Raw genomic sequence first — 71,632 nt, 5'->3', positions numbered from 1 at the left:
GTTTGCCTCCTTCATAGATAAGGTGAGAATAAATAAATATTTTCTTTTGTTATTTCAGGTTGCAGTGAATTGGGGAAAGAGCTCAAGAGCCTTCCTCCAGCTCCTCTCGCAATTTTCACTAATTTCATCACAGCTGTTATTTATCACTGGCTGGCACCAGCCAGATGAGATTACAGAGTTGCCAATTTTGCCTGGTTTTGATGCTCTTGCTTGCAACAGCAACTTGACGAGAGGAATGCCATGGGGATTTTTTTTTCCTGTTGAAAAAAGGGAGATTGGAAAAGTTTCTAAAGTTTAGATTGTAATTTCTCTGAAATGAAAATCAGTATGTCAATAGAGTTTTTCACTATACATTAGTGGTGAGAAAATAAGGTCTAATCAAACTTTATTTGTTATTTATTTATTTATTTATTTATTTTGTTTATGTATTTATGGGACTTACATGGCCACCTGTCTCATATGTTAACTCTAGGTTGCTCACAACAATCCCTAAAAAAATGTAGTGAAAAGAAAAAGTACTCTTCCCCCAGGTGCCAGAGAATCTTCCACTCTACTCAACCCCCAGCCCAATGTGTTGGGAAAGAGCCAGGTCTTCTCAACCCTCCAGAAGTTAAAAAGGGTTAGGGATCGATCCCTCACATCTCAGTTGGGAGACTGTTCCAAAAGGTTAGGGCGGCCATTGAGAAGGCATGACTCTGAGGTCCCATTATGCATGCCTTGTATTTCTTGCAATGTATGGAATTCTGTGGAATTTGGAGCCACTGAATCTTTTTTTTCTAGCTAGCAACCATGAATCACACTGCTTTGAAACACATAGCTATGATCCTTTAGCCTAGAAATATAAAATATGCAGATATGATGTAGTTCTTGCTCGGAAAAAAACTTTAACAGAGTTGGAGAAAGAATTAGGTCATGATGAGTAATGTGGGATAAGGAAGAGGTAGATATCACCCTCAAAGTGTGTGCAAGATGATGCTCTAAGTAGGCTTAGAGTTCATTCACTCATTCCTGAATTCACTCATTCATCTACAATTGCAATTTGTCTCATTTTAAAGTGTCTATTAGAAGTATTTATGCAATAGTGGGGTACCTTTTGAGATGACAATTGCAGCATTGGTGACGTACAGAATTGCATGGGTAGTTACAGTCCCGTAAACAAACTAGTCTAGAGGAATATTTACTTATTTGTATACCACCTTTATTATTTTTACAAATAACTCAAAGGAGTGAACATATCCCACACACCTTTCTCCTATTTTCTCAAGTAAACAACCTATGAGATGAGTTGGACTAGGAGACAGAGACTGGTCCAAGGTCATGCAGTTAACTCATAGCTAATGGGCACTAAGTAAAGGTAGGCTAACTATTGGGGCGGGGGGAGGGAGAGAGAGAGAGAGAGATTAAAGGAAGAAAAAGTAGACTTTTTCTACAATCTGCTCAAGAATACATCAAAACAATTTGAGAACTATGCCAGGGATTATGAGAAGATTTGCCTCTTTAATCCTCCAACCCCCAAATCCGTGTCTTTCCGCCTCCAGGTGCGTTTCCTTGAGCAAGAGAATAAAGTGCTGGAAACAAAATGGGCTCTGCTGCAGGAACATGACCAGAAAACTGTGAAGAGTAACATTGAGCCACTTTTCGATGCTTACATCAACAATCTGAGGACACGGTTGAATGATCTGGAGAAGGAGAAAGTAAAGCTGGATGGAGAGCTACATAACACCCAAAACCTTGTTGAGGACTACAAGACCAAGTAAGACTTTCAGACCTTCAGCTTTGCTCCACGTTTCATCTTACTCCTTCTTTTATGCATGTGTATGCCAGCAAGTCAGGTTTCTTTTTCTTTCTGTTTTTTTATGCCTGGCAATGGCCTGGCCTGGCCTGGCCTCTATGGTTTTTGTTAAGTATGGAGAATAATGGAGACCAGACATCTGACCAGTGACTTCAACTCTTTAATAAAAGTAATAGAACATAACAGAGCAAAGCTATGGACAGCAATAACCCTTTTATAGGGTTAGCTGCTACCTTATTAACCAATGAAAATTGCAATAGGTTCAAACTACTAACCAATAAGAAGTGTTCCAAAAGTGGCCAATCAGGGTCTAGTTCTGGCCCAATCCTGAGTTGTTGTATAAGGACCAATCAAGTGTGCAGGTTTTCAACCCCTAATTTGCATTTAGGTTATTCACTTTTATTGATTCACAACACCCCTCCCCCTTGGGTTCCGTTTGAGGGGAGCTGTAATAAAATCCTCAAGATATACAGGCCGTTTGGTCTCCCTGGATGATTTCCGAGGCTCCACCGGTTTTTGTCCAATGTCCGGTTCCGGTGGAGCGTTTGGATGACCTTTATTAATTTCTATTTCGCTGCACGGCGATTCCGTGCTGCATTCACTGTGGTTGTCTCTGCTACTCCGTGTTTCTTCGGGGTTTTGCAGTTTGGTTTCCCCCATATTAAAGTTCCCTGAAAAAGCCAACTCCCTCCCCGCTTCAAGTTCCGGTGCTTCGCTGGGCTGTAGGGTTTCCGTTGGCCTGCTATTAATTGTATCGAAGTCAATTCCCTCGATGCTTCCTCCCCCTTGAGTTGGTGAACCCGGGGAGTCATGGCCGCTGGGTGGTAATCTCGATCGGAGCTGGTCTATGTGGCGTTTCCACACCCTCCCATCGTCTGTGAGCAGGCGGTAAGATCTAGGCCCGGTGAGGTGGGTAACGGTTGCGGGTATCCATAACGGGTCGCCGGAAAAGTTTTTGGCAAAGATTAAATCGCCTACCTTAAATTCCCGGCATTTGCTGCTGGAGCCGAAAGGCTTCTCCGGTGCGAAGCGGGGTGGAGCCGGTCAAGGTGCGATCGTATTTTCCACCCCATAAGAAGTTCAGCGGGCATTTTGTTGGTCACGCTGTGGGGCGTGATGTGCTGCAACAAGAGAATTCGATTGATTTTCTCGTCGATGTTGCCAAATTCCATTTTGTGAAGATTATTTTTTACAAATTGTACCATGCGTTCTGCACGTCCATTCGGTTCAGGGTGCACGGGCGAGGTTAGCACATGGCAGATGCCCCGATCAGCAAGATATTGTTCAAAGGGCAATGCAGTGAACTGAGGCCCGTTGTCCGAGACCAATACGTCCGGAAACCCGTGTGTGGCGAATAGTCTGTTTAATTTATTAATAACTGAGTCTGTTGTAGTTGTGTGCATTCGATGAATCTCGAGCCAGTTAGAATAGGCGTCGACAGTAATCAGGAAAGTGTGTCTTTGGTAGGCCCCGCAAAGTCAATATGAATACGGGACCACGGTCCCCTCGGCGTTTCCCATTCGGTTGGGCTTGCTTTAGGTGGGGCGTTGCTGACGTCCTGGCAACATTGGCAAGTAGCGACCCAGGACTCGATTCTTTTGTCGATTCCCGGCCACCAAGCGTAGCTGCGTGCGAGTGATTTCATCCGCACAATACCCGGATGTCCCTCATGCAATACCGCCAAAACAGTCTGTTGCAATTTGCCAGGGATTACGACTTGATCGCCCCACAAGATACAGCCTTTTTGGGAAAACAGCTCGGTTTGGTGGGCTTTGAAGGGCGCCCATTCAGGTGCTATTTGGTCCGTCGGCCACCCCCGTTCAACCCAGCGTAGGATGTGTTGCAGAACGGGGTCACGTTTCGTTTCAAAGGCAATGTCTCTAGCCGTCAAGGGTGGTGCATGTAGAGCTTCGATCTGTAGCGTTGAGATGGTTGGGGCTGGATCCACAACAGAGTCTGGGAGCGGTGTTCTGCTCAATGCATCAGCGTGGAGAATCGATTTCCCCGGGCGGTGTTGCAAGGTGTAGTTGTAGGCCGCCAAGAATTCAGACCAACGGGTCATTCTGGGGGACAATATATACGGGGTTGGTTTATTACCCGCAATGATCCCCAGTAGCGGTTTATGATCAGTGATTATTGTAAACGCACGGCCATACACATATTCATGAAATCTTTTAACTGCAGCCACAATAGCTAAAGCTTCTTTGTCCATCTGACTATAATTTCGTTCAGCTTTAGCTAAGGTTCGCGAAAAAAACGCGATGGGGGCCTCCACTCCGTTTGGTAACACGTGGGCCAGAATTGCCCCAACCCCAAAAGGTGATGCATCACACATGATAGTGAGCGGCCAAGTCTCGTTGTACTGCATAAGTACTGAATCAGAAGTTAGCAATTTCTTTACTTGTTGGAAAGCATGCTGTTCCTGTTGCCCCCAAACCCACATTGCTTTTTTGTCTAATAGTCTATGCAATGGTTCAGCTACTGTTGCTTTGTGGGGTAAAAAAACATTATAGAAATTGATAAGTCCAAGGAACGCCTGTAGGTCTGCCTTGTTCCTCGGAGTGGGTGCCTTTTTAATTGCTCGTAATTTGTCTTCGGTGGGATGAATTCCTTGGCTGTCCAGGAGATATCCCAAAAATTCTACTTTTTCGGTACATAACTGGCATTTATCTTTTTTTACTCTGAGGCCTGCATTTTGGAATCTTCGTAAAACCTCTCTGAGTCATTTTTCTAGAATGTCTTTGTTAGGTGCGGCGATGAGTACATCGTCGAAATATGGGACAACGCCTTTTATCCCTTGTAACAACCTTTCCATTAAACTCTGGAAGATTCCAGGGGCGACACTTACCCCGAATTGGAGCCGGTTGCATTTAAATGCGCCCCTATGTGTTACGATCGTTTGCGCCTCGGCTGTGGTTGGGTCTACAGGCAATTGTTGATACGCCTGGGCTAGATCTAGTTTGGGGAAAACTTTCCCGCCGCCCAGGGAATGGAGCAAATGTTGCACTACCGGTACTGGATAAGCACTTTGCTGCAGTGCGTGGTTTAATGTGGCCCGGTAGTCTCCGCAAATTCTTAGGGACCCATCAGGCTTGATAGGCGTCACTATCGGGGTTTCCCAACGGGCGTGGTCGGTGGGTTCTAGTACGCCCTGCGCTATCAGCTTATCGAGTTGTTCGTCGATTCTAGGCTTCAAGGCGAACGGCACCCGACGCGGCTTAAGGCGGATGGGTGCTATCTCAGGGTTCAAGTTAAACGAGATTGGGGTCCCCGTATACTTGCCTAGTCCGTTCGCGAAAACGTCTTGGAATTCTTGCATGAGTGCTTCCTCCCAATCGACACTTTCGGCCTTGTGGACTCCGGCTACAGTGATTCCGAGCGGCCTGAACCATTGAAGGCCTAGAAGACTAGGCCTGTCTCGATCCACGACAGTCAGTGGTAGTGTGACGGTGCGGTCCTTGAATGAGACCTGGAATCTGCGGGACCCGACGACGGGAATTCGGTTGCCCTGATAGTCTTTGAGTATAACCCTTTGAGGGTTAAGGTCTTGGCAGCGAATCGTTGGAATGAGCTGTTGGAGCGTTTTCCACGATACCATCGAGAGGGAAGATCCCGAGTCTACTTCCATCACGCAAGGTTTGTTTTCGATGGCGACCTTTACTCGGATTTTCCCGGCATCAAGGGATGTAGCGTGGCCTATGGTGATTGTTTGGTGGGTCTCTTCCCGCCTGGTTTCTTCACGCCTGGTGGAAGTGGTGGACGGCTTGTTTCTGTAGGAGTGGTTTCCCCATTGGTGGTTCAGTTTTTCTCGGTGTGTGCCGAAGAATCCTGAAGATTGGCATTCGGCCTGTCGGGGTTTGGAGTTTTGTTTGCTTCTGCAAACCTTTGCGATGTGACCTCGTCTCCCGCAGTTCCGGCAGAGTGCGTCGAGGAATTTGCAACCTGATTGTGGGTGATTGGACCCACAACTGGCACACGGTCGAAATGAGTGTTGTGTGGGCTGGTCTCGCTCCGTTCGCAGTCGGTTGACCTCTTCCTCATCGCTGTCGGACGGGGACTCTAGGTCTTCGTGGTGAGTGGATACCGGTTGTCTCTCTGTGCGAGGCGAGGTATCAGTGGCGAGTTTGCGTAGCGGTGCGTTGGTCCGGCGCATTCGGGCCGCCGACTTCTTGGTCGCCTCTGCAGCTGAAGCTTCTTTAAGGGCATCGGTGAGGCTGATGTCCCCCTTAGCCATAATTTTACTCTGGATCGTGCCGTCTTCTAGGCCCAGAACCAGGCGGTCCCGGAGGGCTTCTTCTAAGTCTGCGAATCCGCAGAGGCCTCCAAGGTTTCGGAGGTCCGCGATGTAATCAGCAAGGCTTTCACCTTTCTGTTGGTCGCTCCGGTAATATTCATGTCTTCTGACTAGGGTTGGCACGGTAGGTGCGTAGTGAGCCCGTAGTAAAGGCTCGAGGACGTCCCAGTCCATCTCTTTTACCTCTGCTGGCTTGGCAAGCGACTTTGCCATTTTAAACACGGTAGGGCCGCAGTGGGTTAGAAATATAGCTCTTTTTTTTCCGGCTGTTGCATTTTTCAAATTGTTGGTCTCCAGAAACATCTGGAACCTATCCATGTACGACTCCCAGTCTTCGGTTTCTGGGTCGAATGGAGCGGGTGGTACGACACCGCTGGCCATGTTGCCGTTGATGGTGCGTGATCAACCACGTGCTCTGTTGGTCGCTCTGTATGTTAGTCAGCTCTTCGGCCTCCGTATCCCACCTTCGTCGCCAGTGTTAAGTATGGAGAATAATGGAGACCAGACATCTGACCAGTGACTTCAACTCTTTAATAAAAGTAATAGAACACAACAGAGCAAAGCTATGGACAGCAGTAACCCTTTTATAGGGTTAGCTGCTACCTTATTAACCAATGAAATTTGCAATAGGTTCAAACTACTAACCAATAAGAAGTGTTCCAAAAGTGGCCAATCAGGGTCTAGTTCTGGCCCAATCCTGAGTTGTTGTATAAGGACCAATCAAGTGTGCAGGTTTTCAACCCCTAATTTGCATTTAGGTTATTCACTTTTATTGATTCACAACAGTTTTCTTGGCAAGGTTTTCCAGAAGTGGTTTTCCATGACTTGCTTCCTAGAGCTGAGAGTGACTGTCCCAAAGTCATTGAGCTGGTTTTATACCTAAGATGGATCTTAAAAGTCACTCCCAGTTACAAGTCTGGTGCTTTAACCAAAGTGTCTCTTAAGGTTTTTAGCCCTTCAGGTTTGCTCTCGTTTACACCCTTTGCTGATATTGCATCTAAGGATCTCACAACAGGTTCTGTTAAAAACAAAAGTGCTGAGGTGATTTACCAGCTAGGTATGAGGGGATAAAAGAACCACAGACTGGTTCTTGGCCATCAAGCATTCTACAAATATGTGGATTTCAACTCCCTAGGATCTCAGCGTAGTTAATATTCCTGGGTTGCACAAATTCAAATGATCATTAAATTGACACGGAGTATCATAGGGCTGCTAACTCTTTGTGGATGATTGTTCAATCTGCCCAGGCCAAGTATGGCAGGCCTAAGCCACTCTCAACTACAGAATGTTGGCAGGGAATGAAATATTTAAAACATTGTCCATCTTTCTATCTGTCTGCCCTCCTTCAGATCTGGTAGGTCCAGTTGTGTAACAAAGCAAATTTTCTCAGACTATTTTGTTATAATTGACCATCCACATTTGAGAATCATGTCTGCAATATTGTTGGGACCCTTTTAAAACATTTTAGAATCACAACAGCTTTACTGAATTTCTCTCAGTAGGTGTTATTTTTTTCTCCTCCCCAAATAGGTACGAAGATGAGATCAATAAGCGTACAGAAGTAGAGAATGACTTTGTAATCCTCAAGAAGGTGAGAGTTTGTCTGCAGTATGAATACTTTGCAGAAAAGTAGCCCTTGCTGTGATGTTAAAAGGTGGGACTATCCCAGAAATGAGTACATTTACCTCAGTTAGGATATACATACATACATACATACATACATACATACATACATACATACATACAAACATACAAACATACATACATACATACATACATACATACATAATAGTCTGCCTGCCTGCCTGCCTGCCTGCCTGCCTGCCTGCCTGTATTTTAATATTGAATAATACGCAGTAAGTAATAATTAATAACTCTGTACTCCTTTAACTTCTTGCCCTTAAATCCAGTGTTTCCTTTTTAGGAAGTGGATGCTGCCTACATAGTCAATTCAGAACTAGAAGTTAACTTACAATCTTTGGTTGAGGAGATTAATTTCCTCAGAGACCTATATGAAATGGTAAGCCTCAACAGTATTTTCTTTGAACTGTGCTCTATTATGCAATCATATGTCCTGCCAAAGAGATAGCTACCTATTCATTTACTTTCCAAAAATAGTTTCCCTGTGAGAAGCCCCCTCTCCCTCACCCCTAGATAAACAAGATTGCTTGAAAAAAATAAAAAATTGTAGCATATTTTGTTGAAGGAAGGAAGGAAGGAAGGAAGGAAGGAAGGAAGGAAGGAAGGAAGGAAGGAAGGAAGGAAGGAAGGAAGGAAGGATAAATTAAAATAAAAAGATGTTGAAAATTCTTCAAGTAGTTTAAAGAACATTAAGATTCTCAAAATTGGTTCAGAGTTAATTAAGAGTTAATTAATTAAGAATTATCTAAGAAATCCTGCAGTTCCTGTATCCCAAGATCTAATGATAAATTCTCTCATCAGGAAGAATCATTTTGTATTAGAGTGGTCAATGTCTGGAATACTCTACCCGACTCTGTAGTCTCTTCCCCAAACCCCAAAAACTTTAACCTTAGACTGTCTACCATTGACCTCACCCCTTTCCTAAGAGGTCTGTAGGGGGCGTGCATAAGCGCACCAACGTGCCTACCGTCCCTGTCCTATTGTTTCTCTATTCTTTTATTTTTCTTATATGTACCCATTTCATGTATTCACAACTATGTATACACTTATACTTATTATCTTGGAAACAATTGACAAATCAAATAAATAAAATAAATAAATAAATAAATATTTACTGATCTTTTGTGGCTTCCATGAAAATTACTGATCGACCAACACTATATCAATCATAAATTTATCTGCATAGGTTTGCCTGCAGAATGAAATGTAAAATATGATTTTGTTAAAATAAATATTAGCTATTCAGGGTCAGGCAAAATAACAATTGAACAGGAAGCATTTGGCAATCCAAAAACTGTCTTGTATAAGTTTCAGATAATTGATTGTACTTAGGCAATAGATTCTTAAATTTGACAAGTTGGAGAACTAAGATGAGTTTTTGGGGGAAGGGAATACTGTGCTCTGTGCAGTTCTTTGGATTTTCCATAGATATATTTTAACAGCTTTCATTGCAACCTGTCCTTTCTGGTCAGCTGTATTTTCCATCAATGAATGTGATCATTAGAACAAAGATGAAAGTAATTTGGGAAACAAAAGAAAGAATGCAAAATGAATACTCCTTCCAATTTCCTTACTTACCTAATAGAAAGGACCGCTTGCTCTAAATTTTGAATTAGGTATTTGCCAAGGCCTAACCTTTTTGTGTATATTTTCTGAGTGGACTATTCCTATCACACCTGCAGGAACTGGCAGAGCTCCAGAGGACGATCTCTGAAACTTCTGTGGTTTTGTCCATGGACAACAATCGCTATCTGGACCTCGACAGCATCATTGCTGAAGTCAAAGCCCAGTATGAAGACATTGCAAAGAAAAGCAGGGCAGAGGCTGAAGCTTTGTACCAAAGCAAGGTAAATCATCATCCAGAAAGTCGGGTGGGTGAGCTGTTGCTGCCTTACAGTGAATAAGCTGTGAGGGGAGGCCAAATGTTTTCTTCCAAAATTGGAATTAGCAAAGCCAAGCCAGTTGGAGGTATGTTGCCTTTTCCCTTTTCTCATTGTCCCACCAATCGTTTCTTGTAATTCTATTAGCAGTCAGGGAAGCTGCATGCCACTTTGGCCTCTTGTTTAGAGTACAAGGGTTGATAATCTAATTCCTCCCTATTTCCTTTTGAATTTGCTGCAGTTGCACTTTTAGGAAGACACTTCCCCCAAAGGAGATTGTGGTAGATATGTATACTGCACTATGTGTCCTCAAGTGCAATCTTCCAACTTCTCAGCTAAAATTCCCTGTTTGGGAAATGTAATAATCCAAATTGAATACCATTTTAGGATTTTTTTGTACTTTGATGCTTGATTGTCATTATTCTATAATTTTAAAATGCTTGTCCCTAATTTAGTTTTTAGAATAGAATAGAATAGAATAGAATAGAATAGAATAGAGCAGAGCAGAGCAGAGCAGAGCACAACAGAACAGAATAGAATTCTTTATTGGCCAAGTGTGATTGGACACACAAGGAATTTGTCGGTGCAAATACTCTGAGAGTACATAAAAAAAAGTTACGTCAAGAGTCAAGTATCATAAGGTACAACACTTAATGATAGTCATAGGGTACAATAAGCAATCAAATCATACCAGGAAACAGTCAATATAAATCGTAAGGATACAGGCAACCAAGTTACAGTCATACAAGTGGGAGGGGATGGGTGATAAGGAGTGATGAAAAGATTAATAGTAATAGTAGTGCAGACTTTGTAAATAGTTGGACAGTGTTGAGGGAATTATTTGTGTAGCAGAGTGATGGCTTTCGGGGGAAAAACTGTGCTTGTGTCTAGTTGTTCTGGTGTGCAGTCCTCTATAGGGTTGTTTTGAGGGTAGCAGTTGAAACAGTTTATGTCCGGGATGTGAGGGGTCTGTAAATATTTTCACAGCCCTCTTTTGGACTCATGCAGTATTCAGGTTCTCGATTGAAGGCAGGTTGGTAGTAATTGCTTTTTCTGCAGTCCTAATTACTCTCTGGAGTCTGTGTCTGTCCTGTTGGGTTGCAGCACCAAACCAGACAGCTATAGAGGTGCAGATGACAGACTCAATAATTCCTCTGTAGAACTGTATCAGCAGCTCCTTGGGCAGTTTGAGCTTTCTGAGTTGGTGCAGAAAGAACATTCTTTGTTGTGCTTTTTTATGACATTTTTGATGTTAAGTGTCCATTTTAGGTCTTGTGATATGATAGAATCTAGAAATTTGAAGGTCTCTACTGTTGATACTGTGTTGTCTAATATTGTAAGAGATGGTAGTATGGGAGGATTTCTCCTAAAGTCTACTACTATATCTATGGTTTTGAGTGGGTTCAGTTCCAGATTGTTCTGGTTACACCACGAGGCAAGTTGTACAACTTCCCGTCTTTTTAAATTTAGTGTTAATTAATGTTGTATTTATTGGTGATATTATATTATACACTGCCCAGAGTCCCTCTATGGGGAGATGGGTGGTTTAGATTTATGAACTATAAATAAACAAATATAAGATTTGTGATGCAAAATGCCTTGAGGCACCAGATAGTGGGAGGCCAATAGACAAACAGAGATATCCACTCTCACAAATGACTCCCTCAATTAAATAATTAAATTACAGTAGCTGCTTCCCACTTTTTTTAGTATGAGGAACTCCAGGATACCGCTGGAAGGCACAATGATGATGTTCGTAATGCCAAGCATGAGATTTCAGAACTTAACCGACATGTCCAGAAACTGAAGGCTGAAATTGAAGGTGTGAAAAAGCAGGTAGGTTACTGCGTTTTCCCAAAGTTATGATCATACAGTCATAACTGTGAAAAATGGTCATGTCACTTTTTTCAGTGCCATTGTAACTTTGAATGGTCACTCCACACAACCAAGTACCAGCAAAGGAGGGAAAAAAACACCAGAGAAGTTCCTGAGAGAGGAAGTCTAGTCCTGCCAAGAATGTAATAAGGGTTAACGGAAAGGCAGTTTCTGTAAGCAACACCAGAATGTTTCCTTCCTGCTTTCCTTACAGGATTAGGCCAGTAATTTCTTCTAACAACCGGTTCTCCAAACTGCTTAGAATGTTCTAGCGAATAGGTGCGAACTGGTAGAATCCCACCCCTGCTTATGAGGAAATATAACTGAAGATATTTTACTCTGTTCTGAGGAGATGGCCTTCTAGCTAATTTCTCTTTCCTTCCTCCCTTAAGTGTGCTAACCTAAAGGGGAAGATTGCTGAAGCAGAAGACCAAGGTGAACTGGCACTCAAAGACGCAAAGCAGAAATTGGCTGAACTGGAGGATGCCCTTCAGAAAACCAAGCAAGAGATGGCCAGGCAACTCAAGGAATACCAACAGCTAATGAATGTGAAGCTCTCCCTGGATATTGAGATTGCTACCTACAGAAAGCTCCTGGAAGGAGAAGAATATCGGTCAGTGACAGCCCATCTAAGTAGAATCTTTACAGATCTGTACAAGTATTTCTACTGAAAGTCTACCTTTTTACTATTATTACTTTAATAATGAAATAATGTGTATGGTGTGGGCTCCAGGTGCCTTGGGTTCAGTCCACAATCCCCCCCCATAAACAATCCCATTCCCATTAGCGTCTGGTTCTGTGGGCATAGTGAGTCTTTTTCTCCTGAAGTTCATCCTTCAGTGTCTCTAAGGTCTTTGCAACAATAGTCATACAATATTAGTTTTCTTTCAGTTAACAAGGATACATTTGAATTCTTACCATGTTGACTTCTGTTTTGTTTCCTGCAGATTGGCAAATGATGCAGCAGATGCAGTGAACATCTGTAAGTATACTGAAGAATATTCACATCATAAGACCTTTGCTGTAGAGTGGTGATTAAGAGGCTCATTGCCTCTATTTAGATGAAGAGAACTGTACTTTGTGCTGTCCTCCAACTCTCCTGCCCTGCGTCTCCCCCTACAATTGTGAGTTTTGCGATTACAACTGAAACAATTACACTTAGCAGCAACACAGCAAAGTTCATGGTGTGTTAATATGCCAAATATAGTGCCGCAGGCATGTGCTGAAAATCTGCATCTATAAACATTTTAAACACCCTGTAGAATGCCATAGGACAGAATTGAACCAATTTTTCAAAAAAAAAGAAGCAAATTTGTAGGGACTCTGATCATCACCAAATCTCACAACATATTAGTAATTTCATCCTCAGATCTCATATGACCTTGGAATTCTTGCATTTGATCTCAAGCGAGATCATAATACCCTCTCACCTGACCTTTGGCACCATTGACAAGAAAAACAAATAAAGAGGTTTTAAAATCATTTCATTTTGGGGAAATGTTTGAAGGTCCCATTTTAGGAAGGATGGACTTGACAGAGTCCATAGAGGGAGTACCCTTCTCATAATTTCTACAAAGGTGCTGCCTTTCTTAGAACGGAAAATGCCCAGATTCTTCTCTGTCTCTTCTTTTCACAGCTGTTATCTCTTCGCGTATTTCACGAGGATCTGCTGCCGGCAGCGGCCTTGGCTATGGAAGTGGTCTCAGCATGGGTGGAGGTAGTTGCTTTGCAGCAGGAGGCAGTGGCGGCTGCAGCAACGTTGTAGATCTCGGAGATGGCAGCTGTTCTAGCATGAAATTCGTTTCCTGTCCTCCAACAAGTTACATAAGCTAAAGGTCCAATTCCTTGTACTTGAAAAAATGAAACATGTGGACCATGTCTTCCCTGGACCTCTCCGTGCAGTATTCATACACCTGTCCTTTGCTCCATGTTCACATTTTGTAAGACATGCCATTTCTTTGATTGTATGCAGACAGCATTCTGCTTTTCACACGAGTCAAACTCTACAGAGGACAGGCTGGTTCTTATTTTTCCTTTTTTCACCCAGGTCAGATTTCTACATTTTTCAAGGTTTTTGTAAACTGGAGAATCTTCTGTATTGTTTTTTATGCTTCAAATCTGTACTTTGAAATATGGCTTTGCTTTTCGGTGTGCATATCCAATAAAAAGATGAGGCAATTCATTTAAAATTAGTCTTAGCATCATTGTAGCAGGCCAGAATCATGATACTGCACAATGGGCGATTTGGACACCTATGATCTTCAAGGGGATATGTTTTGGGAAGATCTGAACAACGGTCAACCCAATTCTTAGACATTAAATTTTTCTTTTCTTTTGTTTCAAGTCAATGTTGATACCTGGCAACTGCCTGAAGCTCTTTTTTTTTTTTTGGTTAGATTTCAGAAGAGATTTGCCAGTGTCCACTTCCTAGGGCTGAGAAAAAGTGACTGGCACAACATGGTCACCAAATTGGATTTATTTCTAAGGCATTACTATAACTTACAAACTGGTGTCTTAACACCACATCAAACTGACTTTTAGAAGAACAGCGTTGCTAGTTTTTCATTAGAAAAATGTAGTGCAGTTGTTTATCTAGAAAAAAATAAGTTTGCATTATATGTTAGATATATGACTTACTGCAACCGCATAAGAAACTGAAGGAAGCAAGTTCCTCCCCACAATAAACTTCTTATACTGTAAGAAGCTTCTGCTACTTTTTGCAAATCTATTAGAAGACATATATCATTCTTGGACATAGAATACTTCAGATAAGAGAAAGTGGTATGTTGTCTAGTGGAAGAACACATCAATATGTTGGTGATATCTTAAGTTGTTTCTGTATACTGTGTGATCTTTTTAGACAAACTCTTCCAGATTCTCCATGGAGGAAACTTATAAATAAGGTTTCAAACAGTGTTGTATCAATATCAATATTGGTTATGATAAGCATGAGATACTATATGGATTCAGCTTTCTTTTCTCACAATAGCTGATCAGCTTCCTCTGGGATGCCTGCAGAGCATAAATATTTCTCCTAAAAAATGCATTGGCTCTGATGTTGGAACTAATTTACCGCTTACTAATAACCACCAATACCTTTGTACTATCCTGCTTCCCCCAAAATAAGACCAATCCTGAAAATAATACCTAGCATGTTTTACCCTACCCCCAAAATAAGCCCTACTTAAGTGCCTGCACATCCGGCCAGGTGGCCGTCCATTCCGTCTGGTTGCTAGCAGTTTCGTCGACCCGAGGTGAGGCAGGGGGGAGATGCCCCACACACCCTGCAGCAGCTTACCTCAGGGCCTCTGCAGCCAGGCCATCCATGCCCTGACAACTGCCTTGTGGCTATGGCATGTCACTTGTCCCCCTGCTCTGTTGCAGCTGCAAGCAAGCAGAAGTGGGCTGGTGGCCAAGCGAGATCCTGCTGGACAGGCTTGCTAGAGCTGCCACTGCCATGAGACAAAGCAGGTGTTGGGGTGTTGTGACTGGAAGGTTTGAGCCTGCTGTGAGTTTTGAGTCTGATGTATCAGAAGACACAGGTTTGAGTGATGAGGAAGGTTTGGCATTGGAATTGGAGCCTGCTCTAATGAGAGATGCAGACGTGAGCCAGGAGGATGAGGGAGTGTTGGAAACACCATCCTCTCCAGAACCTTCTACTTCAATCATGCCTCAGGTGTCAGCAGCTAATCCACAGAACACACCAGAGTCCTTGAGTGATGACGAATGTTGGGTTGATGCAAGGACTAGATGCAGGTTGAGACGTCAAGCACAATTTGAAAAGAAACGTCAAGTCAGAGACTAATTAGAGAGACTGACACGCCCCTTCAAGGAATATAAGGAGGCGTGCTAGTTAACGATCCTTGTCTGGATCAAACTTCGTTAATTACTGCGCAGCTTTGAAGAAGCCTCTGTTCCTGTTCCTGATTTATCTTGTGGCTCGTTATCTCGGCTTGAAGACAGTTTCTGGGAAAGCTCCCAACAACGATTACAGAGACAAGTTAACTCTGTGGTTTCTGGTATTATTTGTTCATGTTATTTCTTTGGGACATTTGGACTCTCACTTGTGGCTACAAGTGAGACAGAACATTGGGGTATGGGTGGGTCTGGTCTTCTGTGGCCCTGAGGTAAGCCTAAACAGGGTTCATGGGCCAGTTCCTTGTGGCAGCAGCACCAGCACACTGCGCGGCCTCTTGCTCCGCTGCAAGCAAGCAGAAGAAGTGGGCCTCCCCAACATGGAAAAATAAGACAACCCCTTAAAATAAGCTCTAGTAATTATTTCGGAGCCCAAAAGAAAATAAGACTGGGTCTTATTTTCAGGGAAACATGGTATATGTACAAAATCTATTCCTCTTTTAAAAGTCCATTGTATAAAGGATTTTATGACATAATTTTATTCTGTTTGAAAAAGTTCCAAAATGAGTGATTTGTTTTTCTCCCATCTATTTTTTCCACATAACATATAATAACTTTCTTGCCTTCTAACCAAGAAAACTCCCACATTCAAGAAGGTATCCCACATTGCTCTAGACCTTTGATAATTGTGATTGTCATTTTCTCTATCTTGTCCATCATTACCTCATCCTTCTTGATGTTTTGTAGGCAATCATTTATAATTTATAATTTTTATAATTTTGTGGTGAACAAATGATACAAGAAAACAGATGTATTGTAGGCAACCATTTGTAACTATTATATGCAAGACTGTTAAAGTTGGCAGTTTTTTTACACCTTTTCTCGTCCTGAACCCATTCTGTTGTTCAACATCATAAACATTAATGAGAGAGATGGAAGCACCATTATGTAGAACACATAGTCCTCAACTTAACAGTTTGCTTAGTAACCGTTTAAAGTTAACAACGGCACTGAACAAAGTGACTCATAACTATTTTTCACACAACATTGCAGCATCCCCATAGTCACGGGATTTATATTCAGATGCTTGACAACTGACTCACAAGTATGACAGTTTCAGTGACCCAGGAGTTGTAATCATCTTTTGCAACCTTCTGAGAAGCAAAGTCCATGGGGAAACCAGGTTCATTTAACAACCATGTTACTAAACTAACAGCTGCAGTGATTCGCTTAACAAATGTGGTGAGAAAAGTCATAAATCGGGCAAAACTCACTTAACAAATGTCTCACTTAGCAACATAAAATTTGAGCTCAATTGTGGTCATTAAGTTGAGGACTACCTGTACTAAAGTTTTAATGGATAAGAAAAAAAAATAGTGTAGTCTCATTTTTGCATGAAAAGTCATAATTTGAGAAGTGAAAGAGCTGGGGACTGAGCATCATGCACAATTGTCCTAGAACAGGGGTGTCAAGGTCGATTTCATTGAGGGCCACTTCAGGGTTATGTTTGACTTCAGGGGGCCAGGGTGGGCATGGCCAGCTCACCGTCACTCAGTGGGGCTCTGTTTTAGGCCACGATTGCCTCCTGCAGCTCTTTACCAGCAAAAGCACAGCCTGAGGGGCCGAGCACAGCCTGCCTGTGCTCTGTTTTCAGTCATTCACAGGTAAATCAGTCAGTTTTTCAATCCAGGGATAATCCAAATATCAAATTCCAGTGTCAAAAAACAGTTCAGCATCAGACTTACATTAAATACAGTAATATCAGTCAATTAGAAGAAATGGAGCAACGGCAATACTTTCCAACAGAAGGAAACCGAGATACACTCAGACACACTCTCTTCTGAGACTAAGACTAAACAAACCAGGTTTCTGGCTCCATCTTATGGCCGTTTGAGAAACCACACCTAATTACAGTTTTTGCAATCTCTTAAAGACATAGTACTAAAATGTTTATCCTGGTTTATATATTTCTAACCCAAATACCTGTTAGGTGACTTATATTCCTAACAGTTACTATCTGGCAAGCGGTAGAGGATATTTAAGACAAGGACAAATAGGCTGAAAAACAGCTTCTATCCCAGAACAGTAATGATATTGAATTCTACTATATAATGCAATATTAATGTGATATCAGGGGTTTTCAATTCAATTGTATAGAATGTGAAGGATGTGTATTTTGTTTTGTTTTCATAATTTTCTTATGTCTGATGTACACGGAAGATGGCATTTAATTTCATTGTACAAGGTGCAAGGACAATAAAGTACTACTACTAAAGAAGCACTGGATGAGGGAAAGAGCTTATCAAGTGTTGTGGTTCACCGGCAGCCTGTGCAGACGGCAGCGGAATTGGACAGTGAGGAAGAATGGGGACCAGTCCGGGAGTCTGGAGAGGACTCGGACAAGGGTCTTGCGTCCAGTCCAGAGATGGGGTCAGGACCATCTGGGAATGGTGTGCTGACTCTGGAGCCTCCGGAGTCTAGAAGCAGCGAGGCAGAGGAACAAGGGGAGCCTGTTCCCGGTGTGCGTGTGCGCAGAGCTGCTAGAAGGCAAGAGCAGCTGAGACAAAAGGGGCAACTTGGGAGTATGGCTTGGAAGCGATTGCCCCTCCCATAAGGTATAAAGGACATGCAAAGGTAAAGAAACCTTTGTAGGAAGCAAAGTCGTTTGTTCTGTTCGGATTAATCCTGAAAGCTCTGTGTGGACTTTGTACTTCAGTTGGTTTTTTATAGTTCATTTGGCACTTTAATTGTTGACAGCAATTCAAAGGAAAGAAAGGTGGGTGCTTATCTCAAGGGACTCATTACAGTCTGGGAATGAACATAATTCCCAGTATTAAAATAAAACAAGAGTTGTTTTAACTGTGTGCTTAATTATGATCTCAGGAAGTCTTGGTCAGAACATCAAGAACGTTTGTCTTATCCATCACAAAGAAAAAGTCCCATGAATCACTGGGAAAAAGGAAAACAAATCTTCCAACCTTCTGCTTCATCTCCTTCAAGTCAGCAGTCTTTGGTCCCAAAGACAGGAAGGTGGATTTGATTACCTCTGCAGAAGGGGCACAGTGAGTCTGCTTCTTCCCGAGTTCAGCAGAGAACAGATCTCTCCAGTTGAACTTCCTGGCAAAGCCCATGCTCAATGGCCAGAGGCCATAAATGGCTCAGTAAGCCTAATCAATCTCCTAATGGGTGCAGGTACAAAGAAGGACTTCTTAGAACTCCAGAGATCACAATATTTCCGGTAATGACGGGTGGTTTGGTAAAAGGAAGGATCAAATATATGGGATGTAGATCTCTATTCTTTCTGGAGGACATAAAAAGAAAAAAAAGAAAACTGTAGCATCCCGCTACAGTTTCAGAAAGCCCTCTTATATTTCCACATCCCATAATTCAGTGGAAAAGGGTGAATGGTTGTTTAATGCAGAGTGCCAAAATAGGCAAAGCTGGCCCAGTGCTAAGGTCTACAGTAGCACGGAAAGTCTATTGCATGCGCATGCAAAACGTAGTCACCGGTAGTAACACCGGTTGAATCCCACCCAATTGGTTGTGCTTATGGGTGAGCAATGGCAGAGCATTGAAGTGTTCATAAGATTGCCAAGAGTCAAGACTGACCCGCTCCCTTTAAATTCCAATAAACACATGTGATTGCAGTGCTTTTTTTTTATTGAATTGCTTCACATGCTGCAAGGTGATGGCATCAGGCCACTGCCAACACAATTTCTGCTGAGGAGTTGCTTTTTAAAATGATTTCATAAATGCCTGGGTGTGTGGCAACCTTATGCAGGGTTGCCAGGATTCTATCAACATTATTATTTTTTAATAATAAGGACCGGGACTTCGAGAGTCAGTTAATTAAAAAGATAGCCTAGAAGCAATTTAAATGAGTAAAACAGAATGTCCATTTCTGATTAGATTCACAAATGGTATTATTCAAGGTTTGCTTGTGCATACTTTATTCAATAAGTGGTTGGGTTCAAGAATATTCTCTTCAATTCAGATTTAGAAATTTATAAGTATTTTCTGATATTGAATATTGTAAACTGTAGTAATTTCTGAGATGATACACTTGATTAGTTTTTTCTCTTGCTTGCTTTTGTTTTTTAACCTTGTGTTTTCCCTCTCATTTTTGTTTTTGTTTTGTATGTTTTTGTACTTGTTATAATAAATTTAAAAGCAACAGCTGATAGGTTTACCATGATGATAAGCCCTTACCCATGGTGTGCAACTCACAGGGATGGGATTATACTATGTACTAAGTCATAAATCATGGTTTGCAAATATTCACAAATTCTCGATTAAACGAAGTGTGCTAGATTCAAAACAAACAAGTCACATAATGGTGAACGGGCTTGCAGGAACCCAGGTTGCATCAATAGAGAACAGACTGTAGAATAGTGCTGTCCTGCAGAGTTCAAGAACCCAATCTCTCCCTCAACCCTCAAATTGTGGCGCAAGTGAAAGATACAGGATATGGCCATTGCTTCCCACCAACTCTCCCTTAGGGACAAGCCTTTCAATGGCCTACTTGCCTAGCACTAAAAGCCCTGGATAAGTCTGTAATTCAATTCTGCAAAGCATCCCAAACTTGGGGAAGATACTATTCCGGAGCCATTGGTTTTATTCCCAGTGTTCTGAAATTTTATTCTGCTTGGCATTTAGACAATGAAGGCGGGATGTCTCCATCCATGTTGTGAATTTTTTTCCCTGAAGGAAAGTGACAACAAAAAAAAACCATTACCCTCACAGGCACAAGTAACTATTTGGAGCACAATCTCACATCAGTTCTTGTTATTGAGCTTGATCACAAATTGGGCTCATTTCCCTGGCCCATCTTCATCATCTAGCATAGGGGTGTTAAACTCAAGGCCCTTGGATCCAGCCTGCAGGGTGCTTAGATCTGGCCCATGGGGCCACCCTGGAAACAGTGAAGGACTAATCCATGGTGCCTCTGCCAGCGAAAACAGCACTCAGGAGGGCCATGTGTGGCCCTCTCGACCTCCATTTTCCCTGGCATAGGGTTGCAGGAGGCCATCGCACCAAAAACGGAGACCAGGAGCCCATTTTTGCTGACAGGGCACTCAGATCACCACATGCACCCCTGACACGAGTGACATCAAGCTGGCCCTGCCCAGCCTGGCCCTCCGAGATCAAACACAAGCCTGATGAAGTCCTCAAAGAAATAGTTTGATATCCCTGATCTAGGGGAAAACCTGAGGAAATTATTATTCCCAAATGACAATTAACAATGGCTTAGACTGGTGGTGAGCCATATTTCTAAAGGTTCACAATAGGATTCTGAGAGGACCACCCAAATTTATCTGCCAGGCAAATAATCAGTAGGTTGTTATTCTCACAGTTTACTATCTGTGCTAATCTCAGCAGCATACATACTGAAAATTACTACTGTTTATCATAAATAAAAGCAGATGTGAGGGGGAGCCAAAAATAAATGAGCCTCAGAAGGGGGCCACAAGCAAGAAAACATGGAGAACCCTGGACTTAGAGGGTTGCACCACCATTTAGCCTTAGTGTGGAGCGTGCATGGCAAAACAGTGATGTCATATTTTTTTTAAAAAAAGCCTTAGGGCATGCCCAGCAATATTTAATCAGAAAGATGATCAAGTGCAATAACAACCAATCCCACTTCCTTGACAATATATATAAGAGAAGAAACCTTAAAACCTAGCGCTCACAACTACACCTGCCTCTGCTTCACAGACTGTGTCCTCTCTTTCTGACTCTTTCTGCTTCAGCTCCTCACCGACTAAAATGTCTCACCGAGCCAACATCAGAATTCAGAGGAGAGGCTTCAGTAACTCACCTGCCATCCTACCTAACTTGTGTCGCGCCAACTGGAGCTTACAAAGCGTGGGCAGAGGTGGAAGCTGTGGCACTGGCGGTGCTGGCTGGGGCCGGGCCGGTGGGGCTGGTTTTGGCAGCCAAAGCCTTTACAATCTTGGTGGGCCCAGGAGAATCGCGGTTGGAGGCAGTTATGGCAGTGGCTTCGGTGGAGGCTATGGGTATGGTGGTGGAGTTTGTAATGGCTATGCTGTTGGTGGTGGTATTGGTGGAGGCTATGGGCTAGGCGGGGCTGGTTTTGGTGGAGGGAGAGGGGACTCTTGCTTCCCAGTTTGCCCACCAGGCGGAATCCAAAAAGTAACTGTCAATCCCAACCTGTTGGCGCCTCTCAAACTGGAGATTGACCCCACCATAGAGGAGGTTCGCAAAGAAGAAGGAGAGCAGATCAAGATACTCAACAATAAGTTTGCCTCCTTCATAGATAAGGTGAGAATAAATAAATATTTTCTTTTGTTATTTCAGGTTGCAGTGAATTGGGGAAAGAGCTCAAGAGCCTTCCTCCAGCTCCTCTCGCAATTTTCACTAATTTCATCACAGCTGTTATTTATCACTGGCTGGCACCAGCCAGATGAGATTACAGAGTTGCCAATTTTGCCTGGTTTTGATGCTCTTGCTTGCAACAGCAACTTGATGAGAGGAATGCCATGGGGATTTTTTTTTTCCTGTTGAAAAAAGGGAGATTGGAAAAGTTAAGATCATATTTTCTGTAATGTGAATCTCAGTAGGTCAACAGAGTTTCCCACTGTACAATGGTGACGAAGGAAATGAGTGCCAATCAGAACGGCTTCAACCTTATCCTTTATGCACAGACCGTATTTTCAAGAAGTAAGTGGGATGTGAAGTGCATCAAACCATTTTGGCAGGCATAATTATGAGCCTTTATTCTAGAGAAAAGTAGCACATAATACGAGAGGGAGAAAGGAATTTTGATGAGTAATATGGGATATGGAAGAGGTAGGTATCCCATTCGAAGTGCATACAAGAAAAGGCTTGAGAGTTGTACACCATCACAGAGTTGACTCTTAGCAACATTACATTCATAGATTTTCTCCAGGTTGATCTGTCCCTAACCGGATTCTCAGATCTTCCAATAGGTGTACTCATTATTCTGTAAATGCATTTACTCACATGCTGCTAGTCTTTTTCCCCCCACCTTTCTCAATATGAGAACCTTCTCCAGAAGGCTAGACATTTATGTAATGTATCCAAAGTAAGATAAATTATGTCTGGTTATTCGTCTCTTGGGTGAAAACTTTTGATTTATTTGATGACCCCCCCTGGTTTTTTTTTTCTTTGCTGTGCATGATATTCTCTGTTTTCTCCAGCACAAAATTTGAAAGAATGGCAACAATCTTTTTCTACCTTACTTCTTCAAAATCCAACTTCTGTTATTATAGTGTGACATGGAATGTATTAGCTTGACCTTTCTTACAAGATCTTGCGATCCTTTGCCCTTTCAGCGATGAGCATAAGCATAGCATGTAATTGATGGTTCTTCCTCCAGTTTTAAAATAATGCTGCCCTTTTCCCAATCCACATTCCCATAATATATTATGCATATCTCCAGCGCATTGAAAGGAGAAAAATTGATATTTACAATCTGCTCAAGAGCAAATCAAGATCGCTTGAGAAACATTGTAGAGGATTTATTGTTTAATTCCCCTTTCCCACCCACCCATCCCCCCCCAAAAAAATCCATGTCTTTCCACCTCCAGGTGCGTTTCCTTGAGCAAGAGAATAAAGTGCTGGAAACAAAATGGGCTCTGCTGCAGGAACATGACCAGAAAACTGTGAAGAGTAACATTGAGCCACTTTTTGATGCTTACATCAACAATCTGAGGACACGGTTGAATGATCTGGAGAAGGAGAAAGTAAAGCTGGATGGAGAGCTACATAACACCCAAAACCTTGTTGAGGACTACAAGACCAAGTAAGACTTTCAGATCTTCAGCTTTGCTCCCTTTCCAGCAAGTCAGGGGTTGTTGTTGTTTTCACTCCAGGTAACAGCCTGGACTGGTCCCTGCAGTTTTCTCGGCAAGGTTTTCCAGAAATTGTTTGCCATTGCTTGCTTCCTAGAACTGAGAGTAACTGGTCCAATGTCATTGAGTTGGCTTTGTACCTAAGGCAGTGCTAGAAGTCACAATCTCTCAGTTTCAAACCTGGTGCCTACAAACTGGTTTTGAGCCCTCTTGTATACCCTTTGCTCATATTGCAACTAAGGATCTCACACAACGCATTGCACCTAAAGATCTCGCAGCAGGCTCTGTTAAAGACAAATGTGCAGATCTGCTTTTCCAGGTGGTGCTCTGCACATATGTGGATTTCAGCTCCCTAGGATCTCAGCATAGTTAATATTCCTAGGTGGCACAAATTCAGATAACCATCAGACTGCAGAAAGAATCACAGGACTGCTAACTCTTTGCTGTCATCGCATGATTGTTCAGCCTTGTCCAGTCCAGGTATGGCAAGCCTAAGCCATCCTGAACTGCAGGATGTTGTCCATCAATGACATTGTGTAGAGAAATGCTCAAAGCATTGCCCATCTTTCTATCTGTATGTCTTCCTTCAGATCTGGTAGGTCCAGTTGTGTAACAAAGCAAATTTTCTCAGACTGTTTTGTTATAACTGACCATCCACATCTGAGAATCACGTCTGCAATATGGTCAGGACCCTTTTAAAACATTTTAGAATCGCAACAGCTTTACTGAATTTCTCTCAGTAGGCGTTATTTTTTTCTCCTCCCCAAATAGGTATGAAGATGAGATCAATAAGCGTACAGAAGCAGAGAATGACTTTGTAATCCTCAAGAAGGTGAGCGTTTGTCTACAGTGTGAATACTTTGCAGAAAAGTAGCCCTTGCTGTGATGTTAAAAGGTGGGACTATCCCAGAAATGAGTACATTTACCTCAGTTAGGATATACATACACACATACATACATACATACATACATACATACATACATACATACATACATACATACATACATACATAGTCTGTCTGTGTGTCTGTATTTTAATATTGAATAATACGCAGTAAGTAATAATTAATAACTCTGTACTCCTTTAACTTCTTGCCCTTAAATCCAGTGTTTTCTTTTTAGGAAGTGGATGCTGCCTACATGGTCAAACCAGAACTAGAAACTAAATTACAATCTTTAGTTGAGGAGATTGATTTCCTCACAGTCCTACACGAAATGGTAAGCCTCAACAGTATTTTCTTTGAACTGTGCTCTATTATGCAATCATATGTCCTGCCAAAGAGATAGCTACCTATTCATTTACTTTCCAGAAATAGTTTCCCTGGGAGAAGTCCCCTCTCCCTCACTCCTAGATAAACAAGATTGCTTGAAAAAAATAAAAAATTGTAGCATATTTTGTGGAAGGAAGGAAGGAAGGAAGGAAGGAAGGAAGGAAGGAAGGAAGGAAGGAAGGAAGGAAGGAAGGAAGGAAGGAAGGAAGGAAGGAAGGAAGGAAGGAATTAAAATCCCTCAAGATGTTGAAAATCCCTCAAGTAATTTAAAAAACACAAAGAGTTACAAAATAGGTTCAGAATTAATTAAGAATTACGTAAGAATTCCTGCAGTTCCAGAATCCCAAGATGTAAAGATAAATGCTCTCATTAAACAAAAACATTGATCAGGCATTTGGTAATCCCATAACTCTCTTGTACAAGTTACAAATAATTGGTTGTACTTAGGCAATAGATTCTTAAATTTGGCAAGTTGGAGAACAAAGATGAATTTTTTGGGAAGGGAGTGTTGGAAATTCTGTACCCTGTGCAGTTCTTTGGATTTTCCATAGATATTTGTTAACAGCTTTCATCGCAACCTGTCCTTTCTGGTCAGCTGTATTTTCCATCAATGAATGTGACCATTAGAAAAAAGTTGAAAGTAATTTGGGAAACAAAAGAAAGCATGCAAAATAAATACTCCTTCCAATTTCCTTACTTACCTAATTTCTATTAGGACCGCTTGCTCTAAATTTTGAATTAGGTATTTGCCAAGGCCTAACCTTTTTGTGTATATTTTCTGAGTGGACTATTCCTATCACACCTGCAGGAACTGGCAGAGCTCCAGAGGACGATCTCTGAAACTTCTGTGGTTTTGTCCATGGACAACAATCGCTACCTGGACCTCGACAGCATCATTGCTGAAGTCAAAGCCCAGTATGAAGACATTGCAAAGAAAAGCAGGGCAGAGGCTGAAGCTTTGTACCAAAGCAAGGTAAATCGTCATCCAGAAAGTCGGGTGGGTGAGCTGTTGCTGCCTTACAATGAATAGGCTGTAAGGGAAGGCCAAATGTTTTCTTCCAAAATTGGAATTAGCAAAGCCAAGCCAGTTGGAGGGATGTTGCCTTTTCTCTTTTCTCATTGTCCCACCAATCGTTTCTTGTAAATCTATTAGCAGTCAGGGAAGCTGCATGCCACTTTGGCCTCTTGTGGTGTACAAGGGTTGCAAATCTGATTTCCCCCTTATTTGCTTTCCAATTTGCCTCAGTGTTTAGATGCCTCCTTTCCCAATCTAGTGTTCTCAAGAGCAACTTCCCTACTTCTCAGCTAGCATTGCCAATGACTTTTGACTGGGAAATGTAAGATTTGCATTCCAAAGCATGTTAAATATATATATACACACACTCTCACAAACTGACTCAATTAAATAATAATTAACACCACAGTGGCTGCTTTCTACTTTTTTTAGTATGAAGAACTCCAGAGTACTGCTGGAAGGCACAGTGATGATCTTCGTAATGCCAAGCATGAGATTTCAGAACTTAACCGACATGTCCAGAGGCTGAAGGCTGAAATTGAAGGTGTGAAAAAGCAGGTAGGTTACTGCGTTCTTCCAAAGTTGTGATCATACAGTGGTTCTGCTCCGCCATATTTCTGGCCAGAAAGAATATCCCATTTCATGATCTTCCCATTCATTTCTAAAGTGCAGATTATTCCCCAGTTGAAATATTTTATTTTTTCATCCTTAAAATAATGCTACCTTTTACCACGTATTTAACCTCAAAATTAGCAACACCTGTGTAGTGGTACTCAAGGTCAATTGGTTCTAAGAGGCACAATGGGTACTAAAAACTAAGAGTGCCAAACAAACAGGAGACTTACCACATGACTCTTTGTTTTGGCCAAGTACAAAATCTTCTGCATGTCCGTTTTCTTGTCAGTGACCTTTCCAGCATGGCCCATCCCCTGTCCACCCTCTGTGGTCATCCTCCTCTTCTTTTTGCAACATGCCAAATACCAAAGAAAGTACAAGTACATTTTTGCATCAAAATGCATCAAGTTACCAAATTCAATGAGTTTTGAAGTAGTCAAATACCCAGGTACCACTACATATGAAACACAATGGGACATGCACAGATAATCTACCTATTTACATTACCTGCCCGCAAAACAAAGTATAACACAGCATCTATGATGCTTATCCACATAATTTCCCCATACCATTTTTTTCCCCAAACAGCTGTAAATTTCCTGGCTAGCATGCAATTGCAAACCGTCATCTTTTCCCTGATCTGTACACTTCTTTCAACTTTCCATTTACGGGTAGCCCTTGACGTATGACAGTAATGAAGCCTGCCAGTTGCAAGTTGTTACAGTTGTCAGGTGATGTAATCGCCTCACTTAACAATTCTGTGATTGCCTTGCTTAATGAACCTACCCCAGGTTTCCCCAATATTGTCATTAAGCAGAACATGGGGTGCCTCAGGTGTGGGAGGCCTCGCATACGCCCAGGAATGCCTGCCTTGTTTTCTTAAGGTTTCCTGACTCCCTGAGGCACCCTCCCTTGGGGTCCCCACCAGAGGTGGTATTCAGCAGCTTCTGACCAGTTCTGGAGAACCGGTAGTGGAAATTTTGAGTAGTTCAGAAAACCAGCAAATACCACCTCTGACTGGCCCTGCCCCCATCTATTCTCTGCCTCCTGAATCCCAGCTGATCGGCTGAGTCTTCTTTTGTTGCCCTGCACAGGGGAACAGAGCTGGAAAGCAGGTTAGTGGGGTGGGGAGGGAATAGGATTTTGCAGTATCCTTACCCCGCCACGCCCACCAAGCCACGCCCACAGAACTGGTAGTAAAAAAATTTGAATCCCACCACTGGTCCCCACATACCTTAGGCTTGCTTCCCACCCCACCAGGCACCACATCCTCCTCCTCACACCAATCAAACACTTTAGAAAAGCCCTGGAGCTTGCATTGGGGCAGAAGGGCAGGACATTCTACCTCACAGCATCCCTGGGCTATGTGAAGTCATCCCATAAGGGGGCACCATTTTCAGAAGAGCCACAATTCATGTGGGGTTAATGGGGCCTGGTGAGATGGGAAGCAGGCTCAGGACAGTATGGGGGTGGAAGATAGATAGAGGGGGTTGTTGCAGCACACCTACAGTCAATCATAAAGGCCATAACTTCAATACTGGGTTGTAAGTAACTTTGGGGGGGGGGGCGCTGCCTGTCATAACTTCAAAGTGTCATTAATCAAAGACTACATGTACTTCAATGACACGATACTTTATCCTGTCAAGCATAAAGCAGCAGCAACATGGCTGACCCTAATACTGCTAACTATCCTGGGAAATTGTTGGAAAGAAGGCAATCCTGTCACTAGTCATGAAACAACAGACCAGTTGCTGCATAGAGGATACTGAAAATTTCCCATTGCAAATTTAAATACTTCCCTCCCAGAGTTGTGGGTGCTTCATCACTGGAGGTTTTCAAGAAAAGATTTGTCCGGGATAGTATAAAGACTCCTGACATGGACAGGAGGTTCAAGTAGAAGACTTCCAAGGTCCTTTCCAGCCGTATCATTGTATGATTCTATACTCAAAGGTGCTCTTCCAAAGTTGGAATACTTCTGAGCATATTATTTCATTAGTACCATCCATGCTTACAGTGTCTGGAGCAGGTGGCCCTTGACATTTTGGGTATGTCCTTGGAGATCCTACAAATGTCCAAGGATGGGTCTTGGGCCAAATATAAGTTTACCATATCTGCTTATGGGATAATATAACTGAAGATATTTTACTCTGTTCTGAGGAGATGGCCTTCTAGGCTAATTTCTCTTTCCTTCCTCCCTTAAGTGTGCTAAACTAAAAGGCAAGATTGCTGAAGCAGAAGACCAAGGTGAACTGGCACTCAAAGACGCAAGGCAGAAATTGGCTGAACTGGAGGATGCCCTTCAGAAAACCAAGCAAGAGATGGCCAGGCAACTCAAGGAATACCAAGAGCTAATGAATGTGAAGCTCTCCCTGGATATTGAGATTGCTACCTACAGAAAACTCCTGGAAGGAGAAGAATATCGGTCAGTGACAGGCCATCTAAATAGACCTTTACAGGTTTTGCTGGTTTTTTTTGTGGAAATCCTCAAACTCCATCAAAACAATCCCCATTAGCATCTAGTTCTGTGGGCACAGTGAGTCTTTTCCCCTTGAAGTTTATCCTTCAGTGTCTCTAAAGATTTGATGACTTTGCAACAATTGTCATACGTTGGTTTGGCTTTCGATCAGCTGTATATGCTCAGAATACATTTGAATTCTTATCCATGCTTGGCTTCTGCTTTGTTTCCTGACAGATTCCTGAAAAACGATGCAGCAGGTGCGGTGAATATCTGTAAGTATAGTGAAGAATATTCACATTATAGGACCTTTGCTGTCCAGTGCTGATTAAGAGGCTCCTTGCCTTTATTTAGATGGAGGGAACTGCACTTTGTGTTGCCCTTCCATCCTCCTGTCTCTTCCACTACAATTGTAGGTTTTGCAGTTGCAACTGCGGCATTTAGACTAGCAGAAGCACAGCAAAGTTCTTGGTGTGTTACGTCAACATAGTACCATAAGTATGGGGTGAACATCTGCATCTGCTTCCTTGTACCTTTTTTTAACACCTGTAGAATTTCATAGGACAGAATTCAACCAATTTTTCAGGCCTCAGACAACAACTTACAAATCTGTAGGAACTCTGATCCATCACCAAATCTCACAACACGTTAGTAATTTCATCCTGTGGTCTCAATATGGCTTTGGAATTCTTGCATTTGATCTCAAGCAAGCTCATCATATGCTCTTTCATGTGACCTTTGGCACCGTTAAGAAGTAAAATAGAGAGGTTTTAAAATCATTTCATTCTGAATCTTGGAATGTCCTTTAGGAAGGATGGACTTGACAAGGGTCCATAGTGATTACCCTTCCTATAATTTCTACAAGGCAGCTGCCTTTCTTAGAACAGAAATTGCTCATGGTCTTCTCTGTCTCTTCTTTTCGCAGCTGTTATCTCTTCACGTATTTCACGAGGTTCGGCTGCTGGTAGTGGTCTTGGCTACAGAAGTGGCCTTAGCCAGGGTGGAGGTAGTTTCTTTATAGTAGGAGGTGGCGGTGGCAGCAACATTGAAAGTGCGAGCCATGGAGATGGCAGCAGCAACAACAAAAGTGCGAACCATGGAGATGGCAGCAACATCGAAAGTGTAGACCATGGAGATGGCAGCAGCAACGTCGAAAGCATGGATCATGGAGATGGCAGCTCCTCTAGCATGAATTTAGCCTCTTCTCCTCCAACAAGTCCTATAAACTAAGCTTCCAATCCCTTGCCCTTTTGAAAATGAAATATGTGAACAATGTCTTCTCTGGACCTCTCTCTGTGCAGTATAACTAGTCCTCACTACCAGAATTGAGCCTGGATTTATGGTTGTAATTGAGTCCACATGATTGCCTCACTTAATGACCACCATGCATTGTGGTTATTAAGTGGAACAATGGGTCCCTTAGAGACTGGTAAAGGCCCTGGGAGGCCAGATGCAGGCCCATATTAGAGCACGTCCCCAAATGATACTTGTCCCTCTTCTGAAAGGCCTCCCTTGAACAGGTTCCCACCACTCTTGGTCCCATACCCTTGGAAATCTCTTCCTCCACTCTACTTGCTTTTTCTGAAAGCCATCTTTCCCAAAGAGTTTCCTTTGTGCAGTCATCTTACACAGAAGCCATGGGATACCATCCTGAAAGCGGGTGCCATTTTGGAAGCAAGAAGAATGTGAGAATTGCACCAGCTCCCAATATGGCACTTGCTTCCAGGATGGCATCCGTGGCCTCTATGTAGGAAGACCACATGGCACATTGGCTGTTTCACCTTTGGAAAGGTGATCATTGGAAAAGTTGTGGAACAAGTCATGAGTGTAGGGAAGGAGCCCTAAGGATGTGGGACCCAGCAGGGCAGGAAGCAGGCCCAAGGGACCCAACGGGGCGAGATGAGAGGGAAGATAGGCAGGTAGGAACAACTGGAGTGTTCCTGTGGTCCGTCTTAAGGGTGGCAGATTGCAAAGCACCTCAATATTGTTCATGTGCCTGCCAATCATACAGCAGCCATAACTTCAGATATAGGTTGTAAATCCCTTTATTCGTTGCCGCTGTAATTTCAAATTTGAATGAAGGGATGTAAATCAAGTATTATCTATATTCATACATGTGGTTTTTTCCTTTATATTCAGCTTTTGTATAAGACAGGCCATTTCCTTGATTGTATGTAACCAGCATTCTGCTTTACAAATGAGTCAAACTGTATGGAGGATAGATAGGCTTGTGTGCTCGGATTTTTCCTCCTTTCATCCAACTCAGATTTCTACATTTTTCAAGGTTTGCATAAACTACATAATTGTCTGAGGGAGAGTTTTGTGCTTGAAATATGTACTTTGAAACATGGCTTTTCTTTTTGGTGTGTATCCAATAAAACACTTATTATAATTGATAAAAAAACTAGCTATTTTAAATACATAATAGAAACATAATTATAAGGGAGGTCATTAAAAACAGTCTTAATACTACTGCAATAGTTAGGAAGCAGGCTAGAATTATAATGATACTGTCAACTCGTAAAATATTCCTATGTCTGTTATCAAGTTGCCATAAACAAGGGGGTGGGGGGATGTGAAGGAGCACTATGGCAGTTTAAAACCAGAAGTACATTCCACGCTTATCTTACAAAGATTGTACCTAGGCTACCGGATCTTCTTCCACCCAAATCCTTCATTGGAGAATGTGATTGATCACACCCAGCCAGTGCTTCATTGGAGAATCTGATTTATGAAACACCCGGGGGGGGGGGACAGGATCACAGGTGACTGTAAATTACATATGCCAGAGTTGGCTTCATTTAGATTAATGCCGACATGTTGCTCCTAATAAATCTTTTGGATTCTTTGGAAGCTTGGCTCGAGGCTCATAATTTAATTAGAGCAATCGCTGGAACCCTGATTATTGCAGATGGGTGAGTTTGAACACCTATGATTTTCAGGGTGTTTTGAGATGACCTCAACAACCCAATTCAACCCAATTCTTGGTCATTAGAGGACGTTTTGGAGGGGGAATGATTCAAGTCAGTACTGTCTCCTGACGACTGCCTGGAGAAATTCCTTAGTTTACTTGGTATGATTTCAATAGTAGTTTGCTCTTGCCTGCTTCCTAGGGCAGATAAAGAGTGACTGGCACATGGTAACCAAACTAGGTTTGTACCTAAGGCTGGATTAGAATTCATTTTAACCTGGTGTCTTAACCACCACACCAGATTGGCTCTTAGAAGACAATTGCTGTTTTTTTTTTTTCACTTGAAAACTTTAATCCAGATATTTACCTAGAATCACCTGGGACAAAATAGGTTGCACTATGTTAGATACACTTCCCCACAATAGACGTCTTACAATGTGAGAGGTTTCCGCTATTTCTTGCAAATCTATCAGAAAACATGCATCACATGCATGAAAACTTCAGTTAAGCGAAAATGATTTCTCTCTGATGGAAGAATGCATCAGTGTGTTGGTGATGTTCTAACTTGTTTCCGTACACTGACAATCCCCACCAGATTCTCTATGGAGGAAGATTATAATAATAGTGTTTCAAACAATGTAATGTCAGCATTGGTTATAACAAGCACAAGATGCTATATGGATTCAGATTTCTTTTCTCACTGTAGCTGACCAATCTCTTCTGGGATGCCAGAAGAGCATAAATATTTCCTAGTGTTGCTTCTGATTTTTGAATTAATTTACCAATAACCATCAATACCTTTATAGTCCAGGATTTGTCTAATTCTTTTTTAAAGGTCCGTTATATAATGAATTATGTAACATAACTGTGTTCAGTTTGAAAAATTCAAAAAGAAATCCTATGGAAAATTTATTCCATGGGACATTGCATGTACATGGCAGATGATAGAAGGGGCTATATTTAGCCATGAAATCCAACAACTCAAATCTTGCCCTTCTAGAATTGTGACAAACTCAATGACAGGTATTTTTCAAATTGGAAAAGTTTTATTCTTAGCTATCTTTTTTTTTAACCAATAACACCATCTGTTTGGGCCCAGATATCTACAATTTTCTATTTTTAAAAATGGTTGGGAGACAGTTGAGAATATATATTGGGTAGACAACTCAAGCTATGTAGTAACTTTGATAAGTAGGATTATCCAGGAATAGGGCTGATCCATACTTTCCTGTTCTGTTAGGCATGCGTTGGGTAGTCCATCAAGCGCTATTGAATGGATTATCTGCCAATATGCAAAAATTTAATTATTGATTGGCCTTGTTCGGAATGGACAGCTGTTTCTGCTGATTGCAGGGGCTGACACTTCATCAGATCCCAGTACGCTTTTTAAAAAATGGGTCTGAACTGATTCAAATGAGTTAGTATTGGGGCTATTTTTGCCCTGAATACTTTCGGTACAGGGATCAAGGTACTTGAGTAACTATAATTAAATAATTTATATAATATTTTAGTACTTGCCTCAACCCTTGCAGAACTTCTTTTAAAATCATTTATCCACGACCCTATGTTGATAAAAACCACTTTTAAAGTAAAGAAATTCACTTATAAAATAGGTTCACCAATTATTTGCCAGTTATATTTCATACTTTTGCAGAGGGCTGTGCGGCCCCCTAAAGAAATGCCACCCATCCATTGTGTAAAATCTTTTTCCTTTAAGATAGTATTGTTTAATGTCCATCCCGATCTTTTTTTTTGTCCCTTCCATTTAATTGTCATTGGGCTATGATCTGCCCAAGTACTTGTTTCAATATTTGTTTCTTGAATATTAGATATTAATTCTGTTGAGATCCAAATCATATCCAATCTGGACCATGATAAATGTCTATTTGAATAGAAAGTATATTGTTTAGCTTTAACATTTCTTTCTCCCCACATGTCTTTTAAGGTTAATTCGTCTGTCATTTTAAAAAAAGATTTAGGGAGAGTCTTTCTATTTTGCTTTATTGTTGTTGCTATATAGTCCAGTTTATTGTTCACAATTCCATTAAAGTCTCCCATCATAATTATATTAACATAGTCCGGTCCAGTTACTTTCATATGTAATTTTTTATAGAATTCTTCCTTGTAACATCTCCTCACAATAAACATCCTAAAGTGAGAGAAACTAGAGCTACTTTTGTAAATCAGAAGACGTCCATTGCTTCTAAGTCAATAGTGCGTGAAACTCAATCCTCAACTCTTGTCTTATGATGCAGAAAAAAGACTGCTTTTTTTTCTTACTGAAGATGAATAGGCCCCATAATTAGGGACCAGCTATCATCTCCCTGACCTCTGTTTATTATGTTGAGCTACAGGATGAAAGAATAGAACAGCCTGGGAAGTCACCAACACACTGATACATACTTCCAACAGAGAGCAGATCACTTTCACTTCTGTGAAGAGGTATCAATAGTACAGTGGTTAGGTTCTGGTCACATATTAGACAAGAGTATAATCAGAGAAATTGCTATCAGTTTAATCACAATTTACAGCATGTATATAATTTACAATGATTTACAATGATAAATAAATGATAGAAAACGTTCACATGCTTTTACTACAGAATCGGTCCTTTGTAATGCAGTGGTAAAATAAAATTAAAATGGAACCAAGCTGTGAGTTACATTCAAGGATCACTATTAAATGTTTACATTATTGGTACACACTTTAAAGCTTGGAATGTTGTCATTTATGACCTCAGAACAAACAAAATGCTCGTTACAAAATTTAAAGACTAATGTTGCATGGGAAATGGACTAAATGACCAGCATAGAATTAAATTAATTACTTAATTAATTAAACTGGGATATTGGTCTTCTCAAACATTCCAAAGTAAGAATTGACACATTATGTTTCATGGGGAACAACAAATGTCAATTGCATGGTTTAATAAAAAAAAAGAATTGATATCAGTTAAATAGATCTAATATCCCAAGTCCAAATAAATAATGTATAAAAAAAATAAACAGTTATAAGCAATAGTGTTTCCAAAAAGGAGGGAAGGAAGGAAATTCAAAAGCAATTAATACTGCCATTCTGTAGAAGAATAAAGACAGCGGTAGGAGAAGAAATTGGCAGTACACTTCAATATAGACATATATTTTAGTGACAGTTATTCCGCTGCCCATGTGCCATTAATTCTTCTGTACTGAAAAGTACTCAAGTAGGTGCAGCATTTTTGAACAGTGCTTCCATTTTACACTTTCTTCGCTGAAGAGCTTCTTGCTTTTTCCGTGCAATTTCTTCTTGAGAACACCTACTTTTATATTCTGCAAAGAGAAGACAAATGATCTGATGTAGCCACATTTACCTAGTACCTTATGTTTCTACTGATCAGGTGTAAGAGGAACTTTATTAATAATATTTTAGAATAACTATTGCCCTCTAATTCTTGCAAAAACATCTACCAACTAAAAGGAGAGAGGGAGGGTCATTTGTATCAAGGGCAGTTTAAAATGTTGCCCTCTTCAAGAATCAATTTATATAATCTAAGGAAGTGAAGCAGGAAGAACAATTATTAAAAGTCCAACTATTAACTGTAAGTATAACTTGCATTGTTTCATTTCTGAACATAGATTTTGACAATCTTGTTAAATAATTGATATCATCCTGAAATGATTTTAAAAAGGCAGAATGAAATTAGCCCTAGCTACATCTAAAGATCAGAACAGATAGCATTAATGCCAGGCAGGTGAATCATAAAAGAAAAATACACCATGGAGAAAACAAAGTTTGTAGGGAGGAACTAGCTCATGTAGCACAAATAAACCTGAACCCACATAGTTCTCCTTATAGAATGTCTGCATTTTGTCAAGTTTTATTTTACAATATAAAGCCCAAATGATACCAAAGTGACTTTCCCTTGTAAGAAATCACTGTATTCATGCTCCAATAGTGGGTGTGCCAGGGAGTCTAACTGATCAATAGAGGAATAAAAATTCATTATTGGATGAAAAGCATCCTTCCTCTCATCTAACAATGCCTTTATTCAGATATAGTATCTTATCCATGACAGAACAAACTTCAAATTTAAATGTTGCAGTGCCAGCGTGCATTCTATACAGATCCAAGGATCCCCAGAGGATTCCATGAGTGAAGATGGCTTACCAGCTACCTATAAGAACTGTGTTATTTTGAGAAGAATCCAGCAACACCTACCTTTCTCAGATGGTGCAAAATCAATGCTCTTAACTGGCTTGCCATTCATGACTTTCTGAAATGGAACATTTGGTGCATTCTTGCTTTCCCACAGCCCCTTGTTAGTTCTAGAAAGACTGCCTACATTCACATTTTCCAAAACAAGGGCTTGAGAACTACTGTTTTTTTTGAACATATATTTGGATTTTTCAGAAAATAACTGATTGCATTTAGTTTTTATTTTGCCCACATCGTGCCCATTCTGCCATTGCTTATTATTAATATTTATTTGCACACTGGACATAGTAGGTGTGCCAGTTCCAGATGCAAAGGTGCCTTCAAACACTGTAGACATTTTTACAGAATTTTCATTCTTCCTTACTGCAATGGGCAGATCCAAAGAAAAGGTCTTCCTGCCTGCACAATTCTTCTCAGTCTGCAGGCAAATGGAAAGTCCTTGACCAAGCCCTGGCTGACGAAGGCTCTGAGCCAAATTGGAAGTATTCTTTGCCAATGATTTAGCTTTTCCAGTTTCCTTTATACCCATTTGGCTCTGGGTTTTCCTTTCTACATCATCACAAACTTGATAAAGCAAGTCGTCATCATCGTCACAGTGGGTGCCCCAAGAGGTATTAGATTCACAAAACAATTCTAGAACTTCGTCTGAAAATTTGGGCTCGTTCCAATCATCAAACGAAAACATCCCTTTCTTTGCCACAGATGTCTCTTGTGGACAATCAGAGCTTCCCTGGTTAGCTGCTGTCTTTAGATCAGGATGGTTTTTATTGGCAGAAACAACTGAGACCTTGTGGCTTTTGAATTTCCCAGTCGATAGTTTAGCAAGATCAGAATATGAAATTGAAGTTCCTTTTTCAGAACTTATATTTGTCGCACTTTTAAGATGGGAAGGGCCATGAGGCACATTACTATTTTTAGATTTCACTGAAGTAAAATTATAGTCCAGAGTGTTGTGTTGCCTAGTTTTAGCAAATGAATCCACCTTGCTGGTTTTTAATGAGCTATCTTCGTGAAAAGGAATAATCTTGGCTTTTTCTGTCTGAATGTTTTGGTTTGACATGGAAACACACAATACTGGCATGGTAATGGAAGAATTACCAACTCCAGCCTGGGCGATAGATGGCTTCTTGGAATTTACAGTCCATTTTTTTGATTCTCCCCTTTCCTCAGAAATACGAGCATCTTCTGCACTCTTCATCAATTCGGGCTCCTGAGTAATTTGCATAAGAAGTGAATCATCAGGTAACAAATCAGCATCCCAGTCATAGTTGTCATCACTGAAAGAATTATCAGGATTATTATTAGAAAGCTCTGCACCTGAAAATGTTTGTACAGGAGTTGTTCTAGCTTTTTGAGTTAGAAGGAATTCGGAATGCTGTTTAAGATGCATGGCGCTTTGCCCTTGAGCTTCATCACTAAGCAAAAGCTTCTCTGCCTCCAGCAAAATATCCTTATCCTGTGCAACAGAGATCAAGGAATAGTTTAACACACCTTGGCTCAACCGGCCACTACACTTTTGGGTAGAACAATCAAAAAGCTCATTTAGTGCCCCTTCAGCATCCAGATCTATGGATTTCTGACTACTGCTCTTAGGACTCTTAGCCGTCCCAGCATTATCCTTAAGTCTTCCGTGGGACAAAGTAGAGTTAATTGCAGGATGTTCATTCAGTAATTGGCATTGATCTTCTCTTTGGATCTTGATATGATGGTCAGTTGATGGTTTTGCTGCTGAAACATGGATAGAATATGGCTGGAAAAAGTTTTGTTCCTGGACTGCATCAATCAGATTTTTATCAAACTGCTTTGCTAACTTCATAAGTTCCTCTTCTCCATGTTTTAATTGATGATCTCTACATGAACAAGCAATGGGAAAAAAAACCATTACCAACATAAAGTATTTGGAAATGGCTCATTTTATAATTATTGGAAGATGAATCAATTACAATAAGATTCAACTCCTGCAAAAAAGTAACTTTTTAAAAATAGTTCTTCATTTTTCAACAACGTTACCACTACGTCAAACTGTTCTCTGGTTTTCCTACATAGAAATTTTGTGATGATTCCAAAAAGCAAATAGCAAGTTTTCCAACATACCTTGCAGTATTTATTTTTGTTCTAGATCGTGCTTTTGTTACTCCAGGAGTACAAGGAATTGCATCTTCGCCAATCCATAGCCCAAGAAGAGATCCTTCATAACAGGCAGGTTTTTCATCCTAAATAGTTGAGAATAAACATTTATCAATTTGATTAAATGGACACACAGCACCTATTTAATTTACCTCAGTGTTATGAATTCTAAAAGTATTTCTGAATTTTCCAATAGTGAGATTGTCCTCAGGAGGGCAAATGACAAACCTGCATATAATACATATGCTGCATTTTACATATTTGTATTATATATTAGGATACATAATCATGGCATTTTTGCAAATGTATCTTTGAACATATATACTTCTTCTGGCATCATCATGTTCTGTTGTGGACACTGCTATTTTCAGACATTTATATCCCAATTTTCTGTCAAACCTAATCTCAAAGTACCTGAGTGATTAGTTTTAACACGATTACATGGAATTACCGCATTTCCTTGGACACAAAGCACAAGTTTCCTGGACACTGGCTTATCCCATGGATAGCTCTTTCCCCCGGCATTTAAATAAATTGAAGTGAGAACCAATGGAGAGCGAAGATCATGAAGTGGTCCTTCAAAACGATTCCTCCTTCCAAGGCAAGAAGGCCTGTAAGACCCTTGTCCCCAACGAGTTCCAGTCCGTCACATTGGAACTAGGCTAACCCAAGATTTCCCAGGAATATCAGGTTTGGTGGCAAGTATTTCTATCCCAGATGGAAAAAGATCATCTCCCACCCCCCACCCACCCCCAAAATAGCTGAAGTTTTGTTCTCTATATAGAAATACTTGGCTATCCTCCTTTTTTTTTTTTTACATTATCCATCCTGTATAATAATATAACAGTTACCAGTATCTCTTTCCACTGCACCTAAACAACTGAATGTGCAATCCACTCTGACTATAAAAATGAAGATTCAAGGAGAAGTATCTTCTCAAAGTCACATATACAGACTGAACTTATTTCCATCTCTTGAACCTCTCTATGATAGAAGCCAAGGTGTTCTTTCCAGCTGGCTAGCTTTCCTGGAATACAGAATCACCTTTTGGGGTCCCAGGTGATTAAAGAAGTAATGGGATATGAAGGGGAGAGCTTAGCAAGAACACCTGCCTTATCCACTAGATAGAAAACAACCCATGAGTCACAAGGAAAAAGGAAAATCAATCTTTCATTGTTCTGCTTCATCTCTTCCAAGCCACCAATGCTTGATCCCAAAGGGAATGATTTCACTATCTTTGCAGAAGGGGCACAGTCTGTTTCTCTTCCCTGAGATCAATGATGTTGTGGTTAGCCGGCAGCAGGTGAGGACGGTGGAGGAGAGCGAGGATTCGGAGGAGGGGCCAGGACCATCAGGAAGTGGACTGCTGCCTTCAAGGATGGTGGGGGCTGGCAGCAGTGATGAGGAGGTTCCCGAGGAGCCTGTGCCAAGTGCGCGTGAGCGTAGGATGATTCGTAGACCAGCTGAAGCTGCACAGACGACTCGGGAGTAAGGATGCAACATAATGGCCCCTCCCTCCAGGGAATATAAGCCTGGTTTCAAATGGTTTTTGCCTTTGCAAACAAAAGGCAAAAACGTTCGAAGGACTCAGTGTTGTGATTAAAGACTCTGGTTTATTTGAAGACTTCTGCCAAGGTTTTTCTAATTGGACTAATTGGCTGCAAGCCATTTGTTAACTACAAAGAGGTTTATTTGTAGATTAAAGCCGTGAAAGTTTAAGTTACTGAGTTTATCTGTGTTTGGTCTTTGGGAACCTGGCTGGGTCTGAACAAATGAGGAACAGAGCTCCCCAACTGTATTTCCTGGAGCCCATATATAGTTGCCCATACAGGTAACTATAAAATAGCAGACACAAGCAGCCAAAAAGTCTCCTAATGTGTCCAGTACAAAAAGGAACTTCTTGGGCCTTCAGCGACCACAGTGTTTCCCAAAGATGGATGGTTAGATAAAGGGAAGTATATAAATTGGGGTGCTGACCTCTGTTCTCTTTGGAGAACATAAAAAAAAGTAAAAATGGTTCTATTCCAGTCCTATGGCAGAAACAATCTTTCAATCAATTTCAAAGAGTACCCTTACATTTCCACATCCCATAACTCCACTGCTGAATGCGGAATGTCAAAACAGGCAGAACTGGGATACTGCTAAGGTCTATAGCAACATGGAAAGTCCACTGTCATTTTTTGTTAGCACAAACCGGGAGAAGAGGAACATGTCAAGCACATTTCTACCACTACCTTGAATTCATATGGCTTATTTTCTGAATTCATATAATGAAAATTAAGTTCCAATGTGTTCAAATGATGTTTTTTCTAAGGATTGTCATCTTAAGGTAAAGCCAAATAACCTCGCATTCAGAAGGATCAGGATTTGAATGTTGTCTGATAATCTAAATCGGTAGTTTAAGCATATCCTTGAGTAAAGGAAGCAATTTATAATTGCTTATTTATGAGTCAAAAATCCAATTTGTGACTTCCACTGAGAAGCTTGGGTAAAAAGACAAGGTTTGCGTGAATGACATTAAGTCTGTGAAAAAAGGTAATTTATTCAAACAATTTAACAAACACTGGTCTATATATCTATGGAGATTCTCAGTCATCCAGGCCTTGGTTTTCCCAAAGGTGCTTTTTTTAAAAGGCAACTCGAGTTTGTTTGGTTTTTTTGAAGATGTTTTGCTTCATCCAAGAAGCTTATTCAGTTCTGACTGAATGGTGGGGAATGGAAGGATTTGTATTCCTTGCAGTCATGTGGTTGTCAATCATTAGCTCTCTGAGAGTAGTTAAGGCCACTTGGGTGTTTATTTGTGTCCTCAGGGTAATCTGAATCAGAGTGCAAATGGGTATAGAACCTTCTTGGAAGGTTCTGCTGAAAATACTGTTGTAAACAGGACATAGGTGATGTCATATCCCTCCCCACCAATATGTTCAATTTTAACATAGACAGTGTTGAGGGATTCCCCGTTAGGAGAATGAGTGCACTCAGGGAAACGTAGTGAGAGTAGTGATGAATAACACACAACCAGCACACAGATACACTGAATAGTAAAATGTAGGTTTTACTTTCAGTAAATGGGTAAACAAAGTCCAACAAACAGTCCAAATCATACACAGTTAAAGCAGTTAGTATTCAAAACAATCAGTCCAGGGATGATCCAAAAACGAAGTCCAGTATTGTAAACAAAGTTCAGTAAACGGAGTTTGCTAACAGTTGCAAGACTCACAGCAATTCCAGCAGAATGACGATCAGGCAAAAGGCAACAAGGGAATGCAAGAAGAGAACAAACCAGGTTTCTGGCTCCATCTTATGGCCGTTGGAGGAACCTCAGCCAATCACAATTACAACATTCTCTTAAAGATACAACAGTATTAAATGACTATCCTGGTTAATATATTGCCAACCCAACTGTTAGGTGACTATCATTCCTAAAAGACAGCCCTTTTATCCCTCTTTCAAACCAGTGATCTCTCTGTCCAGAATATGGACCCTGTTGTCTTCAAAAGAGTAACTTTTGTCTTTCAAACACAGATGGACTGAAAGATGGTTTGAAAAAAGCATGGTACAACATAGAGAACAAATCTATTAGGACAAGATTCAGCAGTCCATCTGCACTTGAAAGAGTTTTGAAAAAACATCTTTGGGACTGATCTAAATATATATATTTTTTCTCCCAAAGTAGGTTTTTTTTACTTTTTTGTTGGACATATAGTATAAGCTGATCAGATGCAAATTCATGTAAAAGAAAGTACAAAATACCAAGTGTATAGAGTTACATCTTAGGAAAATCATTACCTGAGGAGCAATTCGATTAACAATCTCTGAGATCTCGACTGTACGTCTACCAACTGTCAATTTCTTTTGAGTGTTGCCTAAAAAAAAAGAAGAAATTTCTGAATTGGAATAAGGGAACCCATTGTTTCCCAATGAAGAAATACATTAAGCTCAAGGAGAATGACAAAAATAGGACAACAATTAAATATTAAAAAACAACTACACTACAACAGCCAGAACTTATAATGAAGACATCACAGCACTCAAGAAATATGCTGCAGACTAGCACAAGATAGAATAGCCACAAAAGCCTTGGAAAAGGTATCTGTATTTCATGATGTTTATACCTGCGAAGCTCAAAATAGTGCAAGCAATGGTATTATCTGTGAAACTCTATAGAAGGAAAGTTTGAAAAAGTCAGATAGATAAAATATTGAAGTCTTTGAACTTTGGTATTGAAGAGGACTTCAATGTGATAAAATGTTAGGAGCCAAGGAAACAAATAATGGATCATTGAACAAATCAACCCAAAGAATTTTTGGTTTTTATTTTGTGTGTGCTACACAGTCACCAATGTCACGCGGGAGCTATAAAACTTAATAAAAAATCCCATTTACCATTACAAACCCATCAGAGTAAGGAAAAAAATAAAACAGCAAAAGGACATTAAAAATCATTAAAGTAAACAAGGCTGTTTCTATTTGGCAAACTTAACAAGGTTAATTCCTGGTAGGACAAGCTGGGGAGAATGCTTTGTATTAAGGTTCCACCACAAGTTGACTCACTTCACACTGGAAGATGGGAGTTCAAGAGTAAAGCAGTGAAGTCTTTAATAGGCTACACAAGTATATTAAACAGCAGATTATTTTTTTTTTAACAATCTGCTCCTGGGCAATAGCATAGAGATTACTAAATTATAAGTATACAGTTATACCCTGTTTTGGAAATGCTTTAATGGAAAATGGGCTCAAGTATTTATAAAGATGTAGGTTACTATAGTTCAGCATAGTGTATAGTTAGGATGTTCTAAGGCTTGTGAACACACATTTTGAAAGATAAATTACTCAGAAAACATTTTTAATGTAACAATAATTACCTAGTTTATATGTTGTAGGTGATTGAGGATCCCAAAAGATCTCTTGCTGCATATCCAATTCATTTGTAGGAGAATTGAAAGTAGGAAACCGTGATCTGCTCACCTGAGTTCTCTTTGGTGTCTTATACGAAGACCTTTCTATGAAAAAATGTAAAACAAGCAAAACATCTACTCAAAATGGACATGTATACCCACTTTATGAGCTTGAGAAAAATGAAACTATGGAAGTTGTGAGAAATTATCTAAGCAACTGGTAGCCAAAATTGCTCCCAAGTGTTTGGAGTTCCATGCCAGCTGAACAAGTCCTGATGAGAAAGGCTTGCTTGGTCACCGACATTTGAGTTAAAGGAGGTAAGATTGTGTGATATTAGCTCCCCCACCTGCAATCTGGAGCCCTATCCCTCCAGATAAGGGAAAGCTTCTATTAAGTACTTAGTCATGAAGCTGGAAAATGCATCCCTGGGAGACCAGTTTATGCATCCTACCTTGTTTAATCCAGAAATTCTGGATTAACCTGTTTCAAACATCCCTTTCGTGTGAGAATGTTAAAAAGGTGCAGATAATCCTAGAGGAAATGGATTATCTAAGCCCCATTTCATTCACATTTCAGGCCTGGTCATGGCACTGAAATATTAATTTTATTTATGGATAACATGTGGCAAAGCCAAGGTTAGTGTGATTCTCCTGGAGCTGCTTGATTTCTTAGGTCTTTGATACCATTTATCACAAATATCCTTTTGGACTGTCTTTGAAGGTTGGGAAGACAGCACTATTTTGCTATAGTGCTTTTCCTCCTTACAATGGAAGTGCTAATCAATGGTAATGGGAGGTACAGCTGTGTGATACTACAAGTCTTAATGTTCCTGAAGAAAAAAAGCCTTCATGTTGTAGTTCATACAAAAATATGTCTTTGGGGATCCTTGCAGACCCACAGGATAAGAACTTTATTTTTTCTGAAGCTGTAATAAGTGTTTTAAGTGCAACGGCCGTTAACTCCCCATTTAAAAGTCCTACTTGCAGATCCAGTAGGAAAAAGTGTAAATATTCTAGAAACAATGGGGAACAAGTATTATAAATTAGGAAAGTATTGTTAACAGGAGGGTGGGGAGAGGGACTATGGATTTAAACGTGGTACCCGATCGCCAACCTTCCTGTTACCTCCAGGTGCTTCGGATTAAACTTCCCATCAGTCCCAGCTGGCGTGGGATGGTGGGAGCTGCGTTCCAAACTCGCCACCATTCCTTGGGAATAAACCACGGGATCCAGTGCAAAATTATACTTTTTGCTCAGGATGAAACTAACGTGACGCGCAGGCAGAGGAGCCGCGTTGCTCAAAGCTGGGCTGAAAGATGCAAAATGCCAAGTACACACAGGGGGGTGGGGGAGGCTTCTCACCCTCTGCTCTGTTTTCGCTACAGGGACTCTCGCCACGTTGGGCATTCTCAACAGCAGCTCTTCGTCTATTGCTCCGCCTCGCCGGGCTCGTTACCATCAGCTTTTCAGTTACCGATACCGCTTGCCGCCGTTTGTTTGCCATGGAGGAGTCCGTCCGCCACCGCCGGCCCCATATTCCACTAAACCGTCCGCAAATCCGCCATCTTTCTCAGAGCGAAGAAGTACTCGCTGATTGGCCGAATCGGATCTTGCGGAAGCGGGGGATTGGCCGTACTCGCTTTAAGAGGAAAAAAGGAAGAAAGAGGCGTGGCCTCCTAAACGCGCGCGATTTGATTTCAATTGAAGTGGTGGCTCTCTAGTTTTTCCCCACTTTGATCAACGAGAGAGAATGCCCGCTTAGAGGATGCTGTGAGTACAGTGAATTAGGGGCTTTAACAGAAACTTGGATGTCGAATCAACTCCAGCGGGGACTGCTTGTCAGCCGCGAGAGCCTGGCCCTCAACCATGCACTTACGTTTCAGAATATCTTTCTTATGAGAAAAATAACAAGAGGAAGGCAACATCCTACATACTCCGACTGAGTGCCTGCTGCTGGGAAGCGCTAGTTTGCTGATGAAAACTTGCATGCACTTTTGTAAACACCACTACCACTTTTCCCAACGAATTTATTCCACTAGGTAGGGCCTCCCCACCCACCCAAAAATCCTGTGTAGATTTTAACTAACATTGAGAAATAATGTGGTTTTCTGGCATATTCCATTATTCCTAAAACTCACTTACAATCAAAGTACAAAAGGGAAGTGGTTTTATGCCACTGGAACATCAGTAAGAAATTCAGGACAGATAAAAGACAAATTTGTAAATGATCTTCCTACCTGTCAGTGAATACTTCAGCTTCAACCATAACAACACAAGAGCACACAATAGATACAAACTCAAAGTTAACCGCACCAAACTTGATTGCAGGAAATACGACTTCAGCAATAGAGTGGTCAATGTCTGGAATACTCTACCCGACTCTGTAGTTTCTTCCCAAACCCTTAGACTGTCTACTATTGACCTCACCCCTTTCCTAAGAGGTCTGTAGGGGCGTGCATAAGCGCACCAACGTGCCTACCGTCCCTGTCCTATTGTTTCTCTTATTCTTCTTTTATTTTTCTTATATGTACCCATTTCATGTATTCACAACTATGTATACACTTATACTTATTATCTTGTAAACAATTGGCAAATAAATAAATAAATAAATAAATAAATAAATAAATAAATCTTCTAGTCCCAGCAATGCCTGTGTTGTCTCAGGATGGAGAATACTGATGTTCCAGGACATCTGAATGATGTGTGAGGAAATCACAAATGTTGCTGTGTAGAAGGAGCTTTCACTGGATTGCAGTTGCTGGGTTGTGGTTTTTGCTCTGAACGTTATCCTGCCTGAAAAATATATGGAAGCATATATTCATAAATGATCTCTTGTTTTTATATAATTAATGAAGCTATTTTGAAAATCCTTTGATAAGTGTTAACTGTGAGAAGAGGCACTTGAGATTTACAGATTGCTCTTGGGGTGTCTGCATGTGTATACAGGTTGTCCTTGCTTAATGACTGCTTTGTTTAACAACCTTTCCAAATTATGATGGTGCTGAAAAAGTAAATTTCGGACTGATCCTTCCACTTATGACCATCACAGCATCCCTGTGATCATGTGATTGAGATTTAGGTGTTTTGCAACTGGGCCGCATTTACAGTAGTTGCAACATCCCACAGTCACGTGATTACCATCATTTTGCATACTTCACAGCCAGCTTCCAACAAGCAGAGTCAATGGAAAAAAGCCAGAAGTCAAAGCACAATTCAGTCTGGTGATATCTAGCTTAATGGCTGTGTCCTTAGTGACAGAGTTGCCAGTTACAATTGTGTTTGTTAGGCGAAGACTATTTGCATATCTTTCTGTCCTACAGACTGCTATATCATGGAATATAAAACATAACTGAAATGTCTGCACAAAATATATGATACAAGAGAAAGAGTCTTGGAGACTTGCAGCCATAATGTACTTCTTTGTGGAACATGAGGCCATTTTAATGTGAAACCATTTTAATTTGTGCCACATACTCTTGAACGAGTCCCTGTCTCATCTCATTTTCAAATGGAAGATTTAAACTCTGATGGTACTAGAATCGTTTTGCTCCCTTTGGATTCTGAGGACCAAGTGTACATATTAATCTGAAGCTCTCCTTTTCTATACTTTTTCTCAGTTAAAATATGCTGTTTAGCTGTTAAGGATAACTTTCCATGCATCTGTGGTTTGAGTTATTCCCATTCCACTTGCCCCCTCCCCCCTTCCCCCGATGTAGAAATAACCCTGTTTTTATAAAGTATATTTCTGAAGGACGTATCAAGATTGTATTTTAAAGATGGTGTGGTAGTTGTAATTCTTCTAGTGGAGAGCAACAATGGGGTTGTTTTTTTCCACCAAATGTTAGATTTCTGAACAAAAATCCCATTTTTTGCATCTGATGAAATAAATTGCGGTCTGTTAGGTGGGGGTCAAGGGAAGAGGCAGGACTCTCAGCTAGTGACAAACAGCTCTTTATTTGGTACACTGGTACAAAGAAGTGAAGTGGCTGTCCGGCAGCTCCCTCTTTTAAAGGGAGCAGTCAGGCAGCCCAGCCAATGAGGTTCCTCTAATTTCCCACCGGCAGGGCAGACCAATCGTTTTAAATTATTATTTTTCCCGCCAGAAAGGCGGACTGGAGAGAAACCTTCATTCCTTGGTTTCCCTCCTTATTAGGATATTCAACACTGTCCATGAATGCTTATTTTGTTACTTGTCATGTGCCCTCAAACCTTTCTTATGAGACAAATAGATTGGACTGTCAACATAAAATTGTAGTAAACTTAAAATGATAATTACTATAGAAATTAATGCAACATTATGCAAGACTGTTGAGGAATTCCTTCTTCCATATTGGGGAGCCCCACTTGCTTATAAACCCTTCTTGTTTCTGCTTTGCTGCTCATGACAATGGGCTCAATCTAATTGATTTAGATTGTGATTTCTTTATTAGATTTATGTCCTGCTTTTCATACAAGAGCTCAGGGGTGCATATTTATTTATTAGATATTTATCCTGCCTTTATTGCTTTATAAGTAATTCAAGGAGGTGACCATACACAATACTCCTTCCTCCACCTCTTTTTCCCCACAACAACCCTGTGAGGTGGGCTGGGCTGAGAGAGAGTGACTGGCCCAAAGTCACATAGTAGTTGGCTTTCATGCCTAAGGTGGGACTCGCAGTCTCCTGATTTTAAGGCCAGCCTCTTAAACATATACCAAACTGGCTTTCCTGCCTCCATTTTTTCCCCTCAACAATCCTCTCTAGTATGTCAGGCTGAGAGGAAATAACATGTCCAAGGTCACTCTGTGAGATTCTATGCCCAAGATTTTATTATGACATAGGAACCAAAATTGTAATTCGTTTGTTTGTGAATTCGTGAGAAAAATAGTTATTCTGGGGAAAAAATACATCATTTTCATTAGGCAATTACTTGCTTTATGAGGTGAAATGTTATATGTGTGCAGACTAATGCTAGAATCTGTATTTCACAAATTCTGTGAATCATTCCATAGAAGTTACCCCAGCTAAAGTTATTAATGATTTTTTTAGGTTTGGAACAAATGTTTAGTCTAAAACTGTGATGTATTGAACAAGATTTTAAAATATAAGATAAGTTTAGATATGAATTTGAGAACTACAATGGTTTCCCCTCAACATTTACAAATTGGGAGGGCCCAAAATATTGGTTAAAAAAATCTGACATTTTGAATTTGTTACATAAGTGTCTGATGGAGGGAAAGAAACTTTCAAGATTTCATACAACAATGATTTTGAAGGAGATAAATTGTATAATCTGCTTACCTTTGTATATGTTGCTGTGTGGAAAACAGAAGGCAGCATTGTTTATTATACTAGGATAGGATTTCATGGCTGATATCTGCTTAAAAATCTGCTTTTTAGACCACAGAAACTAAATACTGAAACTCAACACTGTCCAATGGTATAAGGTTAGTTCACTGCCTAGAGTGAGAGAGCTAGAGAGAGAGAAAAGTGAAGGAAAATATAATAATAATGACAATAATAATTCAAACAGACTACTATTGCCTGCCACATAACACCCCTTGTTAACAATTGTTGATAAGAAAGACAAAGAAATGAATGGTGGACATTGCAGTATCTGGAGACAGCAGAAGAGAAGAGAGAGAACTGGGGAGAATCGCACAATATAAAGACCTGTAAATAGAAGAACTGTGGCTAAAGAAAACAAAGACAGTTCCAACAGTAATCGTGTCTTGGTTTCAATTCCAAAACCTCTGGAGCACCACTTGAACACCCTCGGGATTGACAAAACCACCATCAGTCAATTGCAAAAGGCAGCTTTACTTGGAACAGTTTACATCCGGCAATGATACCTTTAACGCCATCAGACAAAATCTGCCTATCCCAGATCCTTAGGAGGGACGTGATAGGTAGATAAAAAGGCTAAATTCAGCCTAAACATCTGACTGACTCTACAACCAAGCATAATAATAAATCACAACCAAATTGACTATTTTTTTCTGCCCAGGAATAGGGCTGCAAGCTGTATAATCCCCCTAATAATTTAATATTACATTGTAATGAGGGAAAAAGGTGCCCTCGGGGATTTGAACCAGCCCATCCCCTAACTCCCGTCAATTCTGAGGTAATCCACATCTGAGGAGGAACAATGACTGGAAAAGCCCCCTTGCTTCCAGTCCCTCCTTCAGCCCCTTTGTTATATAAGCCATTTTCTCCCTTCCTCACCAGCCTTCTGGAGAACCAGGAGAAGACTGAAATCCTCGCCCCGCTCTAGGTCTGGCTAAATTGCAGAAAGGTGATGGATTAGCGCTGGAATTAGGAGGGAGCCATCCCAAGAAATAATGTGTATGTGTGCTATGTGCCTGGTTGAGCAGAAAGAGATAAGATATGTGCCTGGCGGAGCAGAGGGAATTAATAAATAAATGTTTAAAGGATGGTGTGATTGTGTACAAGTAGGGGTGCCTCAGGCGGTCTGTCTACTTGATGTTCCATATAAGGCAAATCATGTATGTTTAACCAATGAAATTTTGTAAAACATGCTATTTCCTTGTTTTCTTGCTTTGAACTGTATAAAAGTAATTGGAAAAAACACCACTCTGGATCTTGGTTCCTTTTGCTGGAGTACTCCAAAAAAAGAAGCTGAAAATGCCATTCCTTGTGTCTGGTGGTCTATTCACTTTAGAGCAAGGCTAGGATCCATTTTGGGTACAACAAAGGGAAACCAAATAAAACTTCAGGGGATCATTAGCTGAGGCAGGTGTTGTAAGGCCACCAGTCAACTCCAGGATTTAACCCAAATCAACTTTATTGAAGGAGCCAAAGGAGACAAGGTTCTACAGCAAATACAGATTTTTAAAAAGATAAAATATAATCTTAATGCTATTCCAACTACAGCTAAACAACTCAACATCCAGGTTTGCCACCCTCTCGTACAGGACTCCAGTTAATCCCCCAAACCCATAATCTCTTCCCCCAACTTATTTTCCTTTATTAGCTCTTAGAGGTCAGGTGACTCACTTTGGGCATATGACTGATTTTTTTTTGAAGGACCAGGTACTCCTCACTACCTGTTCATTTCAGGTAGATTAAAATTGTCATTGGTGACAGTCTTAAATAGCAGCAGGAGGACACCAAAAATGATGGTGTTCTACAAAGAAAATTCCTTTAATCTCATGATTTCAGCAACTTCATCTTGCAGTTCAGTGCAGTTTCAGCATTCTTGTCATTATCGGTGGATAAAGTTTATCAATGCTTGAGGTTAATTAATCCATATTAGAAAACTTGAAACTCAAGAGCAATATAATATAGATTTACCATTTTGTAAAATCTGTACACTATCTTGTATAAGAGGAGAAATACTTTAGAACACGAATTTTATATGTTGAGAAAGTACCAGCTGGGAAGTGTTCTTATGGAATTAGTACTTACAATACTAATCAGAGTGCTGCTGCAGAGCAAATTAAAATGTAACTCAGTATGATCCTTATACAGTAATTAAAAATAAAAATGTCCATTCAGATGCCCTGTTCATTTCATCCCTAGAAGAACAGAGGCCCCTAATGGTGGCACTGGGAAATAACACAGGAAATGTATTTAGGATTTCGATATAGAAATGAAGAAATTAACAAGTGGAGATGCTTCTGAAATTTTCATATGGGTTTCTACTCAGAATTGGGATTATTCAATTATTCATTTTCCTTTGGAAGGGGAAACTGATATTTCCAAAATTTTCCATTCCTTTGTTAATAATTTTGGAGCAACTGGACATTGTGGCCCTTACTTTATATTCTTTCACCCACACTTTGTTATTGATGTGCTTTTGCATGCATGGGCAATTTCGTATAATTAGTTGTGTTGATATATTTTTGCACAGTGTTTTTATTACTATATTGGAACATAACTGCATAGTAAGCAAAACATTCAAGTGCTATTTTGAATCGTATTCAAAAGTTTGGGTGCAGTCAGAATGCACCTCTCTCTTCCCTATATAATCTTTCCCTTAACTCACATACTCCAAACATGCCATCATGTTTCTTCCAAGTCCCCCAGTCATTTTTTAAAAAGCCCTTCCAACAGTCCAATACTTGGACTCTTGGTCTGTTCCTATTTTACTTTTTTTTCTCCCTATTTTTTTCTCCCTTTACCATCTTCCATCCACCCCTAACCTCGCTCACTGTCAGGTGAGTAATATTGACCTCAATAAACATTGCCTAGCAGCATCTGAACTAAATAAACAACATGTTCCACTTATTTAGGAATCTTGAAGCTTCGATGTCATGTGTAAAGGCTGGTGGATGTGCAATACATTTTATGAACATTTGTGGATAATCCTCAAAGCATGTAGTAGGAAAGATACACCTGTCAGGGATCTCATACCTTCACTCCCTTCTGTAGCATCCAGGGTCATCAGGATTGCAGTAAGCAAGTTGTCAGCTAGCTGCTACATATAACATAATTTCCTACCAAAGTGCAATTAAAGAAATGTGTTAAAAAAAATCATGGAAAAGAGAAGGGGGGAGCTGAAATTTCAGGCCCCACCCCTAATGAAGTTCTAGTGTTATCACCACATCTCCAGTGAGCTTCCGCATGCTAAATAATGAAGAGGAGACACACACCAGCCTCAAAACTGTAGCATATCCCTATGAGGAGGAGGATGACCTCGAACTAATAGGAGATGTTTCCAGATGTTCCCTGCAGCTGAGGATCCAGGGCACTGATGTCTCTAGGATCTGATGAAATGTTTTGCCAATCCAAGCACTGAGATGTTGAAAAGGAAAATCAATTTTCTTCCTGTCAAACCTAGGGATGGGTTGTCTCCTGGCATGAAATAGGGTGGTATGTCTAAGTGGGTGTTATCCAAGCCCAGTTCTGAAATTCAATTCCTATTACATTCTTGAGAATCTCAGGAGCACAGTGAGGGCCCAAATACTTCTTGACTCTTGCCGCTCCTTTTCCATCCAATTATTCAGCATTGTCAGGGCCATAGGGAGGTCACAGCCTCTCTGTGATGTTGGTATGTTCTGGGTTGTTTATTCTGACTAATTCCATGGTCCATGCTGAGGTTTCCTTATCAGGAGTGGCTCAGGAATTTGTTGTTACCATAGCAACTACCGAGCCTTTTGTGAGTTATTTCTGGCCCTACCCATTCAGCTGGAATAGTTTTAACCAGATAACATTAACTAGATGCCCCATTAGATTATTGTTTCAGAGATATTTCCTTACATCAACAAAAATAAAAAACAACAGTGGGAACGAGAACAACGTCCAACTTCCTGCTAGCTTCCCCACTAGTTTTCCTTGCGGAAAACTCACAGGGTGCATTGGAAATCTCTCTTTTTTCACTTTCTGTTTCTTCCTTCTTTCCTCTTCCTTCTTTCCTCCCTTTCCATTGTTCCTTCCTTCATTTCTTCCTTCTCTCACTTTATTTCTTCCTCATGACTATTCCTCCCTTCCTTCCTTTCTGTTCCTTCCTCCTTCCTTCCTTCCCTTCTTCTCTTTCCACCCTTCCCTCCCTCCCTCCTCCTTCCTTTCTTCTTACTATTCCTCCCTCCCTCCCTTTTCCCCTCTGTCCTTAGAAATTCAGTAAATTACTTTGCTTGTGGGAAGCTTTCAGGGGGAATGTCAGTGGGGAAGCCAGTTGGAAGTTGCAAGTCCAAGGCCAGTAGGCAGGTAAGTGGCTGCTGCCATGTGGAGGAGGGAGCAAGGGGGTATGGGTCAAGAAATCTGTACAGGTATGAACAAAAGATGCAAAACTTTCAGAGTGGGTTTTCACCACTTGTGCCAATATGATGTATCCAATAAATTTGAGGAATCTATCTGCCTCGGAGTTCTGTTTTCAATGGGTGCATTACTTGGAGTGCTGACATAGTGGGTGTTGTACTATATGGGTTGTGAAGGCACATGGGAAGGGGATGTAGGTCAAGGGAGCATTAAGGGGCACCCTAGACCAGAAAGGATGCATGGGGGTCCTTTTTTTCCTGTTTAATTCTCTCTATCCTTCCCTTCCCAGGAGACAGATAAGTGACTGGTGTTGGAATGTTAAAAATGAGTAGCTCATGACTGCATCAACAGCCTGCAGTGCTGAAGCAGCCCCAACTAGTACCCACTGCTAGTACTGAATTTAGAAGTAGCTGAGTTTAGAAAAGCTTGGATATCAGCAGCATCATTGATGAGCTCAAGGTTCAATGTAAAAATAAACTGAAGTAGGGCTGAGGCAAAATCCTGGTATCAAAGGAAGATGAGAACTCAAAAGGATAGGAAAATTAATTTCAAACCATCATGAATTTCAGGGATTTGGAAATACTGCTGGCTTTCAGGATTTGCTAAGATATAATGTCCCTTATTTATTTTTAGGCAGAAATAGCAGAGTTAGGAACCATAGACTCTGGGCTGCATTGTCATGGAAGAAAATATAGTATATAAAACGATATATTGCAATGTCCTACCTGTCAGTGAATACTTCAGCTTCAACCATAACAACACAAGAGCACACAATAGATACAAACTCAAGGTTAATCGCACCAAACTTGATTGCAGGAAATACGACTTCAGCAACAGATCTGTCAATGTCTGGAACACTCTATCTGACTCTGTGGTTTCTTCCCCAAACCCCAAAAACTTTAATCTTAGACTGTCTACTATTGACCTCACCCCTTTCCTAAGAGGTCTGTAGGGGGCGTGCATAAGCGCACCAACGTGCCTACCGTCCCTGTCCTATTGTTTCTTTTTTATTTTTCTTATATGTATCTATTTCATGTATTCATAACTATGTTTATACTTATAACTATTATCTTGTAAGCGATTGGCAAATCAAATCAAATAAATAAATCAAGAAAGAAAGAAAGAAAGAAAGAAAGAAAGAAAGAAAGAAAGAAAGAAAGAAAGAAAGAAAGAAAGAAAGAAAGAAGAAGAAAGAGAAAGAAAGAAAGAAAGAAAGAAAGAAAGAAAGAAAGAAAGAAAGAAAGAAAGAAAGAAAGAAAGAAAGAAAGAAAGAAAGAAAGAAAGAAAAGCTCTTGAGATGGTAGCATGCATTACTTCAATTTTATTACAGTGTGTTAAGTTGCCTTTGTTTGATTGGGACATTGGGGGAGAGTTAGAGGTTGCTCAATTCCACTTAATGGCCCTGGGATAACTGTTAGACTATCACTCCATCTTCTGATTTGACATTTAGCATTATGTTACACAATGGTTGGAACAAATTTATAAAATTTGCATTGGAAGTTGCCAGTTTTGAAGCTCAGTCAAAAAAAAAAAGCATCCATGACCATTTCCAAAAGAATAGCCACATTTTCTCAACAATTCTCCCTCAGATAATAAAAGTCCTGTAAGAGAGTTGAATTAAATTCAGCTTAGGACCGTGATGACAAACCTATGGCATGCGTGCTGGAAGTGGCATGCAGAGCCGCTTCTGCCGGCACGCAAGAGGTCACCTGGAAGAGCTTCACTGCGCATACATGCGTGCTGCCCACCTGCCAGCTGATTGTTGGGTATCTGGCGTGCATGCGCGGGAGGGCAGGGGTGGGATTCAAATTTTTTAACAACCAGTTATGTGGATGTGGCTTAGGTGGTGGGCGTGGCTTGGTGGTCATGTGACTGGATGGACATGGCTTGGTGGTCATGTTATTGGCTGGGCATGGCCAACTCAATATCACTCACATCGAGGCACACATCTCCTCGCCTGGCCTCTCATGACTGTGGGGATGCTGCAACAGTCATAAGTGTGAAAAATGGTCATAAGTCACTTTTTTCAGTGCCATTGTAACTTTGAATGGTCACTCCACACAAGCAAAGTACCAGCAAAGGAGGGGAAAAAAGCTCCAGAGAAGTTCCTGAGACAGAAAGTCTAGTTCTGCCAAGAATGTAATAAGGATTAACGGAGAGGCACTTTCTGTAAGCAACACCAGAATGTTTCCTTCCTGCCTTCCTTACAGTATTAGGCCAGTAATTTCTTCTAACAACCGGTTCTCCGAACTGCTTAGAAGGTTAACAACCGGTTCTAGCGAATAGGTGGGAACTGGTAGAATACCACCCAGAGATGCGTGGCGTACACAGGGGGTCGTGTGTGCATGCACAGGGGCATGGGGAATGGTCAAACAAATGGCAACTTCAAATCTCAACAAATAAATGCTCTGTCTTACATATTGGCAAAAAAAATCAGAAAATAAAATACAAGCTGAATAATCAAGATCTTGTTGATGACCCAAGCTCTGTAAAGGACCTTGGAATACTCACCTCTAATGATCTAAGTGCTAGAGCCCACTGCAACTACATAGCCAAAAAGGCATTAAGAGTTGTTAACCTAATCCTACGTAGCTTTTCTCTGGTAATATCACACTACTAACCAGAGCATACAAAACATTGCTAGACCAATACTCGAATACAGTTCATCAGTCTGGAACCCTCATTACGTATCTGATATTAGCACAATTGAGAAAGTCCAGAAATATTTCACAAGAAGAGTTCTCCACTCTTCTACTCATTTATAGAATACCTTATGCCACCAGACTTGAAATTCTAGAACTAGAAAACCTTGAATTACGCCGTCTTCGGTCTGACTTAAGCATGGTATATAAAATCATACATTGCAATGTCCTACCTGTCAATGAATACTTCAGCTTCAACCATAACAACACAAGAGCACACAATAGATACAAACTCAAAGTAAACCGCACCAAACTTGATTGCAGGAAATACGACTTCAGCAATAGAGTGGTCAATGTCTGGAATACTCTACCCGACTCTGTAGTCTCTTCCCCAAACCCCAAAAACTTTAACCTTAGACTGTCTACTATTGACCTCACCCCTTTCCTAAGAGGTCTGTAGGGGGCGTGCATAAGCGCACCAACGTGCCTACCGTCCCTGTCCTATTGTTTCTCTTATTCTTTTATTTTTCTTATATGTACCCATTTCATGTATTCACAACTATGTATACACTTATACTTATTATCTTGTAAACAATTGGCAAATCAAATAAATAAATAAATAAATAAATAAATGGGGAGACCTGCACGCATTGCCTTCTGGGTGCTGACATGCAAGTGCTCACACAATTTTCAGGACAGCAGCCCAAAAAGGTTAGCCACCACTGACTTAGGAGGTTTTCCTCTATCTTGTTCTTTCACACAATATGAAGAATCTGCAGAACTGTTAGGACACATGGTGATGAGCTGCACAACGTAAATAACAAGATCTCAGAGCTGAACTGACTAATCCAGAGGCTCCAAGTGGAAAATGATACTGTGAAAAAACAGATATGGCCAAGCAGAATTACCAGAAAATTAATGGGAAACAGGATACTACACCAAAAGGCCTGTTTGTTTTTTAATGTCCATGCGAACACTCCTGAAGTTTTCTTGGTTTCCTTGTAAGCAGTTTAATTAGTCTTGTTAATTAGACCAATTTGATTCAGATTGGTGTAAAACAGATAAGGGAATAATGCAGATGTTGTATGTGTGGAAGATTAGACCATAACCACTTTTGTGCATAGGCTCATAGACAACTAGTCTGGTGTAAAGATTGAAGTCCTGGATTAGAAACTGGAAGATTGGTAATGATAATCCTCCCTTAGGCATAAAAAGTCACTCATTGAATAATCATGGGTGAGTGGCTCTCTTTTAGCCCAATCCACCTCACAGGATTGTTGTAATGGATCTAATAACAACAATAATAGGCTTGCATCTTGTTTTTCTGTGCCAGTGGCCAAAGAAAATTAATCTAGATATTTTTATTTGGAATAACAAAACTGAAGATTTTTCTATGTGGTAAGTTGTTTTGAGCTGAATCCCGGTTGTTCTTCTTGCAGTGTGCCACTATGCAACCAGTCATTGAGGATGTGAAAGAACATGGAGAATTTGCTCTTGAGGACATCACACTGAAGCTTGCTGAACTGGAGAAGGCACCCACAAAGGCCAAAGCAGAGATATCCTGTCAGCTGAAGGAGTACCGGGACCTGCTGAATATCAGGTTGGCTCTGGATATTGAAATATTCACCTACAGGAAGCTGTAGAAGGAGCTTCTACAGGAGGAGAGCAGGTAAGTTGAAAGCTAATCAAGAGATTGCAGAGAGTGTGCTATTTTCTATATCAAAAAATATTTAAATTTTATTTTATTAAAAAGTTAAAATCAAACTCAAAAAAACCCCAAGAACAGAAGAAAACCAAACAAGATAAAAAGAAAAGAAAGAAAGAAAAAATGCATCTATATTTTCCCTTCTAGTTGAATGTAGTATAAATACTGTATATTTCAGGATGGTAGTTTTTCCCCTGGCAGAACAGGTCTACAATATATCAGCTTCTACAACTCTATTTATTCAAGCAATTTGACCAATGATCTATCTACTGTAAAAAAAAAAAAACAATTAACAGGTACATCCAACCACAAAAACTAACTTCAAAACCCTCTGTTAACCATCTATTATTGTATTTACCTCACAGAAAGTCTGCAATGGCTTCAGTTTCAGCCTTATAGCAATAGCACTTAGATTATATACAGCTTTATAGTGCTCTACAGCCCTCTCTAAGCGGTTTACAGAATCAGCATATTGCCCCCAACAATTTGGGTCCTCATTTTACCCACCTCGGAAGGATGGAAGGCTGAGTCAACCTTGAGCCTGGTGGGATTCGATCTACCAAATTGCAGTAGGATTAGCTTGTAGTACTGCACTCTAACCACTGCGCCACTGAGGCTCATAATCCACTACAGTCATTGCCACTAGTCCATCCAGGATCAAGTATCCTTGTTTGATTTGTAATAACAAATTTTTTTCCTTAAAATTATTACTTGGATCTTTTCATGCAATTACATTTCATTTCCCAAAGTCATACATCTCTGTTATAGATATCTCCACACATTTGTTTTTCAAAAAATCCATAAGAGGGTCCAATTTATTACTGATCTACTTTGTCATCTCTAGATCTCTTGGATTCATAGCCCTTTCAGTCTTATCCACCAAACCTGTATTTTTCCAACCAAGTTCCTTCTCCTTCAACTCTGTCAGCAATAAATTAATTTCCAATCCATCCAATTGCAAATCTGATTTGTTATTGCCTGCATCTGAGTATCCTCTTTAGGTTGATTTATAATTGCTGGTACTTCATTGAACCTATTATCTAAATTTTCAAAAAGATCTTGTAAGTTAAGAAGCATTCTTCTTTTGAAGGTTTCCAGGAAAACTTTTGTTGTTTGCATTTTTACTGTAATCCAAAAACATAAACAATTCCTCTCAAGGACAATTTTCCACAAAAAGCTAACTACAGGAGGGATTAGAATAATTTTTCCCATCAAAAAAAAAAGTAAATAGAAAATGTTTATAAATATTGCAAATTAGCAAAAGCACAAGGGAGGAATAAGTAATCAAATATGTTTATTTTGCCATTCTTCTTCCTTTTTTTCTCTTTGCTTTCTAATTTTTCTAATTGTCAAATTTGCTATCTTCATCCTTTTTTCTTGACGTGGACATTAATATTCAGTATCAATACAATGAAGGTCTTAATACCAAAATATCAGTTTAAGATAAAAAATGTTTATAACAAATCCCTGGATGTAATCTGCAACATTTTTTATTCAGATCTGGATGTAAAAGGTAAATAATCTGATGGTAATTAATATTGACATTTTAAATCATAATTAACACCAATATAATATTTTACACTCCTTTATCTTTAACGGTTTAAGTTATCTACACATCTAATGTGTTAGCAGTCTTTAGGCTATATTGTATAGATACCACTGTATCAAAATAATGTATTGTATATGTGTTTTCATCATTTACCCCCAACTAATTTCAGTGACTTTCAGTTCAGGATATACTTCAGTGCATTTTGAAATTTACCTGATTTATCCATATTCATGATAAGACGGATTCTCATTTTGTAATCAAGTGTTCTGAAATAAAATATAAGTGAGGAAATAGTTCTTAGCTATATATAGGTGTTTTTTTTCATTTTTAAATGTAATCTAAATAAAACTAATCCATATCCATGTACTCTATATGAATAATCTGTCACTTGAAATTATTTTCATCTTGCCAAACTTATAGAGTATGCCCAAACAAATAGAAAAAAAGAGTAAATATGCTGCTATGTGGCAAGTTCAGGGTGTAGCACCTTTTAAACTTCCCAAAAAGTAAATTATAGGCTATGTAAATTTTATAACCAAATGTCATTTTACAATCATTATTCAGTGGGAAAAGATACTCTGCAATCTGATTGCAAAATACTAGGTAGGTACAGATAATCTGCAACTCTAACCTATTTAGCCATGGTTAGCAACTTGCTTGCCAGACCTGAAAATACTGGATATGTTCAACGTATGCATTTTTCATTGTCAAAAGTGCTTTGGGCAAAGTCCAGGGATCATACACTTTTTTTTTTTTTTAATTTGGGCTATGCCTGAACCACCATCCAGCACTGTATGTGGTTCTTGAGACTGAGGTGATTGCCCTGCCCTGCTACAAATGTTAGGCGGCAAGCTGTCTTCCTTTCTGCAGATTTATTGCTGTGAGTATGTGCTCATTGTATGGTGCATGAACTTCTGCTTTCTCAGCAGCTTAGGGATTTGGCAAAAGAGCCCATGCGTTCCCGCAGTAAGCAAACGCTTTGCAAGATCAAAGCTGCAGATTACTGGCCTAGGCAGGAAAAGGAGATTAAAACCAGGCCCCAACCATGTACTCAGTCTCTGTGCTGAGTACAAGTTTTGTTTCATTTGTGTATAAAAAGGGAGGGGAGAATAAGCACTTTAATATGTGGCGCTTTTAAGTATAATAAAGAATGTTTGTGAAATACCTGAAACCTAAAAGCCATGCCAGGTAGAAAGCTGGTGGGAAACCATGATAGCAATAGCAATAGCACTAACAACTTATATACTGCTTCATAGTGCTTTACAGCCCTATGGTTTACAGCAGGGGTCCCCAACCGCCGGTCCGTGGATCGGTACCGGGCCGCGGAACAAGCCTTACCGGGCCGCTGGTTGCTGGCGCCGCCATCTTTTGGTAAAAAAGCAATTTTCCCGTCAAAAAGATGGCGGCGCCAGCGCTCGGTGAGCTTTTCCGGGTAAGCCATTTCTACCGAAAAAGCTCACCGAAGAGCGCTAAGCGCGCCATTTTTGACGAAAAATCACTTCGATGACGTCACCGGAAGTGATTTTTCGTCAAAAAGATGGCGGCACCCAGCTGGCGCCGGGAACCGGGCAGCGGCGTCAAAAGGTTGGGGATCCCTGGTTTACAGAGTCCGCATATTGCCCCCAACAATCTGGATCCTCATTTTACCCACCTCGGAAGGCTGGAAGGCCCCTTGAGCCTGGTGAGATTCGAACTGTCAAATTACAGTCAGCCAGCAATCAACAGAAGTAGCCTGCATTACTGCATTCTAACCACTGTGCCACCATGGCTCATTATGGTTATTCCATGATGCTGGAATAACCACCTGTGGCCAAAGCAGAGATGTGTGGACAGAGGCCATATCTCTTTGCAGAAATGCAGGGAGAAGCTTTGCTTCCCACCTTTATGACTTACTCACATGCTCCCCTCCAGGTGGCTTCAGATATGGGAGGGGAAGGGGATCCAGTGTCCAATTCTGACACCCATGGCCAATTGTCTATATAGTCTTTAGGCAACCAATATGCAAGACCCACAATAGTTTGGAAAACTGATACCAAGACCAAAAATAATATTACTGTCTATAAATAACAATGGTTGCTTCACAGAGGGTCAGATTAGGTAATCATACCTCTTCAGCCCTTATTCTTAACACTGGTACACAACAGGGTTGCATGTTGAGTCCCTTACTCTATACTCTTTATGTACATGACTGCATTCCCACTCACGCTAATAATACTATTGCTAAATTTGCAGATGATACAACAGTGGTAGGACTCATCTCCAGGGGGGCTGAGTCTGCCTATCGAGATGAGGTGGACTGGTTGCTTTCGTGGTGTGGAGACAATAACTTGGTCCTCAACACCAATAAGACCAAGGAGCTTATAGTGGATTATAGAAGGAACAGATCAGACATCCAACCCTTGCTTAACAATGGAGACTGAGTGGAGCAAGTGGCCAATTTTAAGTTTCTGAGTGTTACCATAAAAGAGGACCTGACCTGGGGTGCTCACATTGCAGCACTGGTCAAAGGGACCCAGCAGAGATTATACCACCTGAGACTTCTCAGAAAATAACAATTGAATGAAAAACTGCTGGTGACCTTCTACCACTGTACCATAGAGAGCATTTTAACTTACTGCACCTCTGTATGGTTTGCCAATTGCACAGTGGCAGATAGGAAAGCACTCCAGAGGGTTAATGTCATTGCCCAGAAGATCATTGGTTGCCTTCTCCCTTCTTTGGAAGAGCTTTATAGCCCTGCTACCTTAAAACAGTTCAAAACATTCTCCAAGATCCATCTCATCCTGGGCACCCTTTTTTTGAACTATTACCACCTGGCAGACGGTACAGAACAATAAAAACAAGTACAAATGGGCTGAAAAAAAAAGCTTCTATCCCAGGGCAGTAGCTCTTTTGAATTCTACTGTATAGTGCAGTATTGGTGCGGTGTTGGGGGTTTCCGGTTCAATGTGTAGAGGGTGAAGGATGTGCGTTTGTGTTTATTTTCATGGTCATGGTCATTGTTGTGAATGAACAAAGTAAATAAGCCCAAATGCAAAGTAGGTTTTGGAAGCCTGCACATTTGATTGGTCCTTGAACAGCGAACAAGGATTGGTTCATAAAAGCCCTGATTGGCCAAACTTAGGACACTTCCTATTGGTTATTGGTTTGGACCTTATGCACTTGTTATTGGTTAATAGGGTAGCAGCCAACCCTATAAAAGGGTTACTGCTGCCCATAGCCTTGCTCTGTTCTGTTCTATTTACTGTTAATAAAGAGTTGAAGTCACTGGTCAGATGTCTGGTCTCCATTACTCTCCAAACTTAACACTGGCGACGAGGGTGGGATGCGGAGACCGAAGAGCTGACTGATCTGGAGCAACCAACAGAGCACGTGGTGAACACGCACCATCAACGGCAACATGGCCAGCGGTGCCGTACCACCCGCTCCATTCAACCCAGAAACCGAAGACTGGGAATCGTACATGGATAGGTTCCAGATGTTTCTGAGACCAACAATTTGAAAGATGCAACAACCCGGCAAAAAAAGAAGCTATATTTCTAACTCACTGCGGGCCTACTGTGTTTAAAATGGCAAAATCACTTGCCAAGCCAGCGGTAAAGAGATGGACTGGGACGTCCTTGAGCCTTTACTACGGGCTCACTACGCACCCACCGTGCCAACCTTAGTCAGAAGACACGAATATTACCAGAGGGACCAACGGAAAGGCGAAAGCCTTGCCAACTACATTGCAGATCTCCGCAACCTTGGAGGCCTCTCGGATTCTCGATTTAGAAGAAGCCCTCGAGACCGCCTGGTTCTGGGCCTAGAAGATGGCAGGATCAGAGCAAAATTATGGCTAAGGGGACATCAGCCTCACGATGCCCTCAAAGCCACTGCAGCGGAGGCGACCAAAAGTCGGCAGCCTGAATGCACCACACCAGCGCACCGCTACGTCAGCTCGCCAAAGATACCTCGCCTCGCTCAGAGAGACACCCGGTATCGACTCACCACGAGGACCTAGAATCCCCATCAGAAAGCGATGAGGAAGAGGTCAACCGACTCCGAGGCGGGCAGAGACCAGTTCACACAACCCTCATCTCGACCTTGTGCAGGATGTGGGGCAAATCACCCCGATCCAGCTGCAAATTCCTCGACGCACTCTGCCGGCGTTTGCGAAAAAGAGGTCACATACGCAAAGGTTTGCAGAAGCAAACAAAACTCCAAACCCGACAGGCGAATACCAGTCTTCAGGATTCTTCGGCACACCCGAGACAAACTGAATCACCAATGGGAAGCCACTCCTACAGAAACAAACCGTCCACCACTTCCACCAGGCGTGAAGAAACCAGGCGGAAAGAGACCCACCAAACAATTACCATAGGCCCACTTCTACATCCCTTGATGCCGGGAAAATCCGAGTAGAGGTCGCAATCGAAAACAAACCTTGCATAATGGAGGTGGACTCAGGATCATCCCTCTCGATGGTGTCCTGGAAGACGCTTCAACAGCTCATCCCAATGATTCGCCGCCAAGACCTAAACCCTCAAAGGGTTATCCTCAAAGATTACCAGGGTAACCAATTCCCGTTGTCGGGTCCCGCCGATTCCAGGTCTCTTTCAAGGACCGCACCGTTGCACTGCCACTGACTGTCGTGGACCGTGACCGGCCTAGTCTTTTAGGCCTTCAATGGTTCAGACCGCTTGGAATCACTGTGGCGGAGTCCACCGTGCCGAGAAACAACGATTGGGAGGAAGCCCTCGTGCAAGAATTCCAAGGCGTTTCGCGAACGGACTAGGAAAGTACAAGGGGACCCCAATCTCATTTAGCTTGAACCCGAGTAGCACCCATCCGCCTTAAGCCGCAGCGGTGCCGTTTGCCCTGAAACCTAAAATCGATGAACAACTCGATAAACTGATAGAACAGGGCGTGCTGGAACCCACCGACCACGCCCGATGGGAAACCCCAATAGTGACACCTATCAAGCCTGATGGGTCACTGAGAATTTGCGGAGACTACCGGGCCACCCTAAACCACGCACTCCAGCAAAGTGCATATCCAGTGCCGGTAGTGCAACACCTGCTCCATTCCTGGGTGGCGGGAAAGTTTTAGCTAAACTAGACCTAGCACAGGCATATCAACAATTGCCTGTAGATTCAGCCACGCGGAGCGCAAACTATCGTCACGCATAGGGCGCATTTAAATGCAACCGGCTCCAGTTCGGGATGAGCGTCGCCCCAGGAATCTTTCAGAGCTTAATGGAAAGGCTGTTACAAGGGATTAGAGGGGTCGTGCCGTGTTTCGACGATGTGCTCATCGCCGCCCGAACAGGGACATTCTAGAAAAAGCGACTCCGCCTAGTTTTACAAAGGTTCCAAAAGCATGGCCTCAAAGTTAAAAAAAATAAATGCCAGCTATGTACCGAAAGGGTGGAGTTTTGGGATACCTCCTGGACAGTCAAGGAATCCATCCCACTGAGGACAAACTAAAGGCAATTAAGAAGGCCCCACTCCAAGGAACAAGGCAGATCTACAGGCGTTCCTTGGACTTATCAATTTTATAACGTCTTTTTACCCAATAAAGCAACCGTAGCTGAACCATTACATAGACTCTTAGACAAAAAAGCAACATGGGTTTGGGGACAACGTGAACAAAAGCGCTTTCCAACAAGTAAAGAAATTGCTAACTTCTGATTCTGTACTTATGCAGTACAACGAGACTCTGCCGTTAACTATTACTTGTGACGCCTCACCTTTTGGCGTTGGAGCAATCTTGGCCCACGTGTTACTGAGCGGAGCAGAAGCTCCCGTCGCATTTTTTCACGAACTTTAGCTAAAGCTGAAAGAAATTATAGTCAGCTGGATAAAGAAGCTTTAGCTATTGTGGCGGCAGTTAAAAGGTTTCATGAATATGTGTATGGGCGTGCGTTTACAATAATTACTGATCATAAACCACTACTGGGGATTATTGCGGGTAATAAACCAACCCCGTATATATTGTCCCCCAGAATGACCCGCTGGTCTGAATTCTTGGCGGCGATACAACTACACCTTGCAACACCGCCCGGAAATCAATTCTCCACACTGATGCATTGAGCAGAACACCGCTTCCAGAATCGGTTGAAGATCCAGCCCCAACCATCACAACGTTGCAAATTGAGACTCTACACGCACCGCCATTGACGGCGAGAGACATTGCCCTCGAGACAAAAGCGAGATCCGGTCCTGCAACACATCCTACGCTGGGTTGAGCGTGGTTGGCCAACAGAACAGCTATCACCTGAATGGGCGCCTTTAAAGCACGCCAAACCGAACTGTTTTCTCAAAGGGTTGCATCTTGTGGGGCGATAGAGTCGTAATCCGGGCAAACTGCAACGAACTGTTTTAGTGGTATTGCATGACGGACATCCGGGCATCGTGCGGATGAAAGCACTCGCACGAAGCTACGCCTGGTGGCCGGGAATCGACAAAAGAATCGAGGCCTGGGTCGCCACTTGTCAACGACGTTGCCAAGACGTCAGCAACGCCCCACCTAAAGCAAGCCCAACCGAATGGGAAACTCCTGAGAGGACCATGGTCCCGTATCCATATTGACTTTGCGGGCCTACGAAGGGCACACTTTCCTTATTACAGTCGATGCCTATTCAAATTGGCTCAGATCCATCGAATGAGCACCACTACAACGGACTCAGTTATCAACAAATTAAACAGGTTATTTGCCACATGGTTTTCCGGACGTCCTCGTCTCGGATAATGGCCCACAGTTCACAGCATTACCATTTGAACAATATCTTGCTGACCGGGCATCCGCCATGCGCCTGACCTTCGCCCGCGCACCCTGCGGCGACAGGCGTGCAGAGCGCATGGTACAGTTTGTAAAAAGACCCTCCACAAAATGGAATTCGGAAACATCGATGAGAAAATCAATCGGATTTTATTGTTGCAGCACATCATGCCCCACAGCGTTACCAACAAAACGCCCGCCGAACTTTATATGGGGCGGAAACTACGATCGCACCTTGACCAGCTCCACCCCGCATATGCACCCGAAAAGCCTTTCGGCTCCAGCAGCAAATGCCGGGAATTTAAGGTAGGCAATTTAATCTTTGCCAAAAACTTCTCCGCGACCCTTTATGGATACCGCAACCATTACCCACCTCACTGGGCCTAAATCTTACCGCCTGCTAACAGACGATGGGAGGGTGTGGAACGCCACATAGACCAACTCCGTTCGAGATTACTACCCAGCGCCCATGGCTCCTGGGTTCACCAACTGAGGGGGAGGAAATATCGAGGAAATTGACTTTGATACGATGGATAGCAGGCCAACGGAAAACCTACGGCCCAGCGAAGTACCGGGGATTGAAGCGGGGAGGAGTTGACTTTTCCATGGGACTTGAACACGGGAAACCGAACTCGCGAAACCCGAAGAAACACGGATTAGCGGAGACAACAACAACGGAAGCAGCACGGAATTACCGTGCAGCGAAGCGGAACTTAATAAAGATCATCCAAACGCTCCACGGAACCGGACTTGAGAACAAGCCCGGTGGAGCCACGGAAATCATCCAGACAGACCAAACGCCCTGTCTACCTTGAAGATTTTGTTACAGCTCCCCTCAAACGGAACCCAAGGGGAAGGGTGTTGTGAATGAACAAAGTAAATAAGCCCAAATGCAAAGTAGGTTTTGGAAGCTTGCACATTTGATTGGTCCTTGAACAGCGAACAAGGATTGGTTCATAAAAGCCCTGATTGGCCAAACTTAGGACACTTCCTATTAGTTATTGGTTTGGACCTTATGCACTTATTATTGGTTAATAGGGTAGCAGCCAACCCTATAAAAGGGTTACTGCTGCCCTTAGCCTTGCTCTGTTCTGTTCTATTTACTGTTAATAAAGAGTTGAAGTCACTGGTCAGATGTCTGGTCTCCATTACTCTCCAAACTTAACAGTCATGATGTGCACTGAAGATGGTGTTTGATTTCGTTGTATGAGGTGCAATGACAATGAAGTAAACTAAACTAAATTAAACAAACAAGCACAGCTCCTTTCTCATGCCTTGTTGCCAATAGAAGGGTTGTTCAGAAATGCTAAATTAATAGTTCTCACTTTATCTTCTCTAAGGTGAGAGAAAACCTGAGGGTTCCAACAGAAATGTCCCTTCTCAGTTATCTTGGTTGATCGCTTTAGTTTTTCTGACTTCCCTGCAGGAGACTGGGATGACCTGCAACTTCTATCTCTGGTTCCTATCAGGGGAAAGAGTTATCAAAGCTTCCCAGGTTTGAAGTCAAATCGGTCTACATGCTTATAGAGGTAGTCCTCACTTGTTGACCATTGATTCAGCGACCATTGGAAATTGTGTCAGCACTGAATGAGCGGAACCCATGACCAGTCCTTGAAGTTCTGGTCATTGCAAAACCCCACAGTCATGCAGTTGCAATTGGAGTGCTTGGCAACCATCTCATATTGATGAGGGTTGCAGCATCCTGTAATTAAGTGGTCACCATTTGTGACCCTCTTGGCCGGCCTCTCACAAAGCAAAGTCAATGGGAAAGCAGCCGGTGAAAGTTGCAATTTGCTCTGGTAAATCTTCCTACGCAACACCTTGTGCCCTCCTTCCCTCAACTTGCACCCACTTGCACTACCACATCCTCCTTCCCTCAGGTGCCCTGCACTTCTACCTGGTTGCACCATGCCATGCCCTTCTTCCCTTTGCTTCCTGCACTCAAATGTGCTCACACCACAGTCACACTCCTTGCTTCCCTGCACTTGGACATGTTTGCACTGCACCATGCCCTTCTTCCTTTGGCTTCTCTGCACTCATACATGCTTGCATGGCATTGCATTCTCCTTCCCTCAGGCCCCTTGAACTCATACATGCTTACACTGGCCTACACCGCCCTCCCCTTGGCCTCCCTGAATTCACTGTGCACTGGAGCAACCATCGCCCAACTCACTTGTGGCCTGTGCTGGGCTTCCCAGGACCTCTTATATCCCTTTGGGGTACTCCTGCACGCTTTACCTGGGATTCCAGGCACTTCTTGCTTAACAATCTTAACATATCTTGGGGTTATGATGGCAACTGGGGCTGCCTGGACTGTTGTCACTAAGCAAAGCAGCCATGTGACATTGTGTTTTACAACCACGTCACTCAGCGATGGCAATCCTGATCCAATTGCCGTCCTAATTTGAGGATTACCTTGTACATGACAAGAAAATAACATGAAAAATAAATGCAGTGAAAGAGTTCAGTCTTCCAGACATAATACTCGTGAATCTCCTCCCTCTCTTTCTTTCCATGTAGTTAGGAATTACAATAAGTGTGAAAGCTTATATGTTTTCTCCCCAAAGTACCAAAACAGGCATTTTCATGATGTTATAATGCTATAATAATGATGTCATATCATTATCGTTATAATCTGCTGAAGACTGGACGGGGAATGGACCACCTGGAATACAAAGGGATTTACATCAGGGGAAATGTGATTTCATTGCAAATTTGCTGACTGCTTATGTGAGATTCCTAAGATTAATATGCTTCTCCTTCCCTTTTGTTTTTTTATCTTGAGGGTGAGCGTTCTCTGTATGAGAGAGGCTTGCTTGTAGGCAAGCAAGGTTATTCAGCAGGTTTCTGACCAGTTCTGGAGAAATTTTGATTAGTTCAAAGAACCACCAAATACCCCCTCTGACTGGAGATTTTACAGTATCCTTCCCCTGCCACACCCACGAAGCCACGGCCACAGAACCGGTAGTAAAAAAAAATGAATCCCACCACTGCTTGTAGGTATTTTATATGATCTGGCTATTGTGTTTGTCTGGCTATTCCCTGTGAAAAACTGACTTGTTATAGCTACTCTTGTTTCTGCTTTATATCTTGAGCTGGCAATGTGGAGCATCTCCTAGCAAATCTTGCAGAATCCAATAACTACAACTTATTTGAAGATGAAAGCCTTGCCTCTCCTTTAAAATCCTAGAAAAGCCCATTTTCACTATCAAAAATATAAAAATGTACACCGTGACACCAAATTTGCCTCTTTGAAATTTGTACCCATCAAGATCTCCACTTAGACTTAGAGGTGTCCAGCATGAAGGAAGAATTGAAATGCAATCCTTGCCTCTTTCTGTATTTTTTGTTAATAGCAATTTTCATTAAAAAATATTATTATAATAATAAAAACTAAAAGAAAGAAAAAGAAAAAATAGAAAGTGCAGAATAGAAAGAGGAAAAAGAGAAAATACTGTAAAGAAAAAGAAAAGAAACATATAAAGAATTAACTTCCCCCTTCATCAATAATTTTAGTAATTTATCACCTTCTCTTAAAATAAAGTGAATCATCTCTTCTTCCCATACGCCATCTCTTATCTATAAATAAATCCATATAGCCTTGTTGTTTCAGTCCTGATGTTTTTTTTAAAAAAGCCCATTAAGGATTGCCAGAGATAACGTATGTACCATAAATTAAAACAAATATATATGTCCCAAGATAATGTTGCAGGATCCAATTTGGTTTGGTCATTGGGACCAGAGGTTTAGTCTTCCGAGCTTTTGGATTCATGCTCTGGAGTCCATCATCAGGGAACTTCTTTCTACTGGAATGTCACATTCTGGAGAGAGAGAGACACACACAGAGAGAGAAATTCCCCGAGGATGGGTTCCAGCATGTGTCCAAAAGCTCAGAAGACTAAACCTCTGGTTCCAATGACCAAACCAGATTGGATTCCGCAACGTAGCTATTTTAATCTCGATCAAATAAATGAAATTTATATTCTTCCTTTTACTTGTAACAATCCTGATTTTTAGTCCTTTTAAGTAATGTCATAGAACTTGATTTCTTAACATTTTTCTTTTCTCCTCTGAACCCCACACGCAGTTCTGATCCCATGGATGTCATAAGGATTGGGTGGAGAAACTGGAGAAGAACAGTTGTAGAACCAGCATAATCACCAGAAAAGGCAACTTGCTCTCATGTGTGGTTGGTTATTTCTTGGTTCTTCAGGCCAGCTTGAGGAACATCTATGTGACATTTCATATGAACAGGGGTGGGATTCAAATTTTTTAACAACCAGTTCTGTGGGCGTGGCTTAGTTGGTGGGCGTGGCTTGGTGGTCATGTGACTGACTTAGCGTGGCCAACTCAACATCACTCACATCGAGGCACGCATCTCCTCGCCTGGCCTCTTTTGACTGTGGGGATGCTGCAACAGTAATAAGTGTGAAAAACAGTCTTAAGTCACCTTTTTCGCCATTGTAACTTTGAATGGTCACCCCACACAAACAAAGTACCAGCAAAGGAGGGGAAAAAAACTCTAGAGAAGTTCCTGAGACAGAAAATCTAGTTCTGCCAAGAATGTAATAAGGGTTAACAGAGAGGCAGTTTCTGTAAGCAACACCAGAATGTTTCCTTCCTGCCTTCCTTACAGGATTAGATCAGTAATTTCCTCTAACAACCGGTTCTCTGAACGGCTTAGAATGTTAACAACCGGTTCTAGCGAATAGGTGCGAATTGGTAGAATCCACCCCTGTATATGAAGCAGGAGAGAGACGATCAGACCTCCTGACACTTTGGAGATGTTGGGGATCTTGATATACAATACATACAAAAAAAGGCAGGGCTTTGATCATGCTCTCGTAACTTTTTTTGAACCCCTTGCCCCCATCCCGGTGCCAGTTCCTTATTGTATTGGATATATATTGTTTGGGTGGTACTATATCCGTGATGGTGAATCTATGGCATGCATGCAGGAAGTGGCATGCAGAGCCATCTCTGCCGGCATGCAAGCGTTCACTCCAGAGCAGGTTCATTGCACAGGCGCGCGCACCGCCCACCCGCCAGCTGATCACCCGCCAGCTGCCGCGCATGTGGGGGGGACAGGGCACTTGCAGGAGATGTGTGCCCATGTGCAGAAACATGCGGCATGCATGGGGGGGTTGCGTGCGCATGTGCAGGGGGTGGAGAGCCTGCGTGCATTGCCTTATGGGTGCTGGCAAATGGGCGTGCACACTTTTGGCACGCGAAGACGGAAAGCTTCACCATCACTGTAGAATATTGATTGTACAGTAATAATTCATAGGCCTGTACCATACCTTTATCTTCCATTTGCTATTACTGTGTGAATCAGGCTTGCTATGCTTATTGCATTCAAATAGCAATTAATATGCATTTCTTCCTCTCTTCCTGTGCTTGTTCAGTAATAGCATGTTGGTTGAATTGATTAGCTTTGCATAATCTCTACTGAATGTTGAATCAGAATATACAGCCCTGACTGGCTATCATTATTATTAGTTTTATGAAGCAAACTATCTTTCAGGCTAATGTGTTCGTTTCTAATCCTGTGTGTGTGTGTGTCCCTCTCAGGAACAGAACTATAGTAATCTCAGTATATTTTGAAAGTAAGAACAAGGAGCTTGGCTGATGTCAATTAGGAGTCTAGAGGTGATAGACCTTCAGAATGTCATGATTTAACATCCTTCAGCCAATCATACAGAAGCAGAAGTTGGAACATTGCCCAAAGGAGTCCAGTCTAATCTGGAGAGTGTGTTGGGATATCAATTCGGAGTAGCTGAACAATCAAAGTGAAAACGGACAAGAACCAATCAGCACCAGGGGGCCAATGATGAATTCTGATACTATGTTACTACCAGTCTATCATCTACATCCTGATATGACTTCTCTCAAGGGACTTCCAGCATTTTCTTCAGAGGTGGGATTCAGCAGGTTCTGACTAGTTCTGGAGATCTGGTAGCGGAAATTTTGAGTAGTTTGGAGAACTGGCAAATGCCACCTCTGACTGGAGATTTTACAGTATCCTTCCCCTGCTATGGCCACCAAGCCACGCCCACAGAACCGGTAGTAAGAAAATTTGAATCCCACCGCTGATTTTCTTGCTTCTTTTGTCTATTAATCTTTCTTTCCTAGCTAGGCTGAAGGTTTGTTGGATATAGAGCAGAACTGGCTAAATAACTCCCATATCTGCATCAAAGTTGATCCTCATGCGTGTAATTTTTCTTGATATTGTTCATGTCTTACACATGATTAGCCAGTCTTATCCAGCAAAGTTTTGCAAAGTTCCTTCAGCAAGCAGAGAAAAGAGTAAGTGAATGCATTCTCATTTTGTATTTTACCTTTTAAAATTGCATCAAGGTAATTACAGAGGGACTTACTTTCTGAATGTGTTACCATGGATGCATGAGTGAATAACAGAGTTGGAAGGGACTTTGGAGGTCTTCTAGTCCGACCCCATGCTCAAGCAGGAGACCCTGTACCATTTGTGATAAATGGTTGAGTTATCTATGGGACAATGATACCTGGATATGAGTTTTGGATCCTAAGAATAACACCTTGACGGGACATCTTGCATGTGTTTGAGTAAGAGAGAACACATAGTGTGAAGGTGAGCTGTACCA

General features: G+C 41.4%; 3 protein-coding genes across 4 annotated transcripts in view; 2 read left to right on the top strand and 1 right to left on the bottom strand.

Annotated features, from left to right (window-relative positions):
- The window catches only part of LOC113429419 (keratin, type II cytoskeletal 75-like), a 14,231-nt gene extending 565 nt beyond the window's left edge, over positions 1-13,666 (top strand). Inside the window, exons 1-9 of the mRNA XM_087956318.1 lie at positions 1-22; positions 1,539-1,753; positions 7,617-7,677; positions 8,011-8,106; positions 9,410-9,574; positions 11,318-11,443; positions 11,875-12,095; positions 12,430-12,464; positions 13,119-13,666. The exon at positions 1-22 is cut by the window's left edge and continues 565 nt beyond it. Of these exons, the coding sequence (XP_087812444.1) occupies positions 1-22; positions 1,539-1,753; positions 7,617-7,677; positions 8,011-8,106; positions 9,410-9,574; positions 11,318-11,443; positions 11,875-12,095; positions 12,430-12,464; positions 13,119-13,315 (1,138 nt within the window). The 3' untranslated portion in view covers positions 13,316-13,666. The remainder of the gene's footprint in view (positions 23-1,538; positions 1,754-7,616; positions 7,678-8,010; positions 8,107-9,409; positions 9,575-11,317; positions 11,444-11,874; positions 12,096-12,429; positions 12,465-13,118) is intronic.
- A 7,362-nt stretch (positions 13,667-21,028) lies between these two features.
- On the top strand, positions 21,029-29,862 carry LOC113420165 (keratin, type II cytoskeletal 75-like). Its single transcript, XM_087956317.1, has 9 exons — positions 21,029-21,619; positions 22,909-23,123; positions 23,944-24,004; positions 24,295-24,390; positions 25,252-25,416; positions 25,891-26,016; positions 28,275-28,495; positions 28,766-28,803; positions 29,454-29,862. The coding sequence occupies exons 1-9, from the start codon at positions 21,104-21,106 to the stop codon at positions 29,756-29,758; spliced, it is 1,743 nt and encodes a 580-aa protein (XP_087812443.1). The 5' UTR covers positions 21,029-21,103; the 3' UTR covers positions 29,759-29,862.
- A 4,068-nt stretch (positions 29,863-33,930) lies between these two features.
- ETAA1 (ETAA1 activator of ATR kinase) lies at positions 33,931-44,251 on the bottom strand. Of its 2 annotated transcripts, none has more exons than XM_026680058.2 (6): positions 44,017-44,251; positions 42,622-42,759; positions 41,547-41,623; positions 37,728-37,846; positions 35,637-37,483; positions 33,931-34,747 (listed from the first exon to the last, which is right to left on the bottom strand). In XM_026680058.2, exons 1-6 carry the CDS (start codon positions 44,156-44,158, stop codon positions 34,638-34,640), a joined length of 2,433 nt encoding a protein of 810 aa, XP_026535843.2. In that variant the 5' UTR covers positions 44,159-44,251; the 3' UTR covers positions 33,931-34,637. The 2 variants fall into 2 exon arrangements, with proteins under 2 accessions (XP_026535843.2, XP_087812442.1); XM_087956316.1 differs by having other exon boundaries at positions 37,125-37,483.
- Between the last annotated feature and the right edge of the window lie 27,381 nt (positions 44,252-71,632).

Source organism: Notechis scutatus, chromosome 2 (assembly GCF_049901735.1).
Source record: "Notechis scutatus isolate UNSWTSFEM ecotype Mainland chromosome 2, rNotScu1.2, whole genome shotgun sequence".
NCBI lineage: Eukaryota > Metazoa > Chordata > Lepidosauria > Squamata > Elapidae > Notechis > Notechis scutatus.
Note: the sequence above shows the minus strand (reverse complement) of the source record. Positions and strands in the feature narration are given on the sequence as shown.

What these genes read in the sequence shown, in the direction of transcription:
- LOC113420165 (XM_087956317.1), top strand. Translation starts at nt 21,104, where the DNA reads ATGTCTCACCGAGCCAACATCAGAATTCAGAGGAGAGGCTTCAGTAAC. An exon ending in GTTGAGGACTACAAGACCAA is followed by an intron (nt 23,124 to 23,943) that starts GTAAGACTTTCA and finishes CTCCCCAAATAG; the next exon opens with GTATGAAGATGAGATCAATA. An exon ending in TCACAGTCCTACACGAAATG is followed by an intron (nt 24,391 to 25,251) that starts GTAAGCCTCAAC and finishes TCACACCTGCAG; the next exon opens with GAACTGGCAGAGCTCCAGAG.
- ETAA1 (XM_026680058.2), bottom strand. Translation starts at nt 44,158, where the DNA reads ATGGCAAACAAACGGCGGCAAGCGGTATCGGTAACTGAAAAGCTGATG. An exon ending in ACAAAAATAAATACTGCAAG is followed by an intron (nt 37,484 to 37,727) that starts GTATGTTGGAAA and finishes TTGTTCATGTAG; the next exon opens with AGATCATCAATTAAAACATG. An exon ending in TTTTGCACCATCTGAGAAAG is followed by an intron (nt 34,748 to 35,636) that starts GTAGGTGTTGCT and finishes TTCTCTTTGCAG; the next exon opens with AATATAAAAGTAGGTGTTCT.